Source organism: Ovis canadensis, chromosome 2 (assembly GCF_042477335.2).
Source record: "Ovis canadensis isolate MfBH-ARS-UI-01 breed Bighorn chromosome 2, ARS-UI_OviCan_v2, whole genome shotgun sequence".
Classification (NCBI taxonomy): Eukaryota; Metazoa; Chordata; class Mammalia; order Artiodactyla; family Bovidae; genus Ovis; species Ovis canadensis.
In genome coordinates this window covers 235,382,999-235,455,087 of record NC_091246.1, presented here as the reverse complement: position 1 = coordinate 235,455,087, position 72,089 = coordinate 235,382,999, and the positions used below count along the sequence as shown (strand labels likewise).

General features: G+C 43.9%; 3 protein-coding genes across 3 annotated transcripts; all 3 read right to left on the bottom strand.

Moving 5' to 3' along the window:
* Positions 1-35,032: 35,032 nt before the first annotated feature.
* Positions 35,033-35,365, bottom strand: LOC138432470 (small cysteine and glycine repeat-containing protein 3-like). The gene has a single exon (XM_069573777.1). The coding sequence runs from the start codon at positions 35,363-35,365 to the stop codon at positions 35,033-35,035; it is 333 nt and encodes a 110-aa protein (XP_069429878.1).
* A 14,890-nt stretch (positions 35,366-50,255) lies between these two features.
* LOC138432469 (small cysteine and glycine repeat-containing protein 3-like) lies at positions 50,256-50,588 on the bottom strand. The gene has a single exon (XM_069573776.1). It carries the CDS (start codon positions 50,586-50,588, stop codon positions 50,256-50,258), a length of 333 nt encoding a protein of 110 aa, XP_069429877.1.
* A 12,499-nt stretch (positions 50,589-63,087) lies between these two features.
* LOC138432468 (small cysteine and glycine repeat-containing protein 4-like) lies at positions 63,088-63,420 on the bottom strand. Its single transcript, XM_069573775.1, has one exon. It carries the CDS (start codon positions 63,418-63,420, stop codon positions 63,088-63,090), a length of 333 nt encoding a protein of 110 aa, XP_069429876.1.
* Positions 63,421-72,089: the final 8,669 nt, after the last annotated feature.

Genomic DNA, 72,089 nt, shown 5'->3' with positions numbered 1-72,089 from the left:
AGACAACAGAGGATGAGATGGCTGGATGGCATCACTGACTTGATGGACATGAGTTTGGGTGAACTCCAGGAGTTGGTGATGGACAGGGAGACTTGGCATTCTGCAATACATGGGGTCGCAAAAAGTTGGACACAACTGAGCAACTGAACTGAACTCAACTGAACTGAATATGCTTGATGGTTACATAGTTTTTCTTTCATTTGGGCAAGATTATTTCTTTAAAAGTACATTTATAAATAGGATTCAGTGGTATATATATATGTCAGTTCCAATCTCCCAATTCATCTCAACCCTGCCTTCTCCCTTGGTAGCCACACCTTTGGTCTCTAGGTCTGTGGCTCTACTTCTGCTTTGTAAACAAGATCATCTATATCATTTTTTTCAGATTCCACTTGTATGCATTAATATACGACATTTGCTTTTCTCTTTCTGACTTACTTCACTCTGTATAAAACAGGTAACTAATGAGAACTACTATGCTTTTGAATTGTGGTGCTGGAGAAGACTCTTGAGAATCCCTAGAACAGCAAAGAGATCAAACCAGTAAATACTAAAGGAAGTCAATCCTGAATATTCATTGGAAGGACTAATGCTGAAGCTGAAGCTCCAACAATTTGGCCACCTGATGCAAAGATCTGACTCATTGGAAAAGACCCTGATGTTGGGAAAGATTGAAGACAGAAGAAGAAGGGGTTGACAGTGAATGAGATTTTTGGATGGCATCCCTGACTCGATGGACATGAGTTTGAGCAAGCTCCAGGATATAGTGAAGGACAAGGAAGCCTGATGTGCTGCGTTCCTTAGGATCACAAAGAGTTGGACTTGACTTAGCAACTGAACAACAGCAATTGTATACCCCAGGGAACTCCATTTAATGCTCTGTGGTGACCTAAATGAGAAAGAAATCCAAAAAAGGTGAAATATATGTACACGTATAACTGATTCATTTTGCTGTACAGTAGAGACGAACACAACATTGTAAAGCAACTACACTCTAGCTAAAGAAAAATCTTTTTAAAGTATATTTGAATTTCACCTCCCAGCCAGCACAGTTCCAGCTCCTCCATGCTATTGGGGTTCTGGTTGCCCTCTGTGGTCCAGTGTTACCATGGTGGAATCTAACTAAAGTGAGCCATCACCCCAAATCCTGGTATGTTGAGCCTTGCCATATAGGTGATTTTCCAATTTCTTCCCTAAGCCAATGACTCAAGGTCCTTACTATATAGAAGAAAAAAGAAAGAGAAATTTCTTCTTTTATCACTTACACAGCACTTAGACACCTTATGTACTGGGTCTTATTCTTAGTGACTTCCAAATATTAACTCACAACATACATAAATTCTCTGCTAGGAGATTTCATATATTATTTATTCTAGTCTCCCTCGAAATGATATTTGGGAAGTACTTATGCCAGAATCATGGGGTTCTTGTTAACAATGATGATTTCTAGATCAATTCAAAACCAGTACTTACAACAATGATATGAGGTCAGCATATGAACCTCTCATTTACAGATGGGAAAACTGGAATGCAGAGAAATTTGTATCCTACACAAGGTCCCATGACCATTAAGTGCCAGAGCCAAGAACAAAACCTGAGTTTGCCAGACTCTAAAGCTCATGGCCCTTCAGCAAAGACATGGTACAGAGTCAAACCCCAAGTTAGGATGAGCACACTGATGCTATCCAGCTGCAACTTCAGAAAAAGACCTCTTGTGTCTACCTTGTGGGCGCTACTCCAAAGGGGCACTGCCATATGGCCAACGTGGTGCTTTGGGAAACCTAAGCTACTATGTGACAGGGGCCTGGGTGACTGGGGCCAGGACCCAGGGAGGGACAGAAATTGGGGTCTGCGCAAATTATAGATCATCCAGGCAAAAGAACGTGTTGTCGGGATGCAAAGAATGAAAGAAACTGGAGTATCCCAAGCTATCCATGAAGGGACTTACCCAGTAAGGATGCAAAGAACAACAGGGAAACTGATCAGGAGCTAACAGAACCCCGGCCCCTGGGCTTAGTTTTCAGGGCAGCGTTGGGGTCCCTGGGTGAACTGATAAGAGCAGAAAAACATGGAGAATAAGACAGGGGTGGTGGCCTGAGTCCTGAGATATGGCTTGCACGCATCAGTCACTCAGTCATTTCCAACTCTCTGTGACCCCATGGACGTTAGCATGCCAAGCTCCTCTGTCCATGGAATTTTTCAGGCAAGAATACTGGACTGGGTTGCCATTTTCCTCCTCCAGGGAGCCTCTTGACCCAGGGATCAAACCTGCGTCTCCCGTGCCTCCTGCATTGCAGGTGATTTCTTTACCTGCCAAGCCATCAGGGAAGCAGAATCCCGGCAATCAGGCAGAAGCTCCATGATCACAGCTGTGGCTCATGGTCAGGCTGGGCCAGTGGTCCCAGTGGTCCCTGAAGGACACATCCTCCACACTTTTCTGTGGACCACATTGTCCTTGGACATGGTGATAGGTAATCTTGTCCGTGGCCCTGGGCTAAGCAAAGTTAATCAAATACTTTACTGCTGTTACTGCAGAGACAGTCATATACTCAGCTTCATTTCAAATCTTCAGAAAGGGAAGGTAAGGCATCTCCAATATATTTGATCTCAGAGTGCCTTTTTGGTTTTTTAACAGGTCATCTCTTGTTAGCTTTTGGAAAATCAAAATGCTTCTTGGGAAATAAGGAGTCAATGTTTCTTAAATTAATTCTCCAGCCCCAAGATTGAAAATAGGTCCTTAAAGTGGAGCAATACTGTGCCAGTAGGTGGCGGTCCAGGAGTCTCAGCCTGGAGTGCGGAGGAGGGCCAGATGCACACAGAGCATGACATGACACACAGAAGAAGCATCATTTCTGCTTTAGGAAATGTATACTGTATGGAAATCCCAGTTCTTTCAAAGAGATAGCTATACACTTTTTCCTGTCTACCAGCCCACACTGTCCTCGATGTGAAATCTTGCCAGCTTTCTCTTCCCCTTTTTATGGAGTCAATCACCAAAAATAAAATGGGATGTATCCATACAATGGTATATTTAACAGCAAAAAATGATACAGTGAAGTACTGAGACATCCTACAACAGGGATGAACCTCAAAAACTTTACACTGAGTGAAAGAAGCCAGACACAGAAGACTATACCATGTATGAGTCGATTTATATGCCATATCCAAAGGTGGCAAATCCTTTGAGATAGAAAGCAAATGGATGGTTGCCAGGAGATAGAAATGGAGGAAAAGAAAGAGTGACGGCCAAAGGCTGTGGGTTTCTTTGGGAGGGAGATAAAGATATTCTAAACTGAGATTTTAATGATGGTCACACTGTGCTGTGAATATATCTTTGCTATTGCTGTCACTCAGTTGCTAAGTCATGTCCAGCTCTTTCAACCCCATGGACTGTAGCATGCTAGGTTTCCCTGTCCTTCACTGTCTTTTGGAGTTTGCTCAAACTCATGTCCGTTCAGTTGGCGATGCTATCTAAATGTCTCATCCTCTGTCATCCCCTTCTCCTTTTGCCTTCAGTCTTTCCCAGCATCAGGGTCTTTTCCAATAAGTCAGCTCCTCACATCAGGTGGCCAAAGTATTAAAGCTTCAACTTCAGCACCAGTCCTTCCAATAAATATTTGGGGTTGATTTCCTTTAGGATTGACTGGTTTGATCTCTTTGCAGTCCAAGGGACTCTCAAAAGTCTTATTCAACACCACAGTTTGAAAGCATCAATTCTTCAGTGCTCACCCTTCTTTATGGTCCAACTCTCACATCCAAATATATTTTTAAAATGTTAAATTTTACATTGTACCCTTAGATGGTATGTGAATTAAATCTTAATAATGCTTAAAAAAAAAAAAAGAAGAAGAGTTCCAAATGCTTGGCTCATCTGAGAGCAAAGAAAACCCTTTCTTGCCTTCCTGCCTGCTCAGGGCTTGAAGAAATCAGCACTTCCTTCTTGGTTAAGTCACTAAAACTCTAAGGTGAGAGAAGCAGGCCCCCTTCTAACTGTATGCCTGGAATTCTTACCCTTGATAAAGCAATTTCCTAGACATTCTCCCAGAAAAAAAAACTCTCATCTTCTAGGCCGAAACCATGAACTGATAGAGGAATTTTTTTTTCCTTCTTAAACAAATGTCTTGTTTGAAGTGAGGTAAAGCAAAGAACAGCAACGAGAAAATGAATCATGTGTCTCGGGATTGTACCTGTCAGCACCAATGCAGGAAAAAGTTGAACCAAAACATTAAAATGTCAATAGTTTTCTTTTCATTTCAAGGAAGGCCTTTGTGGTTAGTATCATTTTCACAAGAGTTTTCAAGGTGTGGGAGAGAATTTTTCTCCAGTTTCTATCCAAGCAGGTGAAACACCAGCACGAATAAAATCTGAAGACAGTATTTCTTGGAAATCAGGGTTGATGGGCAACTCTATGATAACCAAACCAGCAAGAAGATTAAGAACATAGAAAACTCCTATAATTCCAGGTGGAAGAGAAAGGAAAGATTTTCGATTAATGACAGAGACAGCAGAGAGGCCCAGTGCCCTTTTCATGATTAATGGAAATTCTGAAAGATTTTACCAGAATTTTGATCTTAATAATTAAGAAATGGAAAATAGTAGACTCATTTCCTCTCGTATTCTTGGTCTTTCTTTTAAACGGGTTTACCTAGATTTGGACTTTCTAGGGTCAACATAGATGTGGAAAAATCTGCTATAAAGAGTGACCTACTTAGAGTTCAGTGATATTTTTGTAGAAACTTGAGAGTCATCTAGTAGAGCCATGCATGTTTCAGATAAAGAAATGAAGGGTCCAGATCAACTGAGTAATTTTCCAGGGTGAGTTATCTAATAAGTGACAAACCATGACTGCCACCCAGGTCTTCTAACTCTAAAGCTGTTGTTCTTTCACCTACCCCTCACTCTCTCTGTTCATCTCACTTTGGGGGAAAAAAAAATTAAGTGTTCGGATATGGAGAAAGGGTCAATTTACTCATGATTACATTAAAAGGAAAGGGATTTATAACCACAAGAAGAAGGCCAAAGGAGAAATTAGAGATGATGTATGTGCTTGCTCCGTCTGAATCTGAATAATGTGCGTGCATGCTCAATCTGATGCTGAAGCTGAAGCTCCAATACTTTGGCCACCTGATGCAAAGAACTGACTCATTGGAAAAGACCCTGATGCTGGGAAAGATTGAAGACAGGAGGAACAGGTGATGACAGAGGATGAGAGGGCTGGATGGCATCACCAGCTCGATGGACATGAGTTTGAGCAAGCTCTGGGGGATGGTGATGGACAGGGAAGCATGGTGTGCTGTAGTCCATGGGGTCCCAAAGAGACACAACTGAGCAATTAAACTAACTGTGTTCATGCTCAGTTGTGAGCTTAGCATGGACCATAGCCTGTCAGGTTCCTCCGTCTGTGGGATTTCCCAGGCAAGAATACTGAAGTGGGTTGCCATTTCCTACTCCAGGGGATCTTCCTGACCCAGAGATCCAACCCATGTCTCTTGCATCTCCTGCCTTAGCAGGTGGATTCTTTACCACTAGTGCCACCTGGGAAATTCAGAGATGATAAGTAAGTAAATAAATGTTAGTTGCTCAGTCGTGTCCAACTCTATGCAACCCCATGGCCTATAGCCTCCAGGCTCCTCTGTCCATGGAATTCTCCAAGCAAGAGTACTGAAATGGGTTGCCATTCCCTTCTCCAGAAGATCTTCCCACCCGGGGACTGAACCTGGATCTTCCACATTGCAGGAAGATCCTTCACCATCTGAGCCACCAGGGAAGCCCAGAGATGATAATTATCTGTTATTGAAAAGGAACTGTTTAATCACTATATAATAAATTTATATTTATTTTTGTATTATTTGCTTAGAAAATAAGTAATGCTTTCCAAGCAAGATTACATTCCAGTTTGAGCTCAAAATTCTCTCACCTTGGGCAACACTTTACCCTCTCACCCATGAATACTATTACTCATGCAGAGAATAAATATGCCATAATTGTAATCGCTATTGCTAGAAATACTCTCGGAAAGGGAACTCTTTTTGTGAGCAAAATGTCATGCTGCTGCTGCTAAGTCACTTCAGATGTGTCCGACTCTGTGCGACCCCATAGACCGCAGCCCACCAGGCTCCCCCATCTCTGGGATTCTCCAGGCAGGAACACTAGAGTGGGTTGCCATTTCCTTCTCCAAAGCATGAAAGTGAAAAGTGAAAGTGAAATTGCTCAGCCATGTCCGACTCTTAGCAACCCCACGGACTGCAGCCCACTAGGCTCCCCCATCCATGGGATTTTCCAGGCATGATCAGTGGGTAAATTCATCACAAGCAAAAACAAAGACACAAAAGAGAAAGTTAAAGTGCTTTGCATTAAAAATCAATAGGAATGAACATAAAACCATAAAACTCCTAGAAGGTAACACTGGAGAAAATCTTGTGCATGGCAACTCTTTTTATAATCCATCAAATTTTGATAAATTGGGCTTTAAAACTTAAAACTTCTTCTCTGCAAAAGACAAGGGCAAGAGAATGAGAAAGGAGGCCCCAGACTGGGAGAAAATATTTGCAAGAAGATTTGTGATAAAGAATTGTTATCCGAAATATACAAAAATTTTTAAAATACATTTAGAAAAAAACAAATTTTAATGGACAAAAGACATTGACAGATACCCCACCAAAGAAGATGTACAGATGGCAAATAGGCATATGAAAAGATGCTCCACATAGTAGGTCATCAGAGAAATGCAAATTAAAATAACAATGAGATACTAGCTGGGGGGAATGGGAAAACTTACAGCCACTTTGGAAGACAGTTTGGCAGTTTCTTACAAAACAAAACATACTCCTACCGTACAATCCAGGAGTTGTACTCCTTGGTATTTATCCAAAGGAGATGAAAACTCATGTTCGCACAAACACCTGCTCGTGGACATTTATAGACGCTTTATTCATAATTGCAAAACTTGGAAGCAGGTAAATGGACAAATAAACTTTGAAACATCCATGTGATGAATATCATTCAGTGTGAAAAAGAAATGAGTTGTCAAACCATGGAAAAAACATGGAAGAAATTTAAATGTATATCCCTAAGTGAAAGATGCCAATAGGAAAAGGTCGTAAATGTATGGTTCTAATGATATGACATTTGGAAAAAGCAATACTATGAAGGCAGTAAAGAGAGTAGTGGTTGTCAGGAGTTGGGGGTAGGGAAGGAAGAGGGATGAAAAGACAGGGCCCAGAGAGTTTTTAGGGTAGTGAAAATATGACGCCGTAATAATGGATTAATTTCATTATACATTTGTCCAAACCCATAGAACAAACCCTAGTGTAAACTATGGGCTTGAGGGATTACGTGATATGTCAATGCAGGTTTGTCACTTGTCACAAATGTGCCATTTGCTACAGGATGTTGATGGTGGGGACACCTGAGTGAGGCTGGAGAGGCAGTACATGTGAAATTTCTGCTCCTTCCTCTCAGTTTTGCTATGAATCTAAAACTTTTTTTAAAAAAAGTTTCAATGTAAATAAATCAACAGAACCCTGGTGATGATTTATAATGATAAAGTAGGGGAAGGATAGAAAGGTGACGCTTTAGCTGGACACAGATCCCTGATACTGTCAGAAACCCTGGGGGAGATAGCAGACCTTAGAGAACCCCAGAATGTTTGGGTTAGAACCTAAAGAACAAAGCAATCACTGGCTTACATCACGTATGCATGCCTTATGGCCTGTGGTTACTGAACAAGAGTTGAATGTTTTGCCAATAGTGTAAGCTGTATGGTTTACAAGGCTGGACCGGCCACTGATAAGTACGAATTTCATTCATACAGTATGTTATAATCATCCCTTTTCATCACACAGGCGGCTGCTGCTGCTAAGTTGCTAAGTCGCTTCAGTCGTGTCCGACTCTGTGCGACCCCATAGACGGCAGCCCACCAGGCTCCCCCGTCCCTGGGATTCTCCAGGCAAGAACACTGGAGCGGGTTGCCATTTCCTTCTCCAATGCATGAAAGTGAAAAGTGAAAGTGAAGTCACCAGTCGTGTCCTACTCTTCGCGACCCTGTGAACTGTAGCCTTCCTCCGTTCATGGGATTTTCCAGGCAAGAGCACTGGAGTGGGTTGCCGTTTCCTTCTCCACATCACACAGGCTACAAAGTGAATAAATATGACTTCCTACAGCTTTCAAACACTCTCTTCCCTTTTCTTCTTTGGTTCTTGTTCTGGGTTTATGGGTTTGCTTTGTGCTTTAAGTGTGATCATCATTGCTTTGAGGATCTCAAGGAGCTGAGTCCCAAGAGGAGAACCTCCATAATGACCCAGAAGACCTCACACAGAGGAGAAACGTTTAAGAATAGACTTAAAAGAATTCCAGCATAGGGAAAGACGAAGGAGACCTACAGAGAGCCTAGCAAAACCCTTTGCTTGTAGTGGTTTTTCAAGTGGTCATGTATGAATGTGAGTGTTGGACCATTAAAAAAGTCTGAGCGCCAAAGAATTGATGCTTTTGAATTGTGGTGCTAGAGAGGACTCTTGAGAGTCCTGATGATGAAGCTGAGGCTCCACTACTTTGGCCACCTGATGTGAAGAGCCAACTCATTGGAAAAGACCCTGATGCTGGGAAAGATTGAAGGCAGGAGGAGAAGGGGGCGGCAGAGGATGAGATGGTTGGATGGCATCATTGACTCAATGGGCATGCATGCGTGCTAAGTCCTTCAGTCATGCCTGACTCTTTGTGACCCCATGGATTGTGGCCCACCAGGCTCCTCTATCCATAGGATTCTTCAGGCAAGAATACTGGAGGGGGTTGTCATTTCCTTCTCCAGGAGATCTTCCTGACCCAGGGATAGAAATTGTGTCTCTTACATCTCCTGTATTGACAGGCTGGTTCTTTACCACTATGGGCACCAGGGAAGCCCGAGTTTGGGCAAACTCAGGGAGATAATGAAGGACAGGGAAGCCTGGCATGCTGCAGTCCATGGGGTCGCAAAGAGCTGGACATGACTGAGTGACTGAAAAAGAACAAATAGTGAGGAGCCCAGGGTCAAAGAAGGCAAGTGACCAGCACTGAATTAGTCACCTGGTTGGAGTACACCCCTACCTACTGCCATTCATATCAGTCCTGGAATAACTACATTCACCTATTTCTTAAATTTTGTTTTTTAATATTTGTTTATTTATTTGGCTGTGCTGGGTTTTCACTGTGGCATATTGGACCTTCTATCTTCATTGGGACATGCAGGAGCTTTAGCTGTGTCAGGCAGGATGTGTCCACCTTCCTCAAGCATTCCAGCACATTCTCTAGGACTGTTTCAGATGTGGAGGAAATTAACACTCCTCCAAAATTCAGCAGCCTTTCTCTTCATTTGATGCATGCTCCCTGCACAAGTTATTGTGAGCAAAACAAGGTCTTGTGTTCTTTGACACAGCCCAAAGTTCCATAGACTCATGATCAGTTTGAAAAAGAAGTTCCAGAAATGAGGAAACTCTAAGGAAAACACCTGTCTGACAAGGCTGGGTGAAATTATCAGAAGTCATCATGACAGTGCCAACAATAGTGATACACAAAATGTGAATTGTAATCAGAGCTGCTACTCAAGTAAAATGTATTTCTCAGCAAATAAACATTTTGTTTGCTAGCAGTTTGAATTCCTAAAGAATTTTCTTTGACCAAATAACACTTCTTAAAGCTAACACATTTGCCTTTGGGGTAGCCTTGTCAGCTTTATGTTTTGCAAATACTTTCAGATCTTTCAAGGTTTCCCCTGTAATAAACAAGAACCTCAGAGTCATCCAGTTTGAAAAGGTGTTGTGGTTGGTGGAATACTGGCCCCGAAGATGTTCAGGTCCTAATGCCTAGAACCTGTAACTTTTCATGGCAAATGGACTTTGCAGATTTGATTAAAGGTTTTGAGATGGGAAATTTATCCCAGAAATCAGGCCAGGCCCTACATGTAATTATCAGTTCAGTTCAGTTCAGTTCAGTCGCTCAGTCGTGTCCAACTCTTTGCAACTCCATGAATCACAGCACGCCAGGCCTCCCTGTCCATCACCAACTCCCGGAGTTCACTCAGACTCACGTCCATCGAGTCCGTGATGCCATCTAGCCATCTCATCCTCTGTCGTCCCGTTTTCCTCCTGCCCCCAATCCCTCCCAGCATCAGAGTCTTTTCCAATGAGTCAACACTTTGCATGAGGTGGCCAAAGTATTGGAGTTTCAGCCTTAGCATCATTCCTTCCAAAGAAATCCCAGGGTTGATCTCCTTCAGAATGGACTGGTTGGATCTTCTTGCAGTCCAAGGGACTCTCAAGAGTCTTCTCCAACATCACAGTTCAAAAGCATCAATTCTTCGGTGCTCAGCTTTCTTCACAGTCCAACTCTCACATCCATACATGACCACTGGAAATACCATAGCCTTGACTAGATGGACCTTTGTTGGCAAAGTAATGTCTCTGCTTTTGAATATACTATCTAGGTTGGTCATAACTTTTCTTCCAAGGAGTAAGCGTCTTTTAATTTCATGGCTGCAATCACCATCTGCAGTGATTTTGGAGCCCCCCCCAAAAAAAGTCTGACACTGTTTCCACTGTTTCCCCATCTATATCCCATGAAGTGATGGGACCAGATGCCATGATCTTCGTTTTCTGAATGTTGAGCTTTAAGCCAACTTTTTCACTCTCCACTTTCACTTTCATCAAGAGGCTTTTGAGTTCCTCTTCACTTTCTGCCATAAGGGTGGCGTCATCTGCATATCTGAGGTTATTGATATTTCTCCCGGCAATCTTGATCCCAGCTTGTGCTTCTTCCAGTCCAGCGTTTCTCATGATGTACTCTGGATAGAAGTTAAATAAACAGGGTGACAATATACAGCCTTGACGTACTCCTTTTCCTATTTGGAACCAGTCTGTAATCATAAGGGTCCTTATAAAAGGGAGAATGGGACTTTCCTGGTAATCCAGTGGTTAGGACTTTGCCTTCCAATGCAGGGGGCACAGTTTCGATCCCTGGTCATAGAGCTAAGATCCCACATGCCTCACGGCCAGAAAAACCTAAAAACATAAAACAGAAGCATTATTGAGACAAATTCAGTTAAGACTTTTAAAAATGGTCCACACACACACACACAAATCTTAAAAGAGAAAAAGGGAGGCAGAGGGAGATTTGACTGCACAGGAAGAAAAAAGAGATGTGACAGTGCAAGCGAGAGGCTACAGTGATTCAAAGAAGAGGTTACAAGTCAAGGAATCCACGAGGCCTCCAGAAACCATCAATAGCAAAGACAGGGAAGTGCATCCTCCCCCCAGATACTTCTGGAAAACCCTCTCCTGCCCACACCTCGATGGGCACCCAGGGAAGCTGATTTCCGATCTCTAGTTTCCAGAACTGTAAGAGAATCCATGTGTCCTGTTTGAAGCCAAGTGGTTATTTGATACAATATCAAAACTTGTGCAAACATGGATGCTAAAGCAATTAACCTCTAAAAGGTGAGCCAAGGTATGTTTTCTTTTTCAACTGAAATAGAGTCGACTTGCAATATTATATACTAGTTTCAGATGTACAACATGGTGAGTCAGTATTTTGATAGCTCATACTCCATGTGAAGTTATTATAACATATTGGCTATGTTCCCAGTGCAAAATATTCATTGGCCAAAAAGTTCGTTCGGGTTTTTCTGTTACCACTTATGGAAACCCGAATGAGCTTTTCAGCCAACCCAATACGTCCTTGTACCCTGTTTATTCTATTCATAGAAGTCTGCATATCTTAATCCCCTACTCTCATCTTAGTCTTCACTCCACACCACTCCCTACTGGTAACACTAGTTTGTTCTCTGTATTTCTGTGCCTATTTCTGTTTTGCTACATTAGTTTCTTTATTTTTTAGATTCCACATATAAGTGAAAACAAAGAGTATTTGTCTTTTCCTGTATGATTCATTTCACTAAACCGAAGGAGATCAACCCTGGGATTTCTTTGGAAAGAATGATGCTAAAGCTGAAACTCCAGTACTTTGGCCACCTCATGCGAAGAGTTGACTCGTTGGAAAAGACTTTGATGCTGGGAGGGATTGGGGGCAGGAGGAGAAGGGGACGACTGAGGATGAGATGGCTGGATGGCAGCACTGACTCGATGGACGTGAGTCTGAGTGAACTCCGGGAGTTGGTGATGGACAGGGAGGCCTGGCGTGCTGCGATTCATGGAGCTGCAAAGAGTCGGACATGACTGAGCAACTGAACTGAACTGAATACTCCTTGGGTCCATTCATGTTGCCGAAAATGACAAAATTTCATTCTTTTTTATGGCTGAGTAGTATTCCATTGTGATATATAAAATGCGCATATATGCATATATTTCACATTTTCTTTGTGCATTCATCACTTGATGGACATTTAGATTGCTTTCACCTGAAGATACAGAAATAGAAACACACTTTCATCAGGCAGGAACCAACAGAGAGGAACAAGACACAGGGAATTTCACATGTTTGCACAGCCTCCAGGACATATTGCTCATACTTTTTTTTCTATGTGCCCTAAGAAAGTTTCAGGGCCTAAAGAATTTCCAAATTAGTAAATGAGCCCAGAGTATATTGCTATTGATAAACAATAAACCAAATAGGAACAATTCCCAAGCCATTCCCTTTAGGTACTAATGAGCAAATTAAAAATATCAATAGTATTCACCAAGAGTGAATTTTCCCATGAATTTAGCAGAAAAAGAGTGTCACAAAATTGCACTGCTCCCCATCGTATGATTCCACAACTTTCTTTTGAAAGACAATTATCAGACAGTCTCCCCTGTGAGTGAGCCAGTCTGGTCTTGATGCTTTAAGGCAAGGGAGAGTCTATATTTAACCAATGGGTTTTGCTGGTGGCTCAGATGGTAAAGCCTCTCCCTGCAATGCAAAAGACCCAGGTTCGATCCCTGGATTGGGAAGATCCCCTAAAGAAGGGAATGGCAACCCATACTCCACTATTCTGGCCTGGAAAATCCCATGGACAGAAGAGCCTGACAAGCTACAGTCCATGGGGCTGCAAAGAGCTGGACATGACCGAGCAACTAAACACATATTTAACCAGGCTCTCACTTCCAGCCCACTCTCTGATCTCCCTGGGCACCCTGGCTTCAAATCCCAGCCATCCCCCTTGCCATGGAAAACAGAACACCCCCATTATGAAGAAAGTGGAAGTGTAGCCAGCTGAGTGTTGGTCAGTGGCAGGAGAGTTCATCTGACCTCTTATTAAATAGAAAAAGCTGAGAAGTAACTATGAAGAAAGTCGACAGTTGTTCAAGGAATTTGTTAGAGAATAACCCACCAGTGAGGGCTTCCCTGGTGGCTCAGTTGGTAAAGTATCCGCCTGCAATGCAAAAGACACAGATTCGATCCCTGGGTCAGGAAAATCCTCTGGAAAAGTAAATGGCAACCCACTGCAGTATTCTTGCCTGAGAAATCCCATGGACGGAAGAGTCTGGTGGGCTAGAGTCCATGGGGTCGCAAGAGTCAGACACGACTGAACAACTGAGCACCCTTGTCCCTGCTTCCATCGATGAATCTCCCTTCTTCCCTCTCTTGCAGAAAATGGGTGGGCATACCCTTCACTGCCTCCAGCCTGGACCTGAGACCCTGGAGCCCAAGGGTGCCCTTGGCCCTGGAGATGTGCAGCCTGTGCCCACCACGGGGTGCAGCCAAGGAGCTGGTGCCCACGGAGCTGCCAGACACTACAGACCTGGTGGAAGCTGATGGGGTGCCTGAGCTGTGCTCCCCTGGCGACTAAACCACCTTCACTACGAATCAATCAGGGAGACTTCATCAGTCTTTCCATTTCCCCATTTCATATGAAAGCTCTTTTGAGGCTTCCCCTGCTGTATCTGAAGACAATAAAGATTAATGTCTTGTAACTGAGGGGGAGGAGTGTGAAAGGACGAAAAATTTCAATATACAATGACAATGTGTATCATCACTGACTCAGCAATCTGCATTTTGTTCCACCCATTTACCCTTTATCTTATTATTATAACATTTAAACAACAGTTCATATGCCACCCCCGGGATAAGCAAAGATTGTCATTTCTCAAAACCAGTGGAGAAACTGGGCCAAGCAGCATTCTAAAACCACAAAGCTTATTTCTAACAAGAGAGAGCTTGCTGTGCTTTACCCGTGCTGTCCTGCTCGGCCTTTCATTGCATCAGGCACACAAGAGTGTCTTTCTCTTGAAAGGACCTTCATATCTAATTGCATCAGCCTTCTCCAGTATTCTTGCCTGGAGAATTCCATGGACAGAGGAGCCTGGTGGGCTATAGTCCATGGGGTTGCAAAGAGTCAGACATGACTGAGCAACTCACATTTTCTTTTAGGCTTTAACCTGCAGTTTTTCTACCTAAAACTGGTACCCAAATTTGGAGACTCTTTTTCAACATGGGCTTTGCCCCAAGGAAAGAAAATAATGTGTTAGATCTCAAGCTAGCTTTCAATGCAAGAAGATTCTATGAATATAAGGCAGTGTTCTCTCTGTCCTTCAGCTCCTTCTGTGTGTGTGTGTGTGTGTGTGTGTGTGGGTGTGGGTGTGTCCTCTGTGTGTGTGTATTTTTTCTTAAGAACTATTTAATATGTGTATACACATAACATATATACCTGTGTATAGATACACATGTGCTGCTGTTCTGTGCTTAGTTGCTCAGTCGTGTTCAACTCTTTGTAACCCCATGGACTGTAGCCAGCCAGGCTCCTCTGTCCATGCAGATTCTCCAGGCAAGAATACTGGAGTGGGTAGCCTATCCCTTCTCCAGAGGAACTTCCTGACCCAGGAATTGAACCGGGATCTCCTGCATTGCAGGCGGATTCTTTACCAGCTGAGCTACCAAGGAAGCCCATGCTGCTAAGTCGCTTCAGTCGCGTCTGACTCTGTGCGACCCCATAGACGGCAGCCCACCAGGCTCCCCCGTCCCTGGGATTCTCCAGGCAAGAACACTGGAGTAGGTTGCCATTTCCTTCTCCAATGCATGAAAGGGAAAAGAGAAAGTGAAGTCGCTCAGTCTTGTCTGACTCCTAGTGATCCCATGTATTGCAGCCCACCAGGCTCCTCCATCCATGGTATTTTCCAGGCAAGAGTATTGGAGTGGGGTGCCATTGCCTTCTCCTAAGGAAGCCCTAACTATCCCTTCTCCTCATCCTTTCCCCCTGGAAACCATAAGTTCTGAGAATAATCTTTTAAAGAATCATTAAATATGTGTATATACATATACATATATACCTACATAGTTAGGGAGTTTGAGATAGACGTGTACACACTGCTCTATTTAAAACGGATTACCAACAAGGTCCTACTTTGTAGCACAGGGAACCCTGCTCAATGTTACCTGGCAGCCTGGATGGGAGGGGAGTTTGGGGGAGAATGGATACATGTATGTGTGTGCCTCAGTCCCTTTACTGTTCACCTGAAACTATCACATTGCTTGTTTCAGTTATGCTCCAATACAAAATAAAAATGTATTTTTTAATTGTTCTCAATAGTCTGGGATTATCAACAAGGGGGAACAGGCTACTTTTACCCAGATAGAACCGTGGGATTTTAGGGGTCTGCAGAGGTGTGCATCTCTTCCTTGGCTGAGGTTGTGGCCAAAAGCTGCTGGACAGCTTTTGACAGAGTGAGGGGCTCACAGGAATCCTGAGGAAGTGATCCTTCCCCCTCCACGCACCCACTCACCACGAGTTGGCAGCATTATTCTTAAAACTGCAGTCGGTTTTCCGGCAGTTCAGAGCACCAGCAGTGGAGAAGAAGTCATCTCCTGTCAAGAATTTGTCTTGGGAATTCCAGTGGTTGGGAATTCCAATCTTGGCAGTCCAATGGTTAGGACTCGGTGCTTGCACTGCCAAAGGCCTGGGTTCAATCTCTGGTCAGGGAACTAAGATCCCACAAGCTGCATGGCATGGACATATCCAAAAGTCAGATGATTAAAAAAAGGATTTTGCTCCTCCTAGGTCAGTTTAATAAATGATTTATAAGCACCTGGTCTCATTGGCATGGTGGAGTCATATAAATGTACAGTCGTGGCTTCCCACCACTGTTTGGATGAAGACAAAATTCTTCACGTGGCTCCAAGACCTTTGTGGTCCAGCTCCTGCCAACTCCTCCAGCCTCTCTCGCTCAAGCCCCACACACCTCTTTCCTGAAGCCATGTGGTCTGTGACAGATGAGAACCATCCTAGAAAAAGCCATCTTCCAGTCACTGACTGATGCTGTGCTCAAATCAGGGCAAACCTTTCCTGTAAAGCCCCAGATAGTAAATGTTTTAGACTTTGCAGGCCATCACGTGTATGTCACAACTGCTTGACTCTGTCCCTATAACACAAGAGTCCACGGACAAGCACATGAATGGGCAGGACTGGATTCCAGTGAAACTTGATGGCACTTAAATGTAAATTTTGTAAAACTCTCACATTATGAAACACTACTTTCCCTTGATTTTTCTTCCCAACCAATTAGACATGTAAAAACTGGTCTTAGCTCATGGGCTGAATAAAAGCAGGTAGCAGGTCAGATTTGGGCCTCAGCCATGAGTTTCCAACCCTTGCTCTAAATTACTTACTCTTGCAAACTCCAGATGAGGCCCTGATATGAACACAAAATGAATTAATGGCAATAAACCCTCCTAAGCTATCCTGTCAACAGGATAATATCATAAGCATCAGATGACCTGGAGTCTAACAGAGAAACCATTCACATTATTCACTTACCATCATTGGGGGTTATCATTTCACAAAGATGCCAATTTGCTTGGGCTCCCATAACACAGTACCACACACCAGGTGACTTCAAGAACAAAAATCTACTGTCTCACATTTCTGGAGGCTGGCTGTCCAAGCTCAAGGTGCCAGCATGATTGATGTCTGCAGAGACTTCTCCCTGGAGGTCGTAGATGCCCCCTCCCTGCAGTCTTTTTATTTTTAATTAATTAATTTTTTGCCATCCTGGGTCTTCATTGCTGCTCGACAGCTTTCTCTGGTTGCAGCAGACGGAAGCCACTCTTTTGTTGCAGTGCTCGGGGTTTTCACTGAGGTGGCTTCTCTTATCACAAAGCACAGGCTCTGGGGAGTGAGGCTTCAGTAGTTGTGGCACATGAGCTTAGTTGCTCCATGCTATGTGGGATCCTACCAGACCAGGGATCGAACCCATGTCCCCTGCACTGGCAGGTGGATTCGTAACCACTGGACCACCAGGGAAGTCCCCTACCATGTCTTTACATGGTCTTTCCTCTTGGTGTGTCTGTTCTAACCTCTTCTTAGGACAGGAGTCATACAGAGTAGGGTCCACCTCAATGGCTTCATTTAACCATAATTATCTTTTTAGAGGTTCTATCTCCAAGCAGAGCCATGTTCTCAGGTATTGGGGTTAGGACATGAATATATGAATTTTGTAGGGGAGAAACAATTCAGCCCCAAACAGTGTCTTTCGTAAGAAATCTACGGTTATAGCTAGCAGGAAGCTGCTGCACAACACAGGGAGCTCAGTTCAGTGTTCTGTGATGACCTAAAAGGGAGGGTTGTGTGGGGAGAAGGGAGGCTTAAGAGGAACGGGATATATGTACACTCATAGTTGATTCACATTATACCGCAGAAACTAACAGCACTGTAAAGCAATTGTTCTTCAAATAAAAAAATAATTTAAAAAAAAATTTTAAGCATAAAAAAGAAGAAAGTTTTGACAGTCCTTCTTTTGTCCAGATGCAAGAGCCAAAAAAAAATGCTGGGGATGATACAGTAAAGGATGAAACTGGTCATTCTCACAAGTCAGCTGGAACTGACCCTTCAGCTCTAAAAAAGCCCTCCTTCATCTCAATCCACCCAGAGCGCCCACTTTTCCTGCCTCCCCCAAGAACTCTTACAAGGCTACCCATCCATGTGTCCAAACGTGTTGGCCTGATAACCTCTTGGATATTTCATGGTGGCAGCACATGGACTCAAGGCGAGGTTATCTCCGGCAGCCCCGCGGTAGCCCACACCACTCGACACTCCTCCAAGGGGTCAGGAGAAATGGAGCGTATGTCACAGGGGCTGAGGAGCATCTGAGACAAAAGACGGGGTGGGGGTGGGGTTCGGGGTGGGATGGGAAATCGGGGGAGGAAGGTTGAGTCCCATCCCTTCGCACCCCTGGTTTTCCACCTAATGAAACTCTGCAGCACGAAGACAGGGCTCTTTCTCTCCACGATCACGTGCATGTTTTCCAAAACGGCCTTCTGTGCACTCATCACCGCAGTACCCCAACCTTGTCAGGAAGTTCTGAGGCCCCGGTGCAAGGGCCTGTTTCATTTTCCCGTTCTATAGAAATACGCGAGGATCTTCTCCCAAAAGAAAACAGAAAGATGGGCAGACTGGTCATGTTCCCCCACGAACGGCGCCGTGACTGTAGCCTTTGTGCCTTGCAGCGCGCTGCTCTCTCTGCCTGGAATGCTTTCCAGCCCAACCACCCTCATTTCTGCTTCAAGGTCACGTCCTCCAGGGAGCCTGTTCTGACTTCCCTACATGGACCCGCCGGGACACACCTCTACTGTTGCACTGCCCGACTGCAACCATTAGGTGGCAGCACAGGGCTGTGTTTGAGAGCCTCTTAAGGGCCAGTTCAGCTGTGGTGTTGGAGAAGACTTTTGAGAGTCCTTTGGACTGCAAGGAGATCCAACCAGTCCATTCTAAAGGAGATCAGCCTTTGGTGTTCTTTGGAAGGAATGATGCTAAAGCTGAAACTCCAGTACTTTGGCCACCTCATGGGAAGAGTTGACTCATTGGAAAAGACTCTGATGCTGGGAGGGATTGGGGGCAGGAGGAGAAGGGGACGACAGAGGATGAGATGGCTGGATGGCATCACCGACTCGATGGAGGTGAGTCTGAGTGAACTCCGGGAGTTGGTGATGGACAGGGAGGCCTGGCTTGCTGCGATTCATGGGGTCGCAACGAGTCAGACACGACTAAGTGACTGAATTGAACTGAACTGAACTAGGGGCCAGTTCAGTTCAGTCTCTAGTCGTGTCCGACTCTTTGCGACCCTATGGACTACAGCACTCCAGGCCTCCCTGTCTATCGCCAACTCCCGGAGCTTACTCAAACTCATGTCCACTGAGTTGGTGATGCCATCCTACCATCTTATCCTCTGTTGTCCCCTTCTCCAGCCTTCAGTCTTTCCCAGCATCAGGGTCTTTTCCAATAAGTCAATTCTTCGCATCAGGTGCCCAAAGTATTGGAGTTTCAGCTTCAACATCAGGGGCCAAGCAACCTAAATGCAACCAGAAGCTTGGCCAACCACTACTAGTTAAATGACTCCCTGGATAAATCAACTAATGAGCCTCTGTACCTCATTTTTTCTTTTTCTTTTTTTTCTTTTTTCTGAAAGATGGACCTAAGACAGAATCTGCTTCATCAAATCCTTATGTGGATTATATGAGCTAATATGTGGGAAGTGCTCAGAAATCCCACGGCAAATGCTCAGTAATAAGTTAACTGTTGAATCTTAATTTTCTGTTGAGGTGTCTGCCCCTCCCAAGAGGCTGAGATTAATGTTTCATGTTTAAACATGAATAGCAGAGAGTCCATTTCACAGGAGCCACTTAATTCTATCCTGGGCGTTTCACATTTTCTAAGTTATTTGCAAATTTTCCTGGTCTTTTGTAATTACCCCCTCTCCCCTCCCCTCCTTCCCTCTACCCTCCATAAACTGCTTGGTCAAACACTTTATAATTTTCTATTTCCTCATCACAGGGGACTTGAGAGCAGCTCTAATCACACCACTCCCCTGCTTCAAAGTCTTATCTGGTTCACCGATGCCCAGAGGGTAAAGTCTGACCACCTCAGCCCAGTTTATGAGGGCCCACCAGGGTTCTGGGCCAACTTTAGGCAACCATGAGTTTTTTTTTTACTCCCCTTTCAAGAAAGAAAGAGGCCAAGTGACAACAAAGAGACCTGAGAGCAAGCAGGTGGAGATGGAGAGAAGCCAGCCCTTTCCGACTCTAGAACCCGGAGGCACTTTTATTTTTTCACTTTGTCCTATTCTAGATTGGGCAATCAACTACTGCAACATAAAATTAACATATGCTGAATTAGAGGGGTCGATAGACAGACATAGACCCTCTGAAAACTGAATTGCCGTGTGGTCCATTTCGGTACAGAATTACAGTTATCCAGAAAAATATGACAATTCATATTGAAAAAGAAAAAAAAAAAGTGACTCTTCACTGAAATCTCTTAGCAAATTTCAAAGTGGGAAATGAATTAAAGAAACCAGAGAGGAACTTCCCTGACAGACCAGTGGCTAAGACTCCATGTTCCCAATGCCCAGGTTTGGTCCCTGGTTAGAGGACTAGATCCCACTTGCGGCAACCTAAGTGTTCTCATTCTGCAATGAAGATCCTGCATCCCTTAAGTAAGTAAGACCTGGCTCAGCCAAATAAATAAAAATAAATATAAAAAAAAGAAAAAAAGTCAGAGAAATACTTTCAAAAATCTTCATCTTCCAGTGCAGTTCACATCAGAGTGTGACCAAACTTCTCCTGCCTCCCTCATCTCTCAAAACTCCCCCAAAATTCCTAAAGAACTCAGTTTGGGCTTTCTTCTCTCAGGAGCCAACTATTTTCTTTCCTCATCCTTCCTGTCCTCCAAGTATAAATTGATTTTGTCTTTCTGAACTTCTTTCATTCTCTGCCCTCAGAACTGGCAGGTAAACTCAAAAACTACAGGGTGAGGGGAGGATGTCCTATTTACTCATGACTTGCTTTTATCTATGTAACGTATGTGACATTTTATCTAAGATCCTGTCCACACACATAACGTATGTGCCATGCCAATCCCACTGCAGTAAGTTCACCGAGAAATAGGTAGGATGCAAGGGGCCAAGTGCAAGAGAAGAAAACAAAGGCTCTTCTATGCTTTCTGTTAATGTTTTTTTTTTTTAATTTTTTTGATATGGACCATTTTTAAAGTCTTTATTGAATTTGTTACAATATTACTTCTGTTTTATGGTTTGTTTGTTTTTGTTTTAGCCACAAGGCATGTAGGATCTTAGCTCTCCCCCAACCCCACACCCTCTGCATTGGAAAGGGAAGTCTTAACCACTGGCCCACCAGGGAAGTTCCAAAGTTTGGTTTTCAACGCACACAGAAACACGTATTCACACATATTCAGTAAAGCGCCTTACGTTCTTTTGAAAACTGTGCTAATCACTTATGAAGCTATTTTCTGATGCTTTACAGCCAATTATGAAACTTCACCCTTCCCTGGTCTGGTGGGCTTTACTCTCCCATGCTGCGTGCTGAAAGGTTGGACGACTGTCTGAGTGTGCCATTCACCCCTATTTTGCATAACTGTCATTCCAGCAAATGAACAGTCTTTGTGCTGACTCTGCAGCCAGCTTTCTTCCCTAGGCCAGAACTTGCGTGCAGACCATCACAGAAGTGCTCCAACTGTAGCTGATGTTCCTTCAAAAGCAAACTGTTCCCAACTTAAAATGTGACATGAAAACATACGTGGGACCTGTCACCTTTCATGGATTCACACAGCTTTTAGTAACTGAGTTTTGCTATCAAATGGTTCCTGGGTGTAGCTTTTGGAAAAAGAAAGGGAACATGTGAGTCACTGGACACGGATGAAAACATGAGCGCTCCCTCTCAAACACCTGCATTAACCTAAGGCATGAAATGGGGAAAGGAGAAAACACCAAGACCAACCTTAATCTTCTTCACCAATTGTTCAGACCAACCCTTCAAAATCCATGTTCTGGATGCCAGCCCACTGCCCCTCATAAATGAGCATCACTGGGATATAGTCCAACAACCAAGCATATACTTATGCACATGGAGGCCTCCATGTCTTACACTCCAGAAAGCCGGACGATCTGTATGATTTGCTAAATGTAAGCAGCTCCTTTACTCCTTTTCCATTTGTTCATCTTTATTTTCCTTAGACCTTAATCATACAGATGAGATCATTATGCAACGTTGATCTTAGCTCTTGATTGCTGCTTTTCTAAATATCATTGTCATTGCTGAGTCACTAAGTTGTGTCCAGCTCTTTGCGGGTTGCCATTTCCTTCTCCAAGGGATTTTCCTGACCTAGGGATTGAACCTGTGTCTCTCCAGGTGATTTTCCTGACCTAGGGATTGAACCTGTGTCTCCTGCATTGGCAGGTGGGTTCTTTACCACTGAGACAACCTAGGGAAGACCTGTTATTACAGTCTTAGTCAAAACAATGTCCAGCAAAAAGAAAGTTGTCCCATGAATGGAGAATATACATGGACAATGTGGTTGTGAAGATATACAAGGAATAAACTTTTTTCTAAAGTAACAAAACTTAATGTTTTATTACCAAAAAAACTATCAGGAAAGTTATTTTTGTCTACATTGAAATTTTAAAGTACATATTTTTCTAACACAATGTCTTCTTATTTTATTAGTCAAATGCCACTTTATTCCACAAGATTTTTTTTTTCAAGTATAGAAATGAGAATGAAGGAATAACTAGGAAAGAAATTATAGGGTAAAGTCAAGAGTGAGTCTCATACAAAAAAGGGAAAAAGGATGCTATGAGATCTTAATAAAGGATCTTGAAATTTGGGATCAATAGCTCCAAAAGCAGCACTTACATAAATAATATAAGAAAATATTACAAAGTTGTAATTTGTATTTTTGAGACAGGTCATAGGGTGGGAAGACAAGAAGCAGATGGTTAAACCTCCAACTAGATTTCTAAACTAGAGGCTATGAATGGTGTGTCTTGCAGGGGGATTCAGTCAAAATATTTTTCTCAAAGTCTTAGTTGGCAAGCATGACCTTGAGGGATGGCAAAGTGGTGCAAGAGAAGAAGAACATTTTTACAGTATGTGGCAAAAATGTCTACGCTGAAGAATAGTTGACATAGACCATCGAGAACACAACACATCTGAATGTCCACAAACAAAGGTGTGAGTATGAAATGAGAAATGAGAGGAAATCATCAGCGGTGCAGTCATCTCTTCCAGTCTCGCCCAGCCTGCTTCTCTCTGGCTTTATACACAATTTACTGTCTTGAAGAATTATTGGATCCATTTTTTCACCATGCATCAAAATAAAATAGGTGGAAGTTTGAGGGAAATGGGCATATAGAAAGATTTTTCATAAAGTGTGTGCTTTGCTTACAGGAAAAAAAAACAAACAAACTCAGGGTGGATCAGCAGGCACAGCAAAAAAAAAAAAAACGCTTTCTTGGCTGGAGTGCAGATGGCTTTTGCTTATTTTCTTTTTTGCTTATTTACGTTCCACTTTATTTCACAGAGGACTTGAGATGGCTTTCAAAAAACACACAGAAGATAAAGAGTTGAAAAGGTAATGGCAAAGGGAAAAATATAGGTGTGTCAATCAAAGCTACGAGGAGATATTAATACTGAGAAATATACATTATTCAGTGCTACTCACCACTAGAGATGATAAAGTTGACTTGAGGCTTCCTTCCATCAAAGTCAGGCAGTGGGAGTTATGAAACCCATTTAACATTGCATCGTTAATGTTTTAAAGTATGTACTTTTGCAAAGTTTTTAGAAGTTTATGCAAAAGATGACTTTTGCATGTAAGGGCACTAGATTGTAAGCCTGTCTCAATAAACCAGACTAACTGATTCCATCATGGTCCCCAAAAGCAGTCATAAAGTTGCTCTCTTTCTCATTTTTTAAAGATCTTTTTTGAAATAATTTTATAGTATGTATATGTATCCATATCAATGTATAGTAATATTGAGGAAGGTCTTGATGCTATTTAAATTTATATAAACTGTATAATGCTGCATCTTGTTTCATTTACTTGTTGTTTCTGAGATCAATATCCTTGTTGACTCATCTGACCACAGGTAGTACCCAACTTATGATGGTTTGATTTATAATTTTCTGACTAGGATGGTGTGAAAGCAATATGCATACAGTAGAAATTGTATTTTCATTTTGAACTATGCTCTTTTCCTTCAATGCTCTTGTGTGATATCCAGCCCTAGCTCCCAGTCAGCCATACACACAACTATTCTGTTTTTCCATGTTCACTATAGTAGTCAATCAACTACATGGGATTAGTTCAGTTCAGTTCAGTTGCTCAGTCATGTCTGACTCTTTGCAACCCCAGAAACTGAAGCACACTAGGCTTCCCCGTCCTTCACTATCTCCCCGAGGTTGCTCAGACTCATGTCCATTGAGTCGGTGATGCCATCCAAACATCTCATCCTCTGTCTCATCCCTTCTCCTGCCTTCAATCTTTCCCAGCATCAGGGTCTTTTCCAATGGGTCAGTTCTTTGCATCAGGTGGCCAAAGTATTGGAGTTTCTGCTTCAGCATCAGTCTTTCCAATGAATATTAAGGGTTGATTTCCTTTAGGATGGACTGGTTGGATCTCCTTGCAGTCCAAGGGACTCTCAAGAGTCTTCTCCAAAACCACAGTTTGAAAGCACTGAGTCTTCTTTACATCCAATTCTCACATCTACACATGACTACTGGAATTTTTTTGTTTAGGAATTTTTCATTCAAATTGTGCCATTGTACATAACGCTGCAATAAATACCTCTGTACATATTTTCTTGTATAATTTAGAAGTTATTTTGAAACATGAACTTAAAATTTTAATTGCTGATTTGGACTGTATGCACAAGTGAAAAGATACTGCCAAGTTGCTTTCCAAAATGGGGTGTTATCAGTTCATACTTCCAACAGTGTATGATAGCTGCTGTTTCCTTGAATCTTTACTAACTGGAATATCTCCTTTCTCTCCCACCCACATGTACATTCCCTAATCTGAGAGGTTATGGCATATCATTATAGTTTTAACTAGAATTTCCTTAAGATTGGAAATTATCTTATTTTAATTTCTTTTTATGTAAATGCTCCATTTGTATAGTTTATTTGCTTTTTTTCTGTTAGGTTCTAGGCACTTTAAAAAATATATTTGGTTAGGTTTTATATTTACCTTTAAAAATCTTTTCAAGTTTTGTTTTGGAATTACATTAAACTGATATATTTGTTTGAAAGAAAACAGAAATCCTGACAAAACCATCCTCTTTCCATCCGTGATCCTTGCATATGCCTTCATTAGTTCAAAGTTTCCTCTATGCCCTTTAAATATTTTGTTATTTTTTTCTCAATGGTTATATTCCACATTTTCTCTAAATTTCTTAGATGCTTATAGCTTTTGTTATAATAGTAAAACGTGTCCTTACCCTGGGCTTCTCAGGTGGTAAAGAATCCTCCTGCCAGTGCAGGAGATGCAAGAGATACGAGTAAGTTCAATCCGTGGGTTGAGAAGATCTCCTGTAGTAGGAAATGTCAGCCCATTCCAATATTTTTGCCTTGAAAATTCCATGGACAGAGGGCTACGATCCGTGGGGTCACAAAAAGTCAGACATGACTGAGCAACTGAGCGCACATGCATGTCCTACCTTTGCTACATTTTTGTTAGTTGTTAGTGTATAAAACATTACTGATTTTTCATGTCACTTTCCAGGAGCATTTCCATCTTATTCAGGGATTGGAGGTTCACTGTGATTACCAGAGACACAATTATATCATCTACAGATGATGATGATTTGATTTTTCCATTTTGATCCTTATCTCTCTCACATTTTTTTCCTGCATTAGTAGAATTGACTATGTGTGTGTTAATCACTCAGTTGGGTCTCTTTGCAACCCCATGGGCTATAGCCCACCAGGCTCCTCTGTCCGTGGAATTCTCCAGGCAAGAATACTGGAGTGGGTTGCCATTTCCTTCTCCAGTGGATCTTCCCAGCCCAGGGACTGAACCCGGGTCTCCTGCATTGCACACAGATGCTTTACCATCTGAGCTACTAGAGAAGCAGAGCATTACCTAAGACCTTCATTATTGCAGAACAGAAATGGTGATAGCACACACACGCACACCACACACAGAACAAGGAAAGTGACATCACATTTTTAAATAGCAACACTGGTACCAAAAATACAATAAAGTAATGCTTTCAATTTTTGAAATAAAAACTCTTTGAATCCATAATTTGATGCCTAGTTAAATTTTCCATTTAACATAATATTTCAGTTCATCACCATAACATTTTTAGTGGTACTCAAACTGTCTCATATGTGGCCAATGGGAACTTCTCTAAGTTGGGTTCTAAGTTGTCTCAACAGCTTTTTATGAAGTAAATGGTGTTTAGGGACCACAGTCTATGCCCTAGGAGTAGTCATTGCTAGTAGGCTAAGCAGTGTTTTCTAGATCTTCTCAGTAGACAGAGTAGGGAAATTTAAATACATCGTTAGTTCATATAAATAGTTCTCATTCAAAATCAAGACCACAGAGGCTTTACCAACCGTGCTTAGCTGACAGCCACATCCTCCTCCTTCTACACCAAAATCCCGTTCACCAGTTAACAGCAACATGAGTGCTCACTTGTTTTACCCCATAGCATATACACAACAGTCTCAGTCTAACAATACCAAACAACCACCAAAAGTCAGGTCACCAAACACCAGTTTTGTCTGTTTGGTTTTTTTTTTTTTTCAGTTCTTTCATCTGCTTTTGTAGTTCTTTTGTCCTTAGCCTGTATTTCACGAGAGACGTACAAGTCAAATTATTGTGCTTTAAAGTTGCTTGAAATGATTCCTTTGTGGTTATGCTGCCTACTCAGTTCACGTTGAAGCACGTCTGTTTCATTTTATTTTCAATTTTTATAGATTTTTCAAATGTGAGTTGTGTTGAATAATTATATACAATATTCACATGCTTCCAAAGTCAAATGTACAAAACAAGGTACACTTAGAAAAGTGTGACTTGTGTTCCCTCTTGCCTTCTACTGGGAATCAAGTTTTTCACTTTTTCATTAACTTTTGACTTTTTGAAAGGTTAAACAAGTACATACATTTTCAAAGATAAAAACATACATTTTCTTAGATAAACTTCACGAATTCTTTAAAATACTTAATTCCTTCCTTATGAATCTGTGTTAGAAAGTTAAAAAAAAAAAGAGTGAAAACTACCTTCATTATTTTTTGAGACAAATGTCATATGGATTCTAAATTAAGGATCTTTCCAGAAAAGGAATGTGTAGAAACAATTCACTTATAAAATTTGCTAATTCGCTATGCTGAAGGAGAAAATTTAGAAGACTACCTTAACTTATACAGAAAAATTCTTATAAAATTTGAAACCTGTTTTTGGTCTTTGAGAATATAAAGAATATCAGTTACTATCTGGAAATTTCCAGGTAACTTACAAAAAATATTATAAAGAGACTTTGGCTATATTCTAGTTACTGTCAGAAACAAGACCGGGGTACTTAGAAATATTAATAGAACCAACTGAAAAATCATTAGATCTAGTAAGAGAGCTCAGAAAAGTGCCAGATGTAGAACCAAATGGAAGAAACCAATAGCAGGTCTTTATGTGCCACTCAAATGCAGGATACTTAACCCCTGTGTTAATTTCCTAAGATTTCTATAACAAAGTTCCACAGATGGGGTGAGTGAAAACAACAGAAATGTATTTTTTCACACTTTCAGAGGTCAGAGGAAGACCTGGGTTCAGTCCCTGGGTTGGGAAGATCCCCTGGAGAAGGGAACGGCTACCCACTCCAGTATTCTGGCCTGGAGAATTCCATGGACTGTATAGTCCATGGGGTCGCAAAGAGTCAAATATGACTGAGCGACTTTCACACTATACACTACTCACACTATGCTTCATAAACAGTGTTTAGTAAATGAGCTATTTGTTTTAGAAAATTCTCAAAGCACCAGAAAACCACTCCACACACCACCTTTAAAAGCAAAATCAAGGTTCAGGAGAGAGGGGACATATGTATACTTATGGCTACTGTATGGCAGTTCAGTTCAGTTCAATTCAGTTCAGTCGCTTAGTCTGACTCTTTGCGACCCCACGGACTGTGCACACCACACCTCCCTGTCCGTCACCAACTCCCGGAGCTCACTCAAACTCATGTCCATTGAGTCAGTGATGCCATCCAACCGTCTCATCCTCTGTCGTCCTCTTCTCCTCCCATCTTCAGTCTTTCCCAGCATCAGGGTCTTTTCAAATGAGTCAGCTCTTCGCATCAGGTGGCCAAAGTATTGGCGTTGCAGCTTCAGCATCAGTGCTTCCAGTGAATACTCAGGACTGAGTTTCTTAGCTGGAAGCTGCCTTTGTTATCACATGGTCTTCTCCCATGGTTGTTGTCTTATAAAGACCTCAGTCCTACTCAATCAGGGGTTCATCCTACTCCGGTATGACCTCACCGCAACTGATTACATCTGCAATAACCCTGTTTCTAAGTCAGGTCACATTCTGAGGTCCTGGAGGTTAGGATTTCAACATGTGAATTTTTGATGAGGGAGGGCACCATTGAAATCTGCAGCAGAATATAGCAAGTGCCTAAAGAGCAGGCCAGGCAAGAGGCTACGGACAAGGGACAAGAGTGATGCTTTGACTCCCAGCACATCAAGACAGGCAGAGAGAGCACGTGGAATTGACCTTGTAGATTTGGGGATGGCAGAAAGCATATTCCAGGTGGAGAAACAACCACTGAATTCTTGACATCAGAAACGGTGGAGGAAAGTGTATGAGTTAATGCAAATGTAGACTGAGAGAGGAGAACTGAAAAAATTCAGTTCAGAAGAAAGACTCCAGAGGATCTTGAAGACGTTGGTACTTGAGCAATTAGGAAATTGGACTCTTGGTATAAGCAGCTTTTGACAGGAAAAGCCTTTTGCAGAAAAGAGCTCTCTGTAGGAGGCACACCTTTTGTCTCATCACTAACCTTAAACCAGGCACTCCCATGCTTTACTCATCTCTGCCCCCAGCACATCTTTCTATCTTCTGATCACACAACACCTTTCTTGGAAAAATTCAAACAATATAGAAGTTCATGGGCTTCCCAGGTGGCACAGTGGTAAAGAATCTGCGTGCCAATGCAGGAGATGCAAGAGAGGATCTTAACCAGGTTAAGGGGAGAGGATCTCAACCCAGGTTCAACCCCTGGGTTGGTAAGATCCTCTGTTGTAGGAAACAGCAACTCACTCCAGTATTCTTGCCTGGGCTATCCCATGGTCAGAGTAGCCTGGCTATAGTCCATGGGGTGGGTCACAAAGAGTTGGACACAACTGAGCAACTGAGCGCACACACACACACATACAAACATACATGCGTATATATACATACATATATGAAAGTGAAAGTCCCTCAGTTGTGTCCAACTCTGCAACCCTATGGACTGTAGTCCATGGAATTCTCCAGGCCAGAATACTGGCGTGGGTAGCCTTTCCCTTCTCCAGGGGATCTTCCCAACACAGGTATCAAATCCAAGTCTCTAGCACTGCAGGCAGATTCTTTGCCAGCTGAGCCACCAGGGAAGCCCAAGAATACTGGAGTGGGTAGCCTATATCTATCTATCTATCTATATCTATATATATCATATGAGGGGTTCCCTGGTGGTTCAGATGGCAAAGAATCCGCCTGCAGTGCAGAAGACCAGGGTGTGATCCCTGGGTTGGGAAGATCCCCTGGAATAGTAACGCACTCCAGTATTCTTGCCTGGAGAATCCCCAGGGACAGAGGAGCCTAGTGGGCTACATCTATGGGGTCGCAGAGTCAGACATGACTAAGTGACTAAGCACTGCACAGCACACATTATATGGGCTTCCCTAGTGGCTCAGACTGTAAAGAATCTGCCAGCAATGCAGGAGACCTGAGGACATATATTATATAAATATACAATATACATATAAGTGTATATATATATATATATATGTATATATATAAGGTCCACCCATTCTAACAGTATTTATTAGCAAACTATGGTACATGACAAGCTCTGTGATCTATACAAACTGTATTTGGGGTCTGCAATCTGAATCTAGTATTCCTTCTAGAAATGAAGGCAAAAGCTCACCGTTAGATAAGTAGACGAAAACAATGTTTATGTTCTTTTAAACCTAGATCTTTTTAGTTTAGCCAATATAGCAAATTAAGTATACCTGCTTCTTCTCAGAATACTCACACCACAGGAATAGAATAAATACACTATAAATAGGATCAGAATGATTGATGAGAGAATTTAATTTCGGACTTGAGTTTGAGTGAACGCCAAGAGTTGGTGATGGACAGGAAGGCACGGTGTGCTGCAATTCATGGGGTCCCAAAGAGTCGGACATGACCGGGCAACTGAACTGAACTGAACTGAATTTTTAATTTATTGGACTGCTCTTTTATTAATAGGTTGCTATCAACTCCATTTACCTCTATGTCTTATAGAGTGAAACCAACAACCTTAAAGGAAATTGTCGGCCTCTCGCCTAGTTGTTTCCTCTATTTAATACAAATTTTAAAATGGGCTCCCTTGTACAGCATTCCAGACCTCTCAGAAGAGAAGAATAGAGGCCATCCTAAGCTTTTCCATCACTCTGGCAGTCATCAGCTGTGGTGACAGAACACCACAGACTGGGTGGCTTACACAGCAGATTTATTTTCTCACAGTTCTGGAGGCAGGAAGTCTGAGAGCAAGGTGCCAGTCTGGTCGGGTTCTGGTGAGAACTTTCTTCCAGTTTGTAGAAAGCATCTTCTCACTGTGTCTTCATGTGGCAGACAAATGGCTCTGGAGTCTCTTCCTCTTCTTGTAAGAGCACTAATCCCAGCATGAGACCCACACCTCCAGGACCTCATCTAAGTGTAATTAACTCCCAAAGACCCCACCTCCAAATATGGGGGTTGGGGCTTCAGCATGTGAGTTTAGCTTTCTGTGAGTGTGGTTTTCCTTCTCAAGGCTGTGGGTTTATAGTTCTTGCTGCTTCTGTCTGCCCTCTGATGGATAAGGGTAAGAGGCTTATGCAAGCTTACTGATGGGAGGGGCTAGCTATGGGGAAAACTGGGTCGTGTTTTGCTGGGCAGGACCATACTCAGGAAATCATGAATCCAATTCTCTGCTAATGGGTGGGGCTGTGCTCCCTCAGTTAGTTTTTTGGCCTGAGGTGACCCAGTCTTTCAAATCAGGAAAGGAGTACATCAAGGCTGCATATTGTCACCCTGCTTATTTAACTTATATGCAAAATACATCATGAGAAACACTGGGCTGGATGAAGCACAAACTGGAATCAAGATTGTTGGGAGAAATATCAATAACCTTAGATATGCAGACGGCACCACTCATATGGCAGAAAGCAAAGAAGAATGAGCCTCTTGATGAAAGTGAAAGAGTAGAGTAAAAAGTTGGCTTAAAGCTCAACATTCAGAAAACGAAGATCATGGTATCTGGTCCCATCACTTCATGGCAAATAGATAGGGAAACAATGGAAACAGTGAGAGATTTTATTTTGGGGGGCTCCAAAATCACTGCAGATGGTGACTGCAGCCATGAGATTAAAAGACACTCGCTGCTTGAAAGAAAAGTTATGACCAACCTCATTTCAGTTCAGTTCAGTCTCAGTCGTGTCCGACTCTTTGTAACCCCATGAATCACAGCACACCAGGCCTCTCTGTCCATCACCAACTCCCAGAGTTCACTCAGATTCACCAACCTAGACAGCATATTAAAAAGCAGAGACATTACTTTGCCAACAAAGGTCCATCTAGTCAAAGCTATGGTTTTTCCAGTAGTCCTGTATGTATGTGAGAGTTGGACTATAAAGAAAGCTGAGCTCCAAAGAATTGATGCTTTTGAACTGTGGTGTTGGAGAAGACTCTTGAGAGTCCCTTGGACAGCAAGGAGATCCAACCATTTCATCTTAAAGGAAATCAGTCCTGAATATTCATTGGAAGGACTGATGCTGAAGCTGAAACTCCAATACTTTGGCCACCTAATGCAAAGAACTGACTCATTGGAAAAGACCCTGATGCTGGGAAAGATTGAAGGTGAGAGAAGGGGACAACAGAGGATGAGATGGTTGGATGGCATCACCGACCCAATGGACATGAGTTTGAGTAAACTCTGGGAGTTGATGATGGACAAGGAGGCCTGGTGTGCTGCAGTCCATGGAGTTGCAAAGAGTTGGACACGACTGAATCACTGAGCTGAACTGAACTGAACTGACCCAGTCTTGGAGTCTATGAGTCTATGATAGGATTACTGGCATCTCCAAAAGATCTTATACCAGCACGCCTCTCAGGACTACTGCTGCCAGTGCTCCTGTACCTGCAGCTGGCCACTGCCAACCACAGCTCTGCAGGAGACCCTTAAACACTCACAGGCAGGTCTAGCTCAGTCTCCTGTGTGGTCACTGGTCCTTTTCCCTGGGTCCTGGTACACACAAGGTTTTGTTTGTGCCCCCCAAGAGTCTCTGTTTCCCTTGGAGACAGAGAAAACTGGAAAATGGAAATCATCAGTTTTCATTACGATCCCAATGAAATGCAATGCCAAAGAATCTTCAAATTACCATACAACTGTGCTCATTTCACATGCTAGTGAGGTAATGCTCAAAATCCTTCAAGATAGGCTTCAACAGTGCATGAACCAAAAACTTCCAGATGTAGAAACTGAGTTTAGAAAAGGCAGAGGAACCAGAGAGCAAATTGCCAGCATCTGTTTCTGCTACTGCTGCTGCTATGTCACTTCTGTCGTGTCCATCTCTGTGTGACCCCATAGATGGCAGCCCACCAGGCTCCTCCGTCCCTGGGATTTTCCAGGCAAGAACACTGGAGTGGGTTGCCATTTCCTTCTCCAATGCATGAAAGTGGAAAGTGAAAGTCACGGAAAAAAAAAAAAAAAAACCACCATGAGAATTCCAGAAAAACATCTACTTCTGCTTCACTGACAACGCTAAAGCTTTTGACTGTATGGATCACAACATACTGTGGAAAATTCTTCCTGAGATGGAAATACCAGACTACCTTACCTGTTTGCTGAAAAACCTGTATGCAGGACAAGAAGCAACAGTTAGAGACTTACATGGAAAAACTGACTGTTTCAAAAATGGGAAAGGAGTCTGCAAGGGAGTCTGTATGTTGTCACCTTGTTTATTTAACTTTTATGCAGCGTACATCATGGAAAATGCCATGCTGGATGAATCACAGGCTGGAATCAAGATTGCCGGGAGAAATATCTACAACCACAGATATGCAGATGATACCACTCTAATGGCAGGAAGCAAAGAGGAACTAAAGAGCCTCTTGATGAAGGTGACAGAGGAGAGTGAAAAGGCTGGCTTGAAACTCAGCATTCAAAAAACTAAGATCATGGCTTCTGGTCCCATCACTTAATGGCAAATAGATGGGAGAAAAGTGGAAACAGTAACAGATTTTATTTTCTTGAGCTCCAAAATTACTGCAGATGGTGACTGCAGCCACGAAATTGAAAGATACTTGCTCCTTGGAAGAAAAGCTGTGACAAACCTAGACAACATATTAAAAAGCAGAGATATCATTTTACTGACAAAGGTCTATATAGTCAAATCTATGGTTTTTCCAAGAGTCATATGTGGATGTGAGAATGGACCGTAAAGAACGTTGCTCACCAAAGAATTGATGCTTTCAAATTGTGGTGTTGGAGAAGATTCTTGAGTGTCCCATGGATGGCATGGAGATCCAACCAGTCAATTCTAAGGGAAACCAACTCTGAATATCCACTGAAAGGACCGATGCTGAAGCTCCAATACTTTGACCAACTGATGCGAAGAGCTGACTCATTGAAAAAGATCCTTATACTGGGAAAGATTGAGGGCAGGAGGAAAAGAGGGTGAAAGAGGATCAGTAGGTTGGATGGCATCACCGACTCAATGGACATGAGTTTGAGCAAACTCCAGGAGACAGAGAAGGACAGGGAAGCCCAGTGTGCTGCAGTCCATGGGGTCACAAAGAGTCAGGCACCACTGAGAAACTGAACAACAACAACAACATGAGCTTAGGGGATACAATTCAGTCCACAGCAATCATTGCTGCCCCACATTGCCTATTCTGTAATTGCAGACCTCATAGATATTTGCTGGGTTTTGTATTTGCCCACAATATGCTACCCTGTCATTGTTTCAGTTCTTGCTTGTCCCAGGAACCCTGAGGTAACTTTAGTTCTCCCCATAAACCATTAACTGTGCAGGTGGCTGCACCAAGTTCCTTCTTGAAAACCTTCACTGGCCAACAGCACTGCTGCATGTCAGAACGCCACCAGCTGCAGCTGTATGTTTTAAGCAAGTCATTTAACTTCTCTGTGCAGAGGGCATTGTAATAGTGCTTCTTTCAAAACAGGTGCATTGTTAGAAAAGTGCCTGGATTTTAGGGCAATGTGTGTGCTGCTCATTGCTGTCATTGTAAATGACAGACTTAGTGTCTTTTCAGTGCTTATTTCTAACTATTTATATTGATATGCTCTGTACTTAGGTCAAACGCATGGCTTGCTAATTTCCATATGTGCTTTGAATTTTTCCATCCCTCACTTGTTTGCCCTCCTTCTAGAATGTCTGTCTCCAACTATCTCCATTTGTCACAGTCTTATTAATTCTGTAAAACAGCTCAAAATGCCATCTCTTTCTTGAAGTCACTCTACTCGCTGCACCCTTTTCTCACCCAACAATGAGGAGTCCCTCCTACCGTGATACATGGCATCATGGTCTCCTGGTATGTTTATTGTTATTCTGTCTTGTGTTCATGGTTATTTGTGTATGGCTGGATTGTAGAGTAAATAAAATTGTAAACCACACCAGGGCATAATTATTCATGTATCCTTGACAGCCCCAAGCCATGGGAAACTATAATTAATGCCACTTTAATAAGAATATCTCTAAGGATAAAACAAGAGCAAATGTTCAGAATTCATTTTGGTATTTTATTAAGACAGAAAAGAATGTCACAAAAAAAGTGAGAATCATTACCTCATTTTGCTGAGCTTAGTAAGCAAAATGTCCTCCATCATTTTTCTTGGATGACTTTGAATAAAATACCCATGTGTGACTATATTAAAAAATGGAAAAAGATACTTAACGTCAGAGCATGAGAACCAGAGGGAAGTACCATAAAGCCCAGGTGCCAAAGAGAGAGCACAATACAGATGGATGGATGGAGAGAAGTCTCAGCAGTGGGAACAAGCAGATGCGCAGCAGCACCTGCAGACCAGCTCACCTAGTGGCAGCATTGCTTCTGGCAGCAGCACTTCTGCTGGCAGCAGCAGCTCTTCTGCTGGCAACAGCCCTTCCCACACGAGTGGCAGCTGCAGGTGCGGCGGTGGCAGCAGACCACGGGGACGCTGCAGCAGCCCCCACAGCAGCCGCAGCAGCAGGGGCAGCAGCTGCTGCAACAGCCCACCCGGTAGCACCTGCAGCTGTTGCAACTGCCACAGCTGCCACCGCAGCCACCACCGCAGCCACCACCACAGCCGCTACCGCAGCCACCACTGCAGCCGCCACTGCAGCCGCCACCGCAGCCACCACAACTTCCACAACCACAGCAGCCCATGGTGTCAGTAGAGAGGACTTAGGAGAGGTGAGGAGGGAGTCTCAGGATGTGAGGGAGGTTGGATGTCACCTTCTTCTAGGGGGACCCTTATATATCTTCAGGAGCTGAGCCAAGAATATACAGCTTGTGCCTTGTTGTTCACCCCACTTCCTATAAGAGACCTCACGAGACTCTCACATCCTTCCTTGTTGAGATTGTGTCCAGTTAATACTGCTCTTTTAAACCATTAGCTGTCTCTTAAAGCTATATTTAGATTAGAACACACTTGGAACAGCTTTGTCCTCCTAAGAACTTACACGTGTATGTATGATTTGCACCACGGACTAGAACAGTGCCTGACCCATTGTACATACTCAACAGCCAGCTGTTGTATTAAATAAATGCCTGAAATATTGAAGAACTATCCTCATTTTTTATAACTGTGACACTTTGCATCTGGAGTCAGGTAAAATTCGCATTTTTTAACATATGCTTCTTACTCATCACAGGTTAGGAAAAAAGATTGTTTTTCTCTCTACTGAGATTCACTGCTTATCCACTAAGTTACAAAAACCTCTTGGAAGAATAAGTGAAAAACCAGACCCCAAACAGAAAGAGCATCCTTAACATCTCACCTTAAAACACGTGTATGGTTTCCGGTTCAAGATAGCATAGTAGAAGGACACACACTCCTCTCCTCCAAGAACACAAAAATTGCAACTAGCTGTTGAACAACCATCAACAGGAGGACACTGGAACCCAACAAATAAAAACACCCCATGTCCAAAGACAAAGAAGGAGCTGCAATGAGACAGTAGGAGGGGCACAATCACGATCAAATCAAATCCCATATCCTCCATGTGAATGACCCACCAACTGGAGAACAATAATACCAAAGGAGTTCTCACACTGCTCTGATAGTTCCTAACCTTACGTCAGGCTTTCCAGCCTGGGGATCTGACAAAGGGACTGGGAATCCCCAGGGAATCTGATCTTAAAGCCAGTGGGATTTGATTATAGAACTTCCAGAGGACAGGGGGAAATAGAGACTCCAGTCGTAGAGGGCACAAACAACATTTTGCATGCACCACGACCCAGAGGAAAGGAACAGTTAACCCACAGGAGACTGAACCCAAACTACATGCTAGTGTTGGAGGGCCTCCTGTGGAGGCATGGGTCAGGAGGGGTTACCACAGGGATGGGGGCACAAGCATCATCAGGCCAGGAAGGTCCTCCTTGCTGTAAACCCTCTTGAGGGGTCACCATTAACTCTACCATAGAGCCATAGACCCCAGCACTGGGTCACCTCAGGCCAAACAACTACCAGGGAGGAAGTGGAACCCTGCTCATCAGCAGCTAATTGGATTAAAACTTTACTGAGCAAGGCCCTGCCCACCAAAGCAAGACCCAGTTTTTCCCATCACCAGTCTCTCCCATCAACAAGCTTACACAAGCTTCTTAGCCCCATCCATCAGAGAGCAGACAGAAGAAGAAGCATAGTCTCACAGCGGCTAAAACAAAAACCATATTACAGAAAGTTAATCATGATGAAAAAGCAGAATGTTATGTCCTAAACAAGATAAAACACCAGAAAAACAGCTAAATGAAGTGGAGATAAGCAACCTTCCAGAAAAAGAATTCACAGTAATATGAAGATGATTCTGGATCTCAGATAAAGAAAGCAGGCAAAGATCGAGAAGATGCAAGAAATGTCTACCAAGACCTAGAAGAGCTAAATAAAGGACCAACACACAGAGATGAATAATACACTAGAAGGGATGGGTAGCAGAATAACTGAGGCAGAATGGATGAATGACCTGAAGGACAGGACGGCGTCAACGACAGCCCCAGAACAGGATACAGAAAAAAGAATGAGAAGAAATGCAGACTGCCTAAGAGACCCCTGGGGCAACAATAAAAGCACCAACATTCACATTATAGGAGTGCCAGGAGGAGAAGAGAGAGAGAGAGAGGACCTGAGAAAATATTTGAAGAGATAATAGCTGAAAACTTCCTGAGCATAGGAAAGGAAATAGTCAACCAAGTCCAGGAAGCACAGAGAATCCAAGGAAAGATAAACCCAAGGATGAACACACCAAGACACATAGTAACCAAACTGGCAAAAATTAAAGACAGAGATAAAATATTAAAAGCAACAAGGGAAAAACGACAACATACAAAGAAACTCTCGTCAGGCTATCAGCTGATTTCTCAACAGAAATTCTACAAGCCAGAAGGGAATAGCATGATATATTTAAAGTGATGAAAGGGAAGAACCTACAACCAAGAATACTCTATCCAGCAAGACTCCTTCAGATCTGAAGGAGAAATGAAAAGCTCTCCAGACAAGCAAAAGTTAAGAGAATTCAGCACCACCAAACCAGCTTTACAATAAATGCTAAAGGAACTTCTCTAGGCAGGAAACAAGAGAAGGAAAAGACAGAAATAAAACCAAAGAAATACAGAAACTAAATCCCAAACCATTAAGAAAACAGTAGTAGGATCATATATAACAATAATTAGCTTAAATGTAAATGGATTAAATTCACCAACCAAAAGATGTAGACTGGCTGGGTGGATGAAAACATATGCACATATGTACTTCCACTTATCACATCACTCCTCTTGACATCCCCCCACCAAACTGTATGTAATTGTTTTATATTGTTAAGTTAATCATGTTCCCATTATGGCTTGTAATTGTAATTATCTTTTTTTTGGAGGGGGGTCTGCCTGTTGACTGTGAAAACTCATAAAACATCTTTTACTATTGTGATTATGTTTAAAAAAAAATAAAAGCACAGCTATGCTTTCTCTGGGTCCCTGAGGTCCTTATTTTATAAAAATTGACTGTTCATTAAAGATTACCCTGCCCCCACCAAAAAAAAAAAGAACTTGTGTGATGTCAGATGCTAAAACTATAATTTTGTGTATCCCACACCCAACATCTGCTAGGAGGAAGTTCCTCCTTGTCATTTGTCTGTTAAATAATTGGGTAAACAAAAATAAGAAAGATTTCATCCCATGGCTGGCCTTTTCCCATGCCTCTCTGGGTTTGAGACCCAGGGCCAGCCCATCGGTTCAGCCAGAAAATGGCCCAGGAGAATGTTTATCTGAAGTGACTGGTCTCCATCCAGCTGGCTCTGTGGGTGTCGTTTCCTTCTTTTGCCCCAAGTAGCTTGCAGGTATAAACAGTAGTCCCCCTTGCTTGACTGTCTTGAGAATTAGGGCCTGCCCAACCAGTCCAAAGAGCTCACTGCCAGTCTTTCTTGGGACTTACACTGCAGCTTCTGCATCAGAGACACCTGGGCTTGGGCACGTCCGTGCTTCTCCCAGGACGTTGGTGTCCCTGGATTGACAACTGGCATCTCTTTGTTAAGCTTACCTTTTCAAAGCTAGAGAAGGAAATCTTAATATGCCCTCCTTTGATTTACTTCTCACCATTGAGCAGTCTCTTCCAGCTCCCCATTTCTGTTGCCCAGCGTCCTGGAAAAACTCTGGGGCACTCGTGGGAGCTCTTCAACTCTTCACTCACGTGAGCTCTAGGATGGTCATGTCTGACACACAGGCGACATTCTGAAGCCCCTGAGGCTGCTTTTCCCTGCACCTTGCCCATCACTTTTCCATCTCCAAACTAAAGATCTGACACACAACTACTTCATTCCCAACAGAAAACTCAAAGTTATGAGGCTGCTATGCTAAAAATAGCAAGTTATCACGGCACGGGTGCTCAAGAAGGAAGTAAACAAAGTCTTGTGAGACTCTTCCAGGGAAAGTGGGCCAAAAAACAGGAAAAGGGGTCGGTATATAAGGGTCTCCCCCAGCAGAAGGCGGCATCCAACCTCCCACATCTCCTGAGCCTCCCTCCTCACCTCTCCTGAGTCCTCTCTACTGACACCATGGGCTGCTGTGGTTGTGGAAGTTGTGGTGGCTGTGGTGGTGGCTGCGGTGGTGGCTGCGGTGGTGGCTGCGGCAGTGGCTGTGGCGGTGGCTGCGGCGGTGGCTGTGGTGGTGGCTGCAGCAGCTGCAACAGCTGCAGGTGCTACCGGGTGGGCTGCTGCTGCAGCTGCTGCCCCTGCTGCTGCGGCTGCTGTGGGGGCTGCTGCAGCGTCCCCGTCGTCTGCTGCCACCACCGCACCTGCAGCTGCCACTCGTGTGGCTGTGGTGGTGGGAAGGGCTGTTGCCAGCAGAAGAGCTGCTGCTGCCAGCAGAAGTGCAGCTGCCAGAAGCAATGCTGCCACTAGGTGAGCTGGTCTGCAGGTGCTGCTGGGCGTCTGCTTGCTCCCATAGCTCAGGCAGTGGGGAGCATGGCCTCCATCCATCTGTCTGCTCTGCACTGTCTCTCTGCCACTTGAGCTTCCTAGGAATTTTCTCTTTGGTTGTGTATATCATACTTTGAGGCTTCAGTGACTCTTCATTTCTTGAGAGTGATGGCAGGACATCTTATACAATGACATCCAGTGGGAAAAGATGGAGCTGCTTGTTCATCCTTAGCGTAGAGCTTGGCAGGTGCTGACGGTATGGTAGTTGTAGAGACCAGCCTCTCTCAATTCAATCTTGTCTGCTTCTCCGAGATCTGTTACCCTGCTGTGTACGATTTAGACTCTGTGTTGGGACTTTGTTTTAGTCTCTTCTCTTTTTGCTTTGAGCAGTTGAAGTCTTCATACCTTTAAAGTGTTTAAAGCCATGGGGATAATTACATTCAAAGCTGTGAGCACCTCTAAGCACCTGATAGCAGCCCATAGCCCTGATCTCAGACTAGTAGCACTGAGATCCTCAATATTTTGACCTGTAGCAGGTGTTCATTGTTTCTGTCCACCAAGTTTTGCCTTTGCCATCTCTAAGCACAATGGATTCCTGATTTTGCAATGCCTGCTTTATACTTCTAATTATTACACTGCCATCTTCTAAATGTCAAATAAAATAAACTAAATCATCCTCAAAATATTGACTCATAAGATCTTCTTACTTGGTGGTAACCTCTGAGGGAAGATGGAGGGGTAATGTTGAATAATGAGGAAAGAGACCTCCCTTGCTGCTTGAATTGATTGTGAGCACAAACTACTTTAATGAAAGACCTACATTAATAAAAGTATTAATAAATACTTAAGTGTTTTGTCTGTTTCTCATCTATTTTGTGACCTGATTCCTTTTTCAAGGATATCTTAAGTGAACTGACAGTAATAGCCAAGAACACACAAAGCTGGACAAAGTTTACCTCGGCTATCAGAATTTCTGCCATTGTGATCCATGCATATTTCCTTCTCAGGCAAAACAACTTCAAGAAGTATGGATTTCACATGCAATTTAAATTTGATTTGTTAAGAGTGTCTTTTTGACAAGTGGGTTTCCTCAATTAAATTTAAAATCCTTGTTTAGTCACAAAAGATTAATTTCCACAGATTTTTAGCCAAATGTCTAATTACAATCTAAATATCTTCTATAACAGAACACAGTACTGCTTCTCAGTTTAGAACTATATTTTCACATTTACTGTGAGCAAATCAGGTTTTGGAATTATGAAGCTTTTAGGTGAACTCTGCCATCTCTTTTGAAACAATGAATTTCCCACAGAAGATCACACTCATCCAGCCACTATCACGGCCATCATCACCATTCCAACCACAATCGCCAGCTTCACCACCATCAGTTTGCTTTAAAAAAGAATGAATTGAAAGAGTAGCATTGAAACACACACATTATCATATGCAAAACAGACAACCAGCTGGGATTTACTACCTATCTCAGGAAGATCAAACACAGGGCTCTGTGACAGCCTAGAGGGATGGGATGGTGCAGGAGGTGGGAGGGAGGTTCCAAAGGGAAGAGACATATGTATTCCCATGGCCGATTCATGTTGATGTGGGGTAGAAACTAGCACAATATTGCAAAGCAAGTATCCTCTAAATAAAAATTTAAAAAAATAAAAATTGAAAGGAAGACTGAATACAGAAACTTAAGAAACTCACCTTTCAATGGTCTTTTAAACAGTGTTTTCAAGGTCCCCATAAGCTACTTCTGAAAATGAGTAACAGATTGGAATGCACACAGAAAACAGTCACTCCTCTACAAAATCTGTAAGAATGCTGAACAATACTGTTTCTCGCGACAGCACTTAAGCAGTCTGAACTTTCATTTTTTTAAGTACATGTCTTTTAATTCAGAAATTTCATAGCTTGGACAAAGGCATACTCTTTACAAGGCTATTCATGCTACCAAATCAAACTTGAGTCTGCTACCCACACAGAAAGCCAATCTATTGACCCCAGGTGGTGGGGAGGGAAAGTGCAGCATTTACTATAAGGCACCTCACAAGGAGAATGGGTGGCTCATGCTCAGAAACCCCAAACTCACCAAAGGATTTCAGCAAAGGCTTTTAAAAAGCCAAGTAAGGGAGAAGGTCCCAGGGTCTGTGATCAGCTCATGCACACTGCTCTGATTCGTTGATGGTGAGGGAACAGGGTGGTGTCACAGGGGTTAATATATCAACCCTTAGGCACCACGAGGTCTGCAGGACATATGCTCATGATCAAGTAGTTAATTTCTTCCATTTGGTGGAAGTTTCCAAAAAAAACTTAGAAAATATGCATCAGATATTATTATCTAAGTATTCGGAGAAGAGTGATAGCAGAGGATATAGGGGAGGTGTCTGCCCTAGGAGAGTTCCACTTGGTTGAACTCATGGCATTGAACTTAAAGACTTTGTTGGTCAGTCACTCAGTTGTGTGTGATTCTTTGGGACCCCGTGGACGGCAACACAGCAGGATTCTCTTTTCTTTATCATCTGCCAGAGTTTATTAAAACTCATGTCCATTGAGTGGGTGATGCTATCCAGCCATCTCATCCTCTGTCACCCCATCTCCTCCTGCCCTCATACCTTCCCAGCATCAGGGTCTTCTCCAATGAGTCAGCTCTTCGCGTCAGGTGGCAAAAGTATTGGAGTTTCACCATCAGTCCTTCCAGTGAATATTCAGGATTGATTTTCTTTAGGGTTCACTGGCTTGATCTCCTTGCTGTCCAAGGGGCTGTCAAGACCCTTATCTAGCATCACACATAAAGACTAGGAAAACACTATCTTCCCCTGTGTGTATATGTGTGTGTGTTAGTTGCTCAGTTGTGTCCAACTCTTTTGACCCCACAGACTACAGCCTGCCAGGCTTCTCTGTCCATCCATGGAATTCTTCAGACAGGAATACTGGAGTGGGTAGCCATGATACCACCCTTATGGCAGAAAACGAGAGGAACTGAGGAGCCTCTTGATGAAAGTGAAAAAGGAGAGTGAAAAAGCTGGCTTAAAACTCAACATTCAAAAAACTAAGATCATGGCATCTGGTCCCATCACTTTGTGGCAAATAGACGGGGAAACAATGGAAACAGTGTCAGACTTTCTTTCCTTGGGCTCCAAAATCACTGAAGATAGTGACTACAGCCATGAAATTAAAAGATGGTAGCTCCTTGGAAGAAAAGCTATGACCAACCTAGACAGCATATTAAAAAGCAGAGACATTACTTTGCCAACAAAGATCTGTCTAGTCAAGGCTATGGTTTTTTCAGTAGTCAGGTATGGATGTGAGAGTTGGACTATATAGAAAGCTGCTGCTGCTGCTGCTGCTGCTGCTAAATCACTTCAGTTGTGTACAACTCTGTGCGACCCCATAGACGGCAGCCCACCAGGCTCCTCATCCCAAAGAAAGCTGAGCAGTGACTAATTGATGCTTTTGAACTGTGGTCTTGGAGAAGACTCTTGAGAGTCCCTTGGACAGCAAGGAGATCAAACCAATCAATCCTAAAGGAAATCAGTCCTGAATATTCATTGGAAGGACTGATGCTGAAGCTGAAGCTCCAATACTTTGGCCACCTGACGTGGAGAACTGACCCACTGGAAAAGACCCTGATGCTGGGAAAGGTTGAAGGTGGGAGGAGAAGGGGATGAAGGAGGATGAGACGGTTGGATGGCATCACCAACTTGATGGACAGGAGGCTGAGCATGCTCCAGGAGTTGGTGATGGACAGGGAAGCCTGGTGTGTGCAGTACATGGGGTTGCAAAATGTCAGACATGACTGAGCTGAACTGAACTGAGCCCTTCCCTTCCTCAGGGGATCTTCCTAACCCAGGGATAGAACTCATGCCTCCTGCATTGCAGACAGATTCTTTACCTTCTGAGCCACCAAGGAAGCCCTGAAATCAGATTCAATTTCTCTCTGTAAAACAGAATCCTGCCCAGTTGTCAAAAAAAAAAAAAAGAAAAAGATCTCCATGAACTGAGAAAGAATGATTTCAGATCTATTAAGTGTTCATAAAGCAAGCTACAGTGTACAAGGTCAATTATGTAAACTGAAATTTACATTAAAAATTATAATATACCATCAAGAGAAATGTGTTAACAATGAGGTATACATGAGGTGTTGTGCGAGTCACTGTAGGGGAACAAAGGGGACTAGGAAGGTTTGGGGCTTCCCAGGTGATGCTAGTGGTAAAGAACCCGCCAGCCAGTGCGGGAGATGTAAAGAGATGTGGGTTCTATCCCTGGGTTGGAAAGATACCCTCGAGGAGGGCACGGCAATCAATTCCAGTATTCTTGCCTGGAGATTCCTTTGGACAGAGGAGCCTGGCAGACTACAGTCCATAGCGTGGCAAAGAGTTGGACATGACTCAAATTACTACCACCCATGCAGGGAGGTTTCAGGAAGAGGACCTGATATGCTGGCTCCCTGCAGGCTTTCAAAGGTACGCCTGTGATGGCACTGCCACCATTGGAGCATCCTGTGACATCACAGCTGAGCAATATTAGTGCCCTGGGGAGCACTGAGCCAGGGGAAGCGATGCTCTGAGTTCTTCCTCTTTGCTGGCCTTTCTGGATGTCCAACCACAACTTCCTCGGTACTGGGGCTGAGGGATTCCAGGGAAAACAGAGGCAAAGAAAGCCTGATAGTGGCTCCCTTCCTGCTGTGTTGGATGCAAGTGTCTGATTTTCAATTGACCAAAGACTTCAATGGCTCCAGATTCCTAGTGGGTAAAATAATTTGGGGGGCAACCCATGGATTCTTATGTACAAAATCAGCTCAATCTATAGATGTCATTGGCCTTTCCTGGTGCCTCAGTGGAAAAGAATTCACCTGCCAATGCAGGAGACATGGGTTCAATCCCTGGTCAGGAAGATCCTCTGGAAAAGGAAATGGCAATCCACTCCAGTAGTCTTGCCTGGGAAATCCCACGCACAGGGAAGCCTGGTAGATTACAGTCCATGGGGTTGCAAACGGTCGGACATGACTTAGAAACTAAACAACAATAACAACAATAGGTGTCATTAAACGATTCACACTTACCTTATTTCCTGCATGTTTTTAAATTCCAATAGGTGCTATCCTTTGAGATCTTCTATAGTCACAGAAATAGACCTACAACAATCTCTCAGATTCCTAAGGAGACACACCCAGATAAGAGAGGCTTGTCTCCAAACACATTCAGGACAGAAGTGAGGACTGTATGATTAAATTATCATTATGCATTTAGAAATCTGCAACAGGATCACTGTTGAAGCTGGAGAGTTGGGAGTTCATTACATGCTTAAAGGGTCTTTACAATAAACAGTTTAAAAATACAAAGATCAACAAATAGTGTACAATTAGAAAAAGATGCTCACCCTCACTAATAATCAGGAAAAGTATTGATCTTTTCATCTGCTGTAGTAACAAAACATTGCTTTAATACTATCTGGTGTTGGTTGCAGAGTATAAAGCAAGCATCATACAAAGTGGGTGAGAATGACTGATGTACATTCTATAGAGGGTTATTCAGTTAACTTTCATCACTATGTAAACCATAGATAATCTTTGATATAGTAATACCATCCCTAGGAATTTGTTCAAAGGAAATAATCAGAAGAGAGAAAAGATGTAATATATAGTTAACATTGATGGAGTGCTTATTTTGCGCTGGGGCTTGACTCTTTTAATCTGCATAATAACCATATGGATCAGATATTAATATTATTATCATTTTCATTGGTTCAGATGTTAAAGAATCCACCTGCAATGCAGGAAGCCTGGGTTCAATCCCTGGGTTGGGAAGATCCTCTGGAAACGGGAACAGCTACCCACTCTGGTATTCTGACCTGGAGAAATGCATGGACAGTGGAGCCTGGCAGGCTACAGTCCATGGGGTTGCAAAGAGTCGGACACAGCTGAGCAACATCCATTTTCATTTTAGGAATAGGAGACCAGAAAGGTGAAGTTATTGCACAAATAAGTCAGCGTTAAAGCTGATCTGACACCGTGTGGGCAGTGATCTGTTTGCACATTCATGACAATATTAAAAGTTCACTTATAAGGAGACTTCCCTGGTTGTCCAGTGGCTAAGACTTCAAGCCCTTATTCAGGGAGCCCAAGTTCCATCCCTGGTCAGGGAACTAGATCCCACATGCCACAACTATGAGTTTGCATGCCACTGCTAAGACCCAGTGCAGACAAATAAATTAGATAAATAAGTTTTTTAAAGTTCACTCATAGGCATTTGGCCAAATAAATTGCGCTACCTACATCTATTACAATAGTTCCTAGATGACCATCAAGCACCTTTGCCTCTCAGACTCATCCTACCTGTACTTGCATGTGTACAAAGCTGAAGTTCCCTATCAAATAGCCCACAGCATATTCCAAAAACAGTAGTAACATTCTTTAGCCACCCAACTGTTCAGGCCTCTAGTTAGAGCAGGGTCACATGTCCATCAACCTCCACAGTCATGGTTGTGTCATGTAGGGTAATGGCTGGGTCCGCCCCAGTTTTGTGTTGGAATCGCATCCCTCTGGTAGTCACTGCCAGGCTGCCCTACACCTCTGCACGTTCCCACCTCCACTTGTTGTAAGAGATCCCTAGGGTGCCAGGTCACCTACTCAGCTGTCCCTCCTCACGGCACCCACCCACATTCCTCCACTTTCAGCCTCCTCACCGCAGACCCTCTTTGCTGCTTCTGACCCACTCTTGTGGATCCTTGCCCTGCTGGGCTGAGGGTGCCCTTCTGGCATCCACCGCTTTTACACCATCCATACCCACCTCCCCTCCTCTGTCCCAGAGGTGGAGCAGGGTCTTCTTTTAATTCCCCACAACCTTTCAGACTCCAAACGACAACCAAGCTAGTCTCTACTAAAGGTACAAGGACAACAGAAAGGGATTTAAAATCATACCAGTGCAGCCATGCTCTTTATCCCTGAGTGCCTCTGTGACCCCCTCCATTCCACTACTGGTGTCTGGAGGGAGCACCAGCCAGCTCCCCTCCTCCCACAGAAATGCCCTCAGGCACCTTTGCTCCCCTTGGAATCCAGGCACAAACCACAATTAGACTCCAGTGAAAGGAAAATTGTCCCACACTGGCTGGGGCCTTGCCCTGATCTTATTCTTAAATCTACCTCAGGTCTAGGTAGGGACTGTGGGAAAACCTGCTCCCTTCAGGGTAAATCCCACTTTATTCTCACCCACACAGATGTGGTCTTGCCTCCAAACCCAGAGTTCACAGCAGGACAATTACTTCAGAACTCAATATACCAACATCTGTACCACCTGATACCTGGAGTATTTCAAGTATCATATGTATGGGATGGACTTGCTGGGTAACTCAGCGGGTAAAGAATCTGCCTGCAATACAGGAGACCCGAATTCGATTCCTGGATCAGGAAATTTCCCAGGAGAAGGGATAGGTTACAAACTCCAGTATTCTTGGGCTTGTCTGGAGGCTCATATGGTAAAGAATCCACCTGCAATGCGGGAGACCTGGGTTCCTATAGTCAAGGCTATAGTCTTCCCAGTGGTCACATATGGTTGTGAGACCTGGATCATAAAGAAGGCAGAATTCCAAAGACTGGATGGCTTCAAACTGTGGTGCTAGAGAAGACTCTTGAAAGTCCCTTGGGAAGCAAGGAGATCAAATCAGTCAATCTTAAGGGAAATCGACCCTGAATATTCCCTGGAAGGATGATGCTGAAGCTCCAGTATTTTGGTCATCTGATGCACACAGACAACTCATTGGAAAAGTCCCTAATGCTGGGAAAGATTGAAGGCAGAAGGAGAAAAGGGTGTCAGAGATTAAGATGGCTGGACAGCATCACCGATGCATGAACATAAACTTGGGCAAATGCTGGGAGATGGTGAGGGACAGGGAGGCCTGGCGTGCTGCAGTCCATGGGGTCGCAAAGAGTCCGATGAAACTGAGCGACTCAACAACAACAACAATGTTTGGGACATAATATTATGCCTCTGCTGAAAAGTGCCCAACTCTGCTTCTTCATGTTAATGGTCCTTCCCTTCCTCTCTGAGGGTAAAACTGACCTGGGACATCTTTCCTTTGAAATGACTGCTCCAAATCATTTGCAAATAGGGGCTTGAACAAGAGTGTGAACACACACACACTCCCCACACCAAGAAAAGAAATAGGGTGGCCCACACAGTTCTCTATAAACACAGCTAAAATCCCTGTCAAACAGCTGTTCCCTGAATGAACCTCGCTATCTGCCTCTGCAGGATCAGGATAAATGCTTATCTAGTGGTGGACCCTGGTAGCTCAGCTGGTAAAGAATCAGCCTGCCATGCGGGAGACCTGGGTTTAGTCCCTGGGTTGGGAAGATCCCCTAGAGAAGGGAAAGGCTACCACTCCAGTATTCTGGCCTGGAGAATTCCATGGACAGAGGAGCCTGGCAGACTACAGTCCATGGGGTCACAAAGAGTCGGACATGACTGAGCAACTTTCACTGTCACTTTCACCAGTGGACCCAAATGAAAGGAGCAGTAACCTGAAGGTAGCTTGAAGCCGCCATGTTGAAGCCAGACATGGCTTTCAATTTTCCTATGAAACCTTTGCTGATCTCTCCACAGTATTACCAAGGGGCATAATTATAGGACGGAAGACAGTTGATAACTTAAGCTTTTCCTGTTTGAAAATGAACTCTAAATCTTCCTCAAAAAGATGCATTTGTCACAAACATCCTTTCCTGGTTACCCTCAGTTAACAGCAAACTCATCCTTTTGCACCGGCCTAAAAGACACTGATGCCACCTGGACTCCTGTTTCCCTCACACACACGCACTGGGTTTATCAGCAAGTCCAGCGGACATTACTAGAGCCCAAAGCACTTATATTCCCCTCACCACCTCCGTCCAGCAAGAACTGCCTCAAAATGGCGCAGTTCCTATTCCAGCCCCTCCAATGGCAATTCTCAACGTGCTGTTTCAGTTCAGTTCAGTTCAGTCGCTCAGTCGTGTCCAACTCTTTGCGACCCCATGAATCGCAGACGCCAGGCCTCCCTGTCCATCACCAACTCCCGGAGTTCACACAGACTCACGGCCATCGAGTCTGTGATGCCATCCAGCCATCTCATCCTCTGTCATCTCCTTCTCCTCCTGTCCCAAATCCCTCCCAGCATCAGAGTCTTTTCCAATGAGTCAACTCTTTGCGTGAGGTGGACAAAGTACTGGAGCTTCAGCTTTAGCATCATTCCTTCCAAAGAAATCCCAGGGTTGATCTCCTTCAGAAAAGACTGGTTGGATCTCCTTGCAGTCCAAGGGACCCTCAAGAGTCTTCTCCAACACCACAGTTCAAACGCATCAATTCCTTGGTGCTCAGCCTTCTTCACAGTCCAACTCTCACATCCATACATGACCACAGGAAAAACCATAGCCTTGACTAGACAGAGCTTAGTCAGCAAAGTAATGTCTCTGCTTTTGAATATACTATCTGGGTTGGTCATAACTTTTCTTCCAAGGAGTAAGTGTCTTTTAATTTCATGGCTGCAGTCACCATCTGCAGTGATTTTGGAGCCCCCCAAAATAAAGTCTGATACTGTTTCTACTGATTCCCCATCTATTTCCCATGAAGTGATGGGACCAGATGCCATGATCCTTGTTTTCTGAATGATGAGCTTTAAGCAAACTTTTTCACTCTCCACTTTCACTTTCATCAAGAGGCTTTTGAGCTCCTCTTCACTTTCTGCCATAAGGGTGGTGTCATCTGCATATCTGAGGTTATTGATATTTCTCCCAGCAATCTTGATTCCAGCTTGTGTTTCTTATAGTCCAGTGTTTCTCATGATGTACTCTGCATATAAGTTAAATAAGAAGGGTGACTATATACAGCCTTGACGCACTCCTTTTCCTATTTGGAACCAGTCTGTTGTTCCATGTCCAGCTCTATCTCCACTTGTCACAATCTTACTAATTCTGTAAAACAGCTCAAAATGCCATCTCTTTCTTGAAGTCACTCTACTCGCTGCACCCTTTTCTCACCCAACAATGAGGAGTCCCTCCTGCCGTGATACATGACATCATGGTCTCCTGGTATGTTTATTGTTATTCTGTCTTGTGTTCATGGTTGTTTGTGTATGGCTGGATTGTAGAGTAAATAAAAGTGTAAACCACACCAGGGCATAATTATTCGTGTATCCTTGACAGCCCCAAGCCATGGGAAACTATAATTAATACCACTTTAATAAGAATATCTCTAAGGATAAAACAAGAGCAAATGTTCAGAATTCATTTTGGTATTTTATTAAGACATTTTTAGGACATCATCTATTTAAAAAAACTCTTTGGCCACACGAAGGACAGATATTTATGGTAAAAACAAGAAGACAAGGCAAAGACAGAAAAGAATGTCATAAAAAAAGTGAGAATCATTACCTCATTTTGATGAGCTTAGTAAGCAAAATGTCCTCCATCATTTTTCTTGGATGACTTTGAATAAAATATCCATGTGTGACTATATTAAAAAATGGAAAAAGATACTTAACGTCAGAGCATGAGAACCAGAGGGAAGTACCATAAAGCCCAGGTGCCAAAGAGAGAGCACAATACAGATGGATGGATGGAGAGAAGTCTCAGCAGTGGGAACAAGCAGATGCGCAGCAGCACCTGCAGACCAGCTCACCTAGTGGCAGCATTGCTTCTGGCAGCTGCACTTCTGCTGGCAGCAGCAGCTCTTCTGCTGGCAACAGCCCTTCCCACATGAGTGGCAGCTGCAGGTGCGGCGGTGGCAGCAGACCACGGGGACGCTGCAGCAGCCCCCACAGCAGCCACAGCAGCAGGGGCAGCAGCTGCTGCAACAGCCCACCCGGTAGCATCTGCAGCTGTTGCAGCTGCCACAGCTGCCACTGCAGCCACCACCACAGCTGCCACCACAGCCGCTACCGCAGCCACCACTGCAGCCGCCACTGCAGCCGCCACCGCAGCCACCACAACTTCCACAACCACAGCAGCCCATGGTGTCAGTAGAGAGGACTCGGGAGAGGTGAGGAGGGAGTCTCAGGATGTGAGGGAGGTTGGATGTCACCTTCTTCTAGGGGGACCCTTATATATCTTCAGGAGCTGAGCCAAGAATATACAGTTTGTGCCTTGTTGTTCACCCCACTTCCTATAAGAGACCTCACGAGACTCTCACATCCTTCCTTGTTGAGATTGTGTCCAGTTAATATTGCTCTTTTAAACCATTAGCTGTCTCTTAAAGCTATATTTAGATGAGAACACACTTGGAACAGCTTTGTGCTCCTAAGAACTTACACGTGTATGTATGATTTGCGCCAGGGACTAGAACAGTGCCTGACCCATTGTACATACTCAACAGCCAGCTGTTGTATTAAATAAATGCCTGAAATATTGAAGAACTATCCTCATTTTTTATAACCGTGACAGTTTGCATCTGGAGTCAGGTAAAAGTCACATTTTTTAACATATGCTTCTTAATCATCGCAGGTTAGGAAAAAAGATTGTTTTTCTCTCTACTGAGATTCGCTGCTTACTTGGGTCAGCCCACACCCAACATCTGCTAGGAGGAAGTTCCTCCTTGTCATTTGTCTGTTAAATAATTGGGTAAACAAAAATAAGAAAGATTTCATCCCATGGCTGGCCTTTTCCCATGCCTCTCTGGGTTTGAGACCCAGGGCCAGCCCATCGGTTCAGCCAGAAAATAGCCCAGGAGAATGTTTATCTGAAGTGATTGGTCTCCATCCAGCTGGCTCTGTGGGTGTCGTTTCCTTCTTTTGCCCCAAGTAGCTTGCAGGTATAAACAGTAGTCCCCCTAGCTTGAATGTCTTGAGAATTGGGGCCTGCCCAACTAGTCCAAAGAGCTCACTGCCAGTCTTTCTTGGGACTTACACTGCAGCTTCTGCATCAGAGACACCTGGGCTTGGGCACGTCCGTGCTTCTCCCAGGACGTTGGTGTCCCTGGATTGACAACTGGCATCTCTTTGTTAAGCTTACCTTTTCAAAGCTAGAGAAGGAAATCTTATTATGCCCTCCTTTGATTTACTTCTCACCATTGAGCAGTCTCTTCCAGCTCCCCATTTCTGTTGCCCAGCGTCCTGGAAAAACTCTGGGGCACTCGTGGGAGCTCTTCAACTCTTCACTCACGTGAGCTCTAGGATGGTCATGTCTGACACACAGGCGACATTCTGAAGCCCCTGAGGCTGCTTTTCCCTGCACCTTGCCCATCACTTTTCCATCTCCAAACTAAAGATCTGACACACAACTACTTCATTCCCAACAGAAAACTCAAAGTTATGAGGCTGCTATGCTAAAAATAGCAAGTTATCACGGCACGGGTGCTCAAGAAGGAAGTAAACAAAGTCTTGTGAGACTCTTCCAGGGAAAGTGGGCCGAAAAACAGGAAAAGGGGTCGGTATATAAGGGTCTCCCCCAGAAGAAGGCGGCATCCAACCTCCCACATCTCCTGAGTCTCCCTCCTCACCTCTCCTGAGTCCTCTCTACTGACACCATGGGCTGCTGTGGTTGTGGAAGTTGTGGTGGCTGCGGTGGTGGCTGCGGTGGTGGCTGCGGTGGTGGCTGTGGCGGTGGCTGCGGCGGTGGCTGTGGTGGTGGCTGCAGCAGCTGCAACAGCTGCAGGTGGTACCGGGTGGGCTGCTGCAGCAGCTGCTGCCCCTGCTGCTGCGGCTGCTGTGGGGGCTGCTGCAGCGTCCCCGTTGTCTGCTGCCACCACCGCACCTGCAGCTGCCACTCGTGTGGCTGCGGTGGTGGGAAGGGCTGTTGCCAGCAGAAGAGCTGCTGCTGCCAGCAGAAGTGCAGCTGCCAGAAGCAATGCTGCCACTAGGTGAGCTGGTCTGCAGGTGCTGCTGGGCGTCTGCTTGCTCCCACAGCGCAGGCAGTGGGGAGCATGGCCTCCATCCATCTGTCTGCTCTGCACTGTCTCTCTGCCACTTGAGCTTCCTAGGAATTTTCTCTTTGGTTGTGTATATCATACTTTGAGGCTTCAGTGACTCTTCATTTCTTGAGAGTGATGGCAGGACCTCTTATACAATGACATCCAGTGGGAAAAGATGGAGCTGCTTGTTCATCCTTAGCGTAGAGCTTGGCAGGTGCTGACGGTATGGTAGTTGTAGAGACCAGCCTCTCTCAATTCAATCTTGTCTGCTTCTCCGAGATCTGTTACCCTGCTGTGTACGATTTAGACTCTGTATTGGGACTTTGTTTTAGTCTCTTCTCTTTTTGCTTTGAGCAGTTCAAGTCTTCATACCTTTAAAGTGTTTAAAGCCATGGGGATAATTACATTCAAAGCTGTGAGCACCTCTAAGCACCTGATAGCAGCCCATAGCCCTGATCTCAGACTAGTAGCACTGAGATCCTCAATATTTTGACCTGTAGCAGGTGTTCATTGTTTCTGTCCACCAAGTTTTGCCTTTGCCATCTCTAAGCACAATGGATTCCTGATTTTGCAAGGCCTGCTTTATACTTCTAAGTATTACACTGCCATCTTCTAAATGTCAAATAAAATAAACTAAATCATCCTCAAAATATTGACTCATAAGATCTTCTTACTTGGTGGTAACCTCTGAGGGAAGATGGAGGGGTAATGTTGAATAATGAGGAAAGAGACCTCCCTTGCTTGCTTGAATTGATTGTGAGCACAAACTACTTTAATGGAAGACCTACATTAATAAACATTAAAATTTTAAGTGTTTTGTCTGTTTCTCATCTATTTTGTGACCTGATTCCTTTTTCAAGAATATCTTAAGTGAACTGACAGGAATAGCCAAGAGCATGTAAAGCTGGACAAAGGTTACCTGGGCTATCTGAATTTCTGCCATTGTGATCCATGCATATTTCCTTCTCAGGCAAAACAACTTCAAGAAGTATGGATTTCACATGCAATTTAAATTTGATTTGTTAAGAGTGTCTTTTTGACAAGTGGGTTTCCTCAATTAAATTTAAAATCCTTGTTTAGTCACAAAAGATTAATTTCCACAGATTTTTAGCCAACTGTCTGTCTAATTACAATCTAAATATCCTCTATAACAGAACACAGTACTGCTTCTCAGTTTAGAACTATATTTTCACATTTACTGTGAGCAAATCAGGTTTTGGAATTATGAAGCTTTTAGGTGAACTCTGCCATCTCTTTTGAAACAATGAATTTTCCACAGAAGCTCACACTCATCCAGCCACCATCAGGGCCATCATCACCATCCCAACCACAATCGCCAGCTTCACCACCATCAATTTGCTTTAAAAAAGAATGAATTGGAAGAGTAGCATTGAAACACACACATTATCATATGCAAAACAGACAACCAGCTGGGATTTACCACCTGTCTCAGGAAGATCAAACACAGGGCTCTGTGACAGCCTAGAGGGATGGGATGGTGCAGGAGGTGGGAGGGAGGTTCCAAAGGGAAGAGACATATTCATTCCCATGGCTGATTCATGTTGATGTGGGGTAGAAACTAGAACAATATTGCAAAGCAAGTATCCTCTAAATAAAAATTTAAAAAAATAAAAATTGAAAGGAAGACTGAATATAGAAACTTAAGAAACTCACCTTTAAATGGTCTTTTAAACAGTGTTTTCAAGGTCCCCATAAGCTACTTCTGAAAATGAGTAACAGATTGGAATGCACACAGAAAACAGTCACTCCTCTACAAAATCTGTAAGAATGCTGAACAATACTGTTTCTTGCGACAGCACTTAACCAGTCTGAACCTTCACTTTTTTAAGTACATGTCTTTTAATTCAGAAATTTCATAGCTTCAACAAAGGCATACTCTTTACAAGGCTATTCATGCTACCAAATCAAACTTGAGTCTGCTACCCACACAGAAAGCCAATCTATTGACCCCAGGTGGTGGGGAGGGAAAGTGCAGCATTTACTATAAGGCACCTCACAAGGAGAATGGGTGGCTCATGCTCAGAAACCCCAAACTCACCAAAGGATTTCAGCAAAGGCTTTTAAAAAGCCAAGTAAGGGAGAAGGTCCCAGGGTCTGTGATCAGCTCATGCACACTGCTCTGATTCGTTGATGGTGAGGGAACAGGGTGGTGTCACAGGGGTTAATATATCAACCCTTAGGCACCAGGAGGTCTGCAGGACATATGCTCCTGATCAAGTAGTTAATTTCTTCCATTTGGTGGGAGTTTCTAAGAAAAACTTAGAAAATAAGCATCAGATATTATTATCTAAGTATTCAGAGAAGTGTGATAGCAGAGGATATAGGGGAGGTGTCTGCCCTAGGAGGGTTCCACTTGGTTGAACTCATGGCATTGAACTTAAAGACTTTGTTGTTCAGTCACTCAGTTGTGTGTGACTCTTTGGGACCCCGTGGACGGCAACACAGCAGGATTCTCTTTTCTTTATCATCTGCCAGAGTTTATTAAAACTCATGTCCATTGAGTGGGTGATGCTATCCAGCCATCTCATCCTCTGTCACCCCCATCTCCTCCTGCCCTCATACTTTCCCAGCATCAGGGTCTTCTCCAATGAGTCAGCTCTTCGCGTCAGGTGGCAAAAGTATTGGAGTTTCACCATCAGTCCTTCCAGAGAATATTCAGGATTGATTTTCTTTAGGGCTCACTGGCTTGATCTCCTTGCTGTCCAAGGGGCTGTCAAGACCCTTATCCAGCATCACACATAAAGACTAGGAAAACACTATCTTCCCCTGTGTGTCTGTCAGTTGCTCAGTTGTGTCCAACTCTTTTGACCCCACAGACTACAGCCTGCCAGGCTTCTCTGTCCATCCATGGAATTCTTCAGACAAGAATACTGGAGTGGGTAGCCATGATACCACCCTTATGGCAGAAAACGAAGAGGAACTGAGGAGCCTCTTGATGAAAGTGAAAAAGGAGAGTGAAAAAGCTGGCTTAAAACTCAACATTCAAAAAACTAAGATCATGGCATCTGGTCCCATCACTTTGTGGCAAATAGATGGGGAAACAATGGAAACAGTGTCAGACTTTCTTTCCTTGGGCTCCAAAATCACTGAAGATAGTGACTACAGCCATGAAATTAAAAGATGGTAGCTCCTTGGAAGAAAAGCTATGACCAACCTAGACAGCATATTAAAAAGCAGAGACATTACTTTGCCAACAAAGATCTGTCTAGTCAAGGCTATGGTTTTTTCAGTAGTCAGGTATGGATGTGAGAGTTGGACTATATAGAAAGCTGCTGTTGCTGCTGCTGCTGCTGCTAAGTCGCTTCAGTTGTGTACAACTCTGTGTGACCCCATAGACAGCAGCCCACCAGGCTCCTCATCCCAAAGAAAGCTGAGCAGTGACTAATTGATGCTTTTGAACTGTGGTCTTGGAGAAGACTCTTGAGAGTCCCTTGGACAGCAAGGAGATCAAACCAATCAATCCTAAAGGAAATCAGTCCTGAATATTCATTGGAAGGACTGATGCTGAAGCTGAAGCTCCAATACTTTGGCCACCTGACATGAAGAACTGACCCACTGGAAAAGACCCTGATGCTGGGAAAGGTTGAAGGTGGGAGGAGAAGGGGATGAAGGAGGATGAGACGGTTGGATGGCATCACCAACTTGATGGACAGGAGGCTGAGCATGCTCCAGGAGTTGGTGATGGACAGGGAAGCCTGGTGTGCTGCAGTACATGGGATTGCAAAATGTCAGACATGACTGAGCTGAACTGAACTGAGCCCTTCCCTTCCTCAGGGGATCTTCCTAACCCAGGGATAGAACTCATGCCTCCTGCATTGCAGACAGATTCTTTACCATCTGAGCCACCAAGGAAGCCCTCAAATCAGATTCAATTTCTCTCTATAAAACAGAATCCTGCCCAGTTGTCAAAAAAAAGAAATAGATCTCCATGAACTGAGAAAGAATGATTTCAGATCTATTAAGTGTTCATAAAGCAAGCTACAGTGTACAAGGTCAATTATGTAAACTGAAATTTACATTAAAAATTATAATATACCATCAAGAGAAATGTGTTAACAAAGAGGCATACATGAGGTGTTGTCCGAGTAACTGTAGGGGAACAAAGGGGACTAGGAAGGTTTGGGGCTTCCCAGGTGACGCTAGTGATAAAGAACCCGCCAGCCAGTGCGGGAGATGTAAAGAGATGTGGGTTCTATCCCTGGGTTGGAAAGATACCCTCGAGGAGGGCACGGCAATCAATTCCAGTATTCTTGCCTGGAGATTCCTTTGGACAGAGGAGCCTGGCAGACTACAGTCCATAGCGTGGCAAAGAGTTGGACATGACTCAAATTACTACCACCCATGCAGGGAGGTTTCAGGAAGAGGACCTGATATGCTGGCTCCCTGCAGGCTTTCAAAGGTACGCCTGTGATGGCACTGCCACCATTGGAGCATCCTGTGACATCACAGCTGAGCAATATTAGTGCCCTGGGGAGCACTGAGCCAGGGGAAGCGATGCTCTGAGTTCTTCCTCTTTGCTGGCCTTTCTGGATGTCCAACCACAACTTCCTCGGTACTGGGGCTGAGGGATTCCAGGGAAAACAGAGGCAAAGAAAGCCTGATAGTGGCTCCCTTCCTGCTGTGTTGGATGCAAGTGTCTGATTTTCAATTGACCAAAGACTTCAATGGCTCCAGATTCCTAGTGGGTAAAATAATTTGGGGGGCAACCCATGGATTCTTATGTACAAAATCAGCTCAATCTATAGATGTCATTGGCCTTTCCTGGTGCCTCAGTGGAAAAGAATTCACCTGCCAATGCAGGAGACATGGGTTCAATCCCTGGTCAGGAAGATCCTCTGGAAAAGGAAATGGCAATCCACTCCAGTAGTCTTGCCTGGGAAATCCCACGCACAGGGAAGCCTGGTAGATTACAGTCCATGGGGTTGCAAACGGTCGGACATGACTTAGAAACTAAACAACAATAACAACAATAGGTGTCATTAAACGATTCACACTTACCTTATTTCCTGCATGTTTTTAAATTCCAATAGGTGCTATCCTTTGAGATCTTCTATAGTCACAGAAATAGACCTACAACAATCTCTCAGATTCCTAAGGAGACACACCCAGATAAGAGAGGCTTGTCTCCAAACACATTCAGGACAGAAGTGAGGACTGTATGATTAAATTATCATTATGCATTTAGAAATCTGCAACAGGATCACTGTTGAAGCTGGAGAGTTGGGAGTTCATTACATGCTTAAAGGGTCTTTACAATAAACAGTTTAAAAATACAAAGATCAACAAATAGTGTACAATTAGAAAAAGATGCTCACCCTCACTAATAATCAGGAAAAGTATTGATCTTTTCATCTGCTGTAGTAACAAAACATTGCTTTAATACTATCTGGTGTTGGTTGCAGAGTATAAAGCAAGCATCATACAAAGTGGGTGAGAATGACTGATGTACATTCTATAGAGGGTTATTCAGTTAACTTTCATCACTATGTAAACCATAGATAATCTTTGATATAGTAATACCATCCCTAGGAATTTGTTCAAAGGAAATAATCAGAAGAGAGAAAAGATGTAATATATAGTTAACATTGATGGAGTGCTTATTTTGCGCTGGGGCTTGACTCTTTTAATCTGCATAATAACCATATGGATCAGATATTAATATTATTATCATTTTCATTGGTTCAGATGTTAAAGAATCCACCTGCAATGCAGGAAGCCTGGGTTCAATCCCTGGGTTGGGAAGATCCTCTGGAAACGGGAACAGCTACCCACTCTGGTATTCTGACCTGGAGAAATGCATGGACAGTGGAGCCTGGCAGGCTACAGTCCATGGGGTTGCAAAGAGTCGGACACAGCTGAGCAACATCCATTTTCATTTTAGGAATAGGAGACCAGAAAGGTGAAGTTATTGCACAAATAAGTCAGCGTTAAAGCTGATCTGACACCGTGTGGGCAGTGATCTGTTTGCACATTCATGACAATATTAAAAGTTCACTTATAAGGAGACTTCCCTGGTTGTCCAGTGGCTAAGACTTCAAGCCCTTATTCAGGGAGCCCAAGTTCCATCCCTGGTCAGGGAACTAGATCCCACATGCCACAACTATGAGTTTGCATGCCACTGCTAAGACCCAGTGCAGACAAATAAATTAGATAAATAAGTTTTTTAAAGTTCACTCATAGGCATTTGGCCAAATAAATTGCGCTACCTACATCTATTACAATAGTTCCTAGATGACCATCAAGCACCTTTGCCTCTCAGACTCATCCTACCTGTACTTGCATGTGTACAAAGCTGAAGTTCCCTATCAAATAGCCCACAGCATATTCCAAAAACAGTAGTAACATTCTTTAGCCACCCAACTGTTCAGGCCTCTAGTTAGAGCAGGGTCACATGTCCATCAACCTCCACAGTCATGGTCGTGTCATGTAGGGTAATGGCTGGATCCACCCCAGTTTTGTGTTGGAATCGCATCCCTCTGGTAGTCACTGCCAGGCTGCCCTACACCTCTGCACGTTCCCACCTCCACTTGTTGTAAGAGATCCCTAGGGTGCCAGGTCACCTACTCAGCTGTCCCTCCTCACGGCACCCACCCACATTCCTCCACTTTCAACCTCCTCACCGCAGACCCTCTTTGCTGCTTCTGACCCACTCTTGTGGATCCTTGCCCTGCTGGGCTGAGGGTGCCCTTCTGGCATCCACCGCTTTTACACCATCCATACCCACCTCCCCTCCTCTGTCCCAGAGGTGGAGCAGGGTCTTCTTTTAATTCCCCACAACCTTTCAGACTCCAGATGACAACCAAGCTAGTCTCTACTAAAGGTACAAGGACAACAGAAAGGGATTTAAAATCATACCAGTGCAGCCATGCTCTTTACCCCTGGGTGCCTCTGTGACCCCCTCGATTCCACTACTGGTGTCTGGAGGGAGCACCAGCCAGCTCCCCTCCTCCCACAGAAATGCCCTCAGGCACCTTTGCTCCCCTTGGAATCCAGGCACAAACCACAATTAGACTCCAGTGAAAGGAAAATTGTCCCACACTGGCTGGGGCCTTGCCCTGATCTTATTCTTAAATCTACCTCAGGTCTAGGCAGGGACTGTGGGAAAACCTGCTCCCTTCAGGGTAAATCCCACTTTATTCTCCTCCTCACAGATGAGGTCTTGCCTCCAAACCCAGAGTTCACAACAGGACAATTACTTCAGAACCCAATATACCAACATCTGTACCACCTGATACCTGGAGTATTTCAAGTATCATACGTATGGGATGGACTTCCTGGGTAACTCAGCTGGTAAAGAATCTTCCTACAATACAGGAGACTCCAATTCGATTCCTGGGTCAGGAAATTTCCCAGGAGAAGGTATAGGTTACCCACTCCAGTATTCTTGGGCTTGTCTGGAGGCTCATATGGTAAAGAATCCACCTGCAATGCGGGAGACCTGGGTCCCTATAGTCAAGGCTATAGTCTTCCCAGTGGTCACATATGGTTGTGAGACCTGGATCATAAAGAAGGCAGAATTCCAAAGACTGGATGGCTTCAAACTGTGGTGCTAGAGAAGACTCTTGAAAGTCCCTTGGGAAGCAAGGAGATCAAATCAGTCAATCTTAAGGGAAATCGACCCTGAATATTCACTGGAAGGATGATGCTGAAGCTCCAGTATTTTGGTCATCTGATGCACACAGACAACTCATTGGAAAAGTCCCTAATGCTGGGAAAGATTGAAGGCAGAAGGAGAAAAGGGTGTCAGAGATTAAGATGGCTGGACAGCATCACCGATGCATGAACATAAACTTGGGCAAATGCTGGGAGATGGTGAGGGACAGGGAGGCCTGGCGTGTTGCAGTCCATGGGGTCGCTAAGAGTCGGATGCAACTGAGCGACTCAACAACAGCAACAATGTATGGGACATAATATTATGCCTCTGCTGAAAAGTGCCCAACTCTGCTTCTTCATGTTAATGGTCCTTCCCTTCCTCTCTGAGGGTAAAACTGACCTGGGACATCTTTCCTTTGAAATGACTGCTCCAAATCATTTGCAAATAGGGGCTTGAACAAGAGTGTGAACACACACACACTCCCCACACCAAGAAAAGAAATAGGGTGGCCCACACAGTTCTCTATAAACACAGCTAAAATCCCTGTCAAACAGCTGTTCCCTGAATGAACCTCGCTATCTGCCTCTGCAAGATCAGGATAAATGCTTATCTAGTGGTGGACCCTGGTAGCTCAGCTGCTAAAGAATCAGCCTGCCATGCGGGAGACCTGGGTTCAATCCCTGGGTTGGGAAGATCCCCTTGAGAAGGGAAAGGGTACCCACTCCAGTATTCTGGCCTGGAGAATTCCATGGACAGAGGAGCCTGGCAGGCTACAGTCCATGGGGTCACAAAGAGTCGGACATGACTGAACAACTTTCACTTTCACTTTCACCGGTGGACCCAAATGAAAGGAGCAGTAACCTGAAGGTAGCTTGAAGTCGCCATGTTGAAGCCAGACATGGCTTTCAATTTTCCTATGAAACCTTTGCTGATCTCTCCAAAGCATTACCAAGGGGCATAATTATAGGACAGAAGACAGTTGATAACTTAAGCTTTTCCTGTTTGAAAATGAACTCTAAATCTTCCTCAAAAAGATGCATTTGTCACAAACATCCTTTCCTGGTTACCCTCAGTTAACAGCAAACTCATCCTTTTGCACCGGCCTAAAAGACACTGATGCCACCTGGACTCCTGTTTCCCTCACACACACGCACTCGATTTATCAGCAAGTCCAGCGGACATTACTAGAGCCCAAAGCACTTATATTCCCCTCACCACCACCGTCCAGCAAGAACTTCCTCAAAATGGCGCAGTTCCTATTCCAGCCCCTCCAAAGTCAATTCTCAACATGCTGTTCCAGTTCAGTTCAGTTCAGTCTCTCAGTCGTGTCCAACTCTTTGCGACCCCATGAATCGCAGCACGCCAGGCCTCCCTGTCCATCACCAACTCCCGGAGTTCACTCACACTCAGGGCCATCGAGTCTGTGATGCCATCCAGCCATCTCATCCTGGGTCGTCCCCTTCTCCTCCTGCCCCCAATCTCTCCCAGCATCAGAGTCTTTTCCAATGAGTCAACTCTTTGCATCAGGTGGCCAAAGTACTGGAGCTTCAGCGTTAGCATCATTCCTTCCAAAGAAATCCCAGGGTTGATCTCCTTCAGAAAAGACTGGTTGGATCTCCTTGCAGTCCAAGGGACCCTCAAGAGTCTTCTCCAACACCACAGTTCAAACGCATCAATTCCTTGGTGCTCAGCCTTCTTCACAGTCCAACTCTCACATCCATACATGTGAAAGGAAAAACCATAGCCTTGACTAGACAGACCTTAGTCAGCAAAGTAATGTCTCTGCTTTTGAATATACTATCTAGGTTGGTCATAACTTTTGTTCCAAGGAGTTAATGTCTTTTAATCATGGCTGCAGTCACCATCTGCAGTGATTTTGGAGCCCCCCAAAATTAAGACTGACACTGTTTCCACTGTTTCCCCATCTATTTCCCATGAAGTGATGGGACCAGATGCCATGATCTTTGTTTTCTGAATGTTGAGCCTTAAGCAAACTTTTTCGCTCTCCACTTTCACTTTCATCAAGAGGCTTTTGAGCTCCTCTTCACTTTCTGCCATAAGGGTGGTGTCATCTGCATATCTGAGGTTATTGATATTTCTCCTGGCAATCTTGATTCCAGCTTGTGTTTCTTCCAGTCCAGTGTTTCTCATGATGTACTCTGCATATAAGTTAAACAAGAAGGGTGACGATATACAGCCTTGACGTACTCCTTTTCCTATTTGGAACCAGTCTGTTGTTCCATGTCCAGCTCTAACTATCTCCACTTGTCACAATCTTACTAATTCTGTAAAACAGCTCAAAATGCCATCTCTTTCTTGAAGTCACTCTACTCGCTGCACCCTTTTCTCACCCAACAATGAGGAGTCCCTCCTGCCGTGATACATGACATCATGGTCTCCTGGTATGTTTATTGTTATTCTGTCTTGTGTTCATGGTTATTTGTGTATGGCTGGATTGTAGAGTAAATAAAAGTATAAACCACACCAGGGCATAATTATTCGTGTATCCTTGACAGCCCCAAGCCATGGGAAACTATAATTAATACCACTTTAATAAGAATATCTCTAAGGATAAAACAAGAGCAAATGTTCAGAATTCATTTTGGTATTTTATTAAGAAATTTTTAGGACATCATCTATTTAAAAAAACTCTTTGGCCACACGAAGGACAGATATTTATGGTAAAAACAAGAAGACAAGGCAAAGACAGAAAAGAACTTCATAAAAAAAGTGAGAATCATTACCTCATTTTGCTGAGCTTAGTAAGCAAAATGTCCTCCATCATTTTTCTTGGATGACTTTGAATAAAATATCCATGTGTGACTATATTAAAAAATGGAAAAAGATACTTAACGTCAGAGCATGAGAACCAGAGGGAAGTACCATAAAGCCCAGGTGCCAAAGAGAGAGCACAATACAGATGAATGGATGGAGAGAAGTCTCAGCAGTGGGAACAAGCAGATGCGCAGCAGCACCTGCAGACGAGCTCATCTAGTGGCAGCATTGCTTCTGGCAGCAGCACTTCTGCTGGCAGCAGCAGATCTTCTGCTGGCAACAGCCCTTCCCACACGAGTGGCAGCTGCAGGTGCGGCGGTGGCAGCAGACCACGGGGACGCTGCAGCAGCCCCCACAGCAGCCGCAGCAGCAGGGGCAGCAGCTGCTGCAACAGCCCACCCGGTAGCATCTGCAGCTGTTGCAGCTGCCACAGCTGCCACTGCAGCCACCACCACAGCCACCACCGCAGCCGCCACCACAGCCACCACCACAGCCGCCACCGCAGCCACCACCGCAGCCACCACAACTTCCACAACCACAGCAGCCCATGGTGTCAGTAGAGAGGACTCAGGAGAGGTGAGGAGGGAGTCTCAGGATGTGAGGGAGGTTGGATGTCACCTTCTTCTAGGGGGACCCTTATATATCTTCAGGAGCTGAGCCAAGAATATACAGTTTGTGCCTTGTTGTTCACCCCACTTCCTATAAGAGACCTCACGAGACTCTCACATCCTTCCTTGTCGAGATTGTGTCCAATTAATACTGCTCTTTTAAACCATTGGCTGTCTCTTAAAGCTATATTTAGATTAGAACACACTTGGAACAGCTTTGTGCTCCTAAGAACTTACACGTGTATGTATGATTTGCGCCAGGGACTAGAACAGTGCCTGACCCATTGTACATACTCAACAGCCAGCTGTTGTATTAAATAAATGCCTGAAATATTGAAGAACTATGCTCATTTTTTATAACCGTGACAGTTTGCATCTGGAGTCAGGTAAAAGTCGCATTTTTTAACATATGCTTCTTACTCATCGCAGGTTAGGAAAAAAGATTGTTTTTCTCTCTACTGAGATTTGCTGCTTACCTGGGTCAGCAGGGGTTACCACAGGGACGGGGGCACAGGCATCATCAGGCCAGGAAGGTCCTCCTTGCTGTAAACCCTCTTGGGGGGTCACCATTAACTCTACCATAGAGCCATAGACCCCAGCACTGGGTCACCTCAGGCCAAACAACTACCAGGGAGGAAGTGGAACCCCGCTCATCAGCAGATAATTAGATTAAAACTTTACTGAGCAAGGCTCTGCCCACCAGTACAAGACCCAGTTTCCCATCACCAGTCTCTCCCATCAACAAGCTTACACAAGCTTCTTAGCCCCATCCATCAGAGAGCAGACAGAAGAAGCATAGTCTCACAGCGGCTAAAGCAAAAACCATATTACAGAAAGTTAATCATGATGAAAAAGCAGAATGTTATGTCCTAAACAAGATAAAACGCCAGAAAAACAGCTAAATGAAGTGGAGATAAGCAACCTTCCAGAAAAAGAATTCACAGTAATATAGTGAAGATGATTCTGGATCTCAGAAAAAGAAAGCAAGCAAAGATCAAGAAGATGCAAGAAATGTCTACCAAGACCTAGAAGAGCTAAATAAAGGACCAACACACAGAGATGAATAATACACTAGAAGGGATGGGTAACAGAGTAACTGAGGCAGAATGGACGAATGACCTGAAGGACAGGACGGGGTAAACCACAGCCCCAGAACAGGATACAGAAAAAAGAATGAGAAGAAATGCAGACTGCCTAAGAGACCCCTGGGGCAACATTAAAAGCACCAACATTCACATTATAGCAGTGCCAGGAGGAGAAGAGAGAGAGGACCTGAGAAAATATTTGAAGAGATAATAGCTGAAAACTTCCTGAGCATGGGAAAGGAAATAGTCAACCAAGTCCAGGAAGCACAGAGAATCCAAGGAAAGATAAACCCAAGGATGAACACACCAAGACACATAGTAACCAAACTGGCAAAAATTAAAGACAGAGATAAAATATTAAAAGCAACAAGGGAAAAACGACAACATACAAAGAAACTCTCGTCAGGCTATCAGCTGATTTCTCAACAGAAATTCTACAAGCCAGAAGGGAATAGCATGATATATTTAAAGTGATGAAAGGGAAGAACCTACAACCAAGAATACTCTATCCAGCAAGACTCCTTCAGATCTGAAGGAGAAATGAAAAGCTCTCCAGACAAGCAAAAGTTAAGAGAATTCAGCACCACCAAACCAGCTTTACAATAAATGCTAAAGGAACTTCTCTAGGCAGGAAACAAGAGAAAGAAAAGACAGAAATAAAACCAAAGAAATACAGAAAATGAATCCCAAACCATTAAGAAAACAGTAATAGGATCCTATATAACAATAATTAGCTTAAATGTAAATGGATTAAATTCACCAACCAAAAGATGTAGACTGGCTGGGTGGATGAAAACATATGCACATATGTACTTCCACTTATCACATCACTCTTCTTGACATCCCCCCACCAAACTGTATGTAATTATTTTATATTGTTAAGTTAATCATGTTCCCATTATGGCTTGTAATTGTAATTATCTTTTTTTTGGAGGGGGGTCTGCCTGTTGACTGTGAAAACTCATAAAACATCTTTTACTATTGTGATTATGTTAAAAAAAAAAAAAAAGCACAGCTATGCTTTCTCTGGGTGCCAGAGATCCTTATTTTATAAAAATTGACTGTTCATTAAAGATTACCCTGCCCACACCAAAAAAGAAAAAACTTGTGTGATGTCAGATGCTAAAACTATAATTTTGTGTAGCCCACACCCAACATCTGCTAGGAGGAAGTTCCTCCTTGTCATTTGTCTGTTAAATAATTGGGTAAACAAAAATAAGAAAGATTTCATCCCATGGCTGGCCTTTTCCCATGCCTCTCTGGGTTTGAGACCCAGGGCCAGCCCATCGGTTCAGCCAGAAAATGGCCCAGGAGAATGTTTATCTGAAGTGACTGGTCTCCATCCAGCTGGCTCTGTGGGTGTCGTTTCCTTCTTTTGCCCCAAGTAGCTTGCAGGTATAAACAGTAATCCCCCTTGCTTGACTGTCTTGAGAACTGGGGCCTGCCCAACCAGTCCAAAGAGCTCACTGCCAGTCTTTCTTGGGACTTACACTGCAGCTTCTGCATCAGAGACACCTGGGCTTGGGCAGGTCCGTGCTTCTCCCAGGACGTTGGTGTCCCTGGATTGACAACTGGCATCTCTATGTTAAGTTTACCTTTTGAAAGCTAGAGAAGGAAATCTTAATATGCCCTCCTTTGATTTACTTCTCACCATTGAGCAGTCTCTTCCAGCTCCCCATTTCTGTTGCCCAGCGTCCTGGAAAAACTCTGGGGCACTCGTGGGAGCTCTTCAACTCTTCACTCACGTGAGCTCTAGGATGGTCATGTCTGACACACAGGCGACATTCTGAAGCCCCTGAGGCTGCTTTTCCCTGCACCTTGCCCATCACTTTTCCATCTCCAAACTAAAGATCTGACACACAACTACTTCATTCCCAACAGAAAACTCAAAGTTATGAGGCTGCTATGCTAAAAATAGCAAGTTATCACGGCACGGGTGCTCAAGAAGGAAGTAAACAAAGTCTTGTGAGACTCTTCCAGGGAAAGTGGGCCAAAAAACAGGAAAAGGGGTCGGTATATAAGGGTCTCCCCCAGCAGAAGGCGGCATCCAACCTCCCACATCTCCTGAGTCTCCCTTCTCACCTCTCCTGAGTCCTCTCTACTGACACCATGGGCTGCTGTGGTTGTGGAAGTTGTGGTGGCTGCGGTGGTGGCTGCAGCAGTGGCTGTGGCGGTGGCTGCAGCAGCTGCAACAGCTGCAGGTGCTACCGGGTGGGCTGCTGCAGCAGCTGCTGCCCCTGCTGCTGCGGCTGCTGTGGGGGCTGCTGCAGCGTCCCCGTGGTCTGCTGCCACCGCCACACCTGCAGCTGCCACTCGTGTGGCTGCGGTGGTGGGAAGGGCTGTTGCCAGCAGAAGAGCTGCTGCTGCCAGCAGAAGTGCAGCTGCCAGAAGCAATGCTGCCACTAGGTGAGCTGGTCTGCAGGTGCTGCTGGGCGTCTGCTTGCTCCCACAGCGCAGGCAGTGGGAGCACTGCCTCCATCCATCTGTCTGCTCTGCACTGTCTCTCTGCCACTTGAGCTTCCTAGGAATTTTCTCTTTGGTTGTGTATATCATACTTTGAGGCTTCAGTGACTCTTCATTTCTTGAGAGTGATGGCAGGACCTCTTATACAATGACATCCAGTGGGAAAGATGGAGCTGCTTGTTCATCCTTAGCGTAGCGCTTGGCAGGTGCTGACAGTATGGTAGTTGTAGAGACCAGCCTCTCTCAATTCAATCTTGTCTGCTTCTCCGAGATCTGTTACCCTGCTGTGTAGGATTTAGACCCTGTGTTGGGACTTTGTTTTAGTATCTTCTTTTTCTGCTTTAAGCAGTTCAAGTCTTCATACCTTTAAAGTGTTTAAAGCCATGGGAATAATTACATTCAAAGCTGTGAGCACCTCTGAGCACCTGATAGCAGCCCATAGCCCTGATCTCAGACTAGTAGCACTGAGATCCTCAATATTTTGACCTGTAGCAGGTGTTCATTGTTTCTGTCCACCAAGTTTTGCCTTTGCCATCTCTAAGCACAATGGATTCCTGATTTTGCAACGCCTGCTTTATACTTCTAATTATTACACTGCCATCTTCTAAATGTCAAATAAAATAAACTAAATCATCCTCAAAATATTGACTCATAAGATCTTCTTACTTGGTGGTAACCTCTGAGGGAAGATGGAGGGGTTATGTTGAATAATGAGGAAAGAGACCTCCCTTGCTTGCTTGAATTGATTGTGAGCACAAAATACTTTAATGGAAGACCTACATTAATAAACATTAAAATTTTAAGTGTTTTGTCTGTTTCTCATCTATTTTGTGACCTGATTCCTTTTTCAAGGATATCTTAAGTGAACTGACAGTAATAGCCAAGAACATGTAAAGCTGGACAAAGTTTACCTCGGCTATCTGAATTTCTGCCATTGTGATCCATGCATATTTCCTTCTCAGGCAAAACAACTTCAAGAAGTATGGATTTCACATGCAATTTAAATTTGATTTGTTAAGAGTGTCTTTTTGACAAGTGGGTTTCTTCAATTAAATTTAAAATCCTTGTTTAGTCACAAAAGATTAATTTCCACAGATTTTTAGCCAACTGTCTGTCTAATTACAATCTAAATATCCTCTATAACAGAACACAGTACTGCTTCTCAGTTTAGAACTATATTTTCACATTTACTGTGAGCAAATCAGGTTTTGGAATTATGAAGCTTTTAGGTGAACTCTGCCATCTCTTTTGAAACAATGAATTTTCCACAGAAGCTCACACTCATCCAGCCACCATCAGGGCCATCATCACCATCCCAACCACAATCGCCAGCTTCACCACCATCAATTTGCTTTAAAAAAGAATGAATTGGAAGAGTAGCATTGAAACACACACATTATCATATGCAAAACAGACAACCAGCTGGGATTTACCACCTGTCTCAGGAAGATCAAACACAGGGCTCTGTGACAGCCTAGAGGGATGGGATGGTGCAGGAGGTGGGAGGGAGGTTCCAAAGGGAAGAGACATATGTATTCCTATGGCTGATTCATGTTGATGTGGGGTAGAAACTAGCACAATATTGCAAAGCAAGTATCCTCTAAATAAAAATTTAAAAAAATAAAAATTTAAAGGAAGACTGAATACAGAAACTTAAGAAACTCACCTTTCAATGGTCTTTTAAACAGTGTTTTCAAGGTCCCCATAAGCTACTTCTGAAAATGAGTAACAGATTGGAATGCACACAGAAAACAGTCACTCCTCTACAAAATCTATAAGAATGCTGAACAATACTGTTTCTCATGACAGCACTTAACCAGTCTGAACCTTCACTTTTTTAAGTACATGTCTTTTAGTTCAGAAATTTCATAGCTTGGACAAAGGCATACTCTTTACAAGGCTATTCATGCTACCAAATCAAACTTGAGTCTGCTACCCACACAGAAAGCCAATCTATTGACCCCAGGTGGTGGGGAGGGAAAGTGCAGCATTTACTATAAGGCACCTCACAAGGAGAATGGGTGGCTCATGCTCAGAAACCCCAAACTCACCAAAGGATTTCAGCAAAGGCTTTTAAAAAGCCAAGTAAGGGAGAAGGTCCCAGGGTCTGTGATCAGTTCATACACACTGCTCTGATTGGATGATGGTGAGGGAACAGGGTGGTGTCACAGGGGTTAATATATCAACCCTTAGGCACCAGGAGGTCTGCAGGACATATGCTCATGATCAAGTAGTTAATTTCTTCCATTTGGTGGGAGTTTCTAAGAAAAACTTAGAAAATATGCATCAGATATTATTATCTAAGTATTCAGAGAAGAGTGATAGCAGAGGATATAGGGGAGGTGTCTGCCCTAGGAGGGTTCCACTTGGTTGAACTCATGGCATTGAACTTAAAGACTTTGTTGTTCAGTTACTCAGTTGTGTGTGACTCTTTGGGACCCCGTGGACGGCAGCACAATAGGATTCTCTTTTCTTTATCATCTGCCAGAGTTTATTAAAAGTCATGTCCATTGAGTGGGTGATGCTATCCAGCCATCTCATCCTCTGTCACCCCCATCTCCTCCTGCCCTCATACTTTCCCAGCATCAGGGTCTTCTCCAATGAGTCAGCTCTTCGCGTCAGGTGGCAAAAGTATTGGAGTTTTAGCATCAGTCCTTCCAGTGAATATTCAGGATTGATTTTCTGTAGGATTGATTGGCTTGATCTCCTTGCTGTCCAAGGGGCTGTCAAGACCCTTATCCAGCATCACACATAAAGACTAGGAAAACACTATCTTCCCCTGTGTGTCTGTCAGTTGCTCAGTTGTGTCCAACTCTTTTGACCCCACAGACTACAGCCTGCCAGGCTTCTCTGTCCATCCATGGAATTCTTCAGACAGGAATACTGGAGTGGGTAGCCACGATACCACCCTTATGGCAGAAAACGAAGAGGAACTGAGGAGCCTCTTGATGACAGTGAAAAAGGAGAGTGAAAAAGCTGGCTTAAAACTCAACATTCAAAAAACTAAGATCATGGCATCTGGTCCCATCACTTTGTGGCAAATAGATGGGGAAACAATGGAAACAGTGTCAGACTTTCTTTCCTTGGGCTCCAAAATCACTGAAGATAGTGACTACAGCCATGAAATTAAAAGATGGTAGCTCCTTGGAAGAAAAGCTATGACCAACCTAGACAGCATATTAAAAAGCAGAGACATTACTTTGCCAACAAAGATCTGTCTAGTCAAGGCTATGGTTTTTTCAGTAGTCAGGTATGGATGTGAGAGTTGGACTATATAGAAAGCTGCTGTTGCTGCTGCTGCTGCTGCTAAATCACTTCAGTTGTGTACAACTCTGTGCGACCCCATAGACGGCAGCCCACCAGGCTCCTCATCCCAAAGAAAGCTGAGCAGTGACTAATTGATGCTTTTGAACTGTGGTCTTGGAGAAGACTCTTGAGAGTCCCTTGGACAGCAAGGAGATCAAACCAATCAATCCTAAAGGAAATCAGTCCTGAATATTCATTGGAAGGACTGATGCTGAAGCTGAAGCTCCAATACTTTGGCCACCTGACGTGAAGCACTGACCCACTGGAAAAGACCCTGATGCTGGGAAAGGTTGAAGGTGGGAGGAGAAGGGGATGAAGGAGGATGAGACGGTTGGATGGCATCACCAACTTGATGGACAGGAGGTTGAGCATGCTCCAAGAGTTGGTGATGGACAGGGAAGCCTGGTGTGTGCAGTACATGGGGTTGCAAAATGTCAGACATGACTGAGCTGAACTGAACTGAGCCATTCCCTTCCTCAGGGGATCTTCCTAACCCAGGGATAGAATTCATGCCTCCTGCATTGCAGACAGATTCTTTACCGTCTGAGCCACCAAGGAAGCCCTGAAATCAGATTCAATTTCTCTCTGTAAAACAGAATCCTGCCCAGTTGTCAAAAAAAAAAAGAAAAAGAAAAAGATCTCCATGAACTGAGAAAGAATGATTTCAGATCTATTAAGTGTTCATAAAGCAAGCTACAGTGTACAAGGTCAATTATGTAAACTGAAATTTACATAAAAAATTATAATATACCATCAAGAGAAATGTGTTAACAATGAGGTATACATGAGGTGTTGTCCGAGTCACTGTAAGGGAACAAAGGTGACAAGGAAGGTTTGGGGCTTCCCAGGTGATGCTAGTGGTAAAGAACCTGCCGTCCAGTGCGGGAGATGTAAAGAGATGTGGGTTCTATCCCTGGGTTGGAAAGATACCCTCGAGGAGGGCACGGCAATCAATTCCAGTATTCTTGCCTGGAGATTCCTTTGGACAGAGGAGCCTGGCAGACTACAGTCCATAGCGTGGCAAAGAGTTGGACATGACTCAAATTACTTAGCACCCATGCAGGGAGGTTTCAGGAAGAGGACCTGATATGCTGGCTCCCTGCAGGCTTTCAAAGGTACGCCTGTGATGGCTCTGCCACCATTGGAGCATCCTGTGACATCACAGCTGAGCAATATTAGTGCCCTGGGGAGCACTGAGCCAGGGGAAGCGATGCTCTGAGTTCTTCCTCTTTGCTGGCCTTTCTGGATGTCCAACCACAACTTCCTCGGTACTGGGGCTGAGGGATTCCAGGGAAAACAGAGGCAAAGAAAGCCTGATAGTGGCTCCCTTCCTGCTGTGTTGGATGCAAGTGTCTGATTTTCAATTGACCAAAGACTTCAATGGCTCCTGATTCCTAGTGGGTAAAATAATTTGGGGGGCAACCCATGGATTCTTATGTACAAAATCAGCTCAATCTATAGATGTTATTGGCCTTTCCTGGTGCCTCAGTGGAAGAGAATTCGCCTGCCAATGCAGGAGACATGGGTTCAATCCCTGGTCAGGAAGATCCTCTGGAAAAGGAAATGGCAATCCACTCCAGTAGTCTTGCCTGGGAAATCCCACGCACAGGGAAGCCTGGTAGATTACAGTCCATGGGGTTGCAAAGGCTCGGACATGACTTAGAAACTAAACAACAATAACAACAATAGGTGTCATTAAACGATTCACACTTACCTTATTTCCTGCATGTTTTTAAATTCCAATAGGTGCTATCCT

What these genes read in the sequence shown, in the direction of transcription:
- LOC138432469 (XM_069573776.1), bottom strand. Translation starts at nt 50,588, where the DNA reads ATGGGCTGCTGTGGTTGTGGAAGTTGTGGTGGCTGCGGTGGCGGCTGC.
- LOC138432468 (XM_069573775.1), bottom strand. Translation starts at nt 63,420, where the DNA reads ATGGGCTGCTGTGGTTGTGGAAGTTGTGGTGGCTGCGGTGGTGGCTGC.
- LOC138432470 (XM_069573777.1), bottom strand. Translation starts at nt 35,365, where the DNA reads ATGGGCTGCTGTGGTTGTGGAAGTTGTGGTGGCTGCGGTGGCGGCTGC.